This window comes from Nelumbo lutea, chromosome 2 (assembly GCF_056320005.1).
Source record: "Nelumbo lutea isolate HS-2025 chromosome 2, American lotus-T2T, whole genome shotgun sequence".
NCBI lineage: Eukaryota > Viridiplantae > Streptophyta > Magnoliopsida > Proteales > Nelumbonaceae > Nelumbo > Nelumbo lutea.
The window spans coordinates 49,550,066-49,622,154 of NC_142685.1; the positions used below are offsets into that span (position 1 = coordinate 49,550,066).

The window sequence follows — 72,089 nt, forward strand, 5'->3', positions numbered from 1 at the left end:
CAGGTGCGGGATACCCCTTTGAAGGTGGTGGAGAAGGCCACACACATGCAAGATTCACTGGCTCTTGCCAGGTGCATCTAGGACTGAAAGGCGTCCACGCGATCATTCAGATCGAAGGATCCATCATACTTGTCTAGTAGGGGGAGCTTGAAGTCCCTTGACATGGAGACAGGAAGGAGTTCTGGTGATAGAAGGGAAGGAACTGAAAGAAGCGGAGTAGTTTTTGCCTCGCCCGAGCTTATCTCTTCCGTGCCTTTGAGTTTGGGCAGATCTTGGGTGGCAGCTCGGCGAGCTCGGCACGTCTCCGATGCCTCTTAGCCAGCTCGGCGTTGGTGCTGCTGGCTTCGATATTACCGAGCTCGATGGGCCCAGGGAAAGGCTTGAATTGCTGTAGATAGCTACGAACTAAGGGACCTTGTCCCAGGTTGGCGGCCAGCACCTCGAACTGGTTTTCGGCAAGTGGGAGCTCGAACTACGAACGCTAAGGCGACGCGAGCCTAACTGGCTGGGAAGCCCCCGACCTGTCTGCAAGCTGTGAGGCGGGGGTAGGTGGTCTCTCCTTTCTCCCGTGAGATGACACTGAGGTCTCTCCCCGTCGGGAAGGAAGTTCATTCCGGCGGTGGGGCCTGGTTTGCTGTGCGGCTGGATGCCGAGGTGGGAGTGAAGGAAACTGTTGCTGATGCTGGTATTGGGAAACTTAGTGCAACACTTGCTGCTGATAAAGCTGAAGCTACTAGAACTGTTGCATTTGAGCCTGCATGGCTCGCATGCACTGCATCAGATCCTCAAGCTGACCTTGGCTAGCCACCATAGGGGGGATGATAGGTTCAGCGAAGGTTGTTTCGACCGTAGGGGGAAGTGGAACAGCCACGGGTACCACTGTCTAAGGCACACTCAGGCTGGGAACTCCGTCCGCAGAAAGGGGGACGATGAATTGTCCGATGCAGATAGTGGGAAGCTGGGGTCGTTCCTTAGAGGCGTTTCGACATCCGGCGTTGTTGGAGGAAGCCATGAGTGTTGATGGTGCTGATGTGTTCTTTGGAGAAAGTTACACAGAAGTTAAAGGAAGGCCTTTTGAAGCGATTCCCACAGACGGCGCCAAATGCTACACGATCCGGGCACTCCTAGCTGGCTGAAACCTGGCTCCTAGTTGTGATTGACGGCACCTGAGACGAAGAGGAATGTGAAGAGTTCCTAGGTGGCTCTCCCAGCGAGAACACTCCGATGCTTAAGTTAGAATTATGAGAAAACTTGAGGAAATGCAGAGAGAAAACTAAGAGTGCTGATTGCGCTAGCTTCAATACCTTTGCTTCGCGAGGGTTCTCTTATACCTGAGTTCTGTCAAATCTGACTTAACCGCCTCTGCCGTAGCCGTTACTGCTAGAGACGAGGTGGTGGATGTGGGCACCCGTTGCAGTGTATGGACCTGTCAGGCGCGCTACATCTGGCATAAGTGTCTGGCACAACGCCGCCTGACAAGAGACGTGGGCACAACCTCCGTATTTGGCAAGTACTATTGTCAGGTAGATCTTTTTTGTAGGTTACCGAGCTACTTTGCACTGAGCTGCCATGGTCCAAGCTACCCTACACCGGGGGTGCCTGGGTAGCCAAGGTGTGAGTGCTCGAGTTGAGCCTTAGGCAAATATGGGCAAGAGCATTGATGGGATTATCCTGAAGTGTCCCCACTTTGGGGTACTTCCCGTAGACCGGGTGTTCCCTTTTCGGGAAGGAAGAGTTCGGGGCCCACTAGGGGAAGTTCGGGTCTTGGGAGGAGCTTGGTAGTCCTCCTCCCTTAGAGGGAATTCTGTGTACTAGATCTTTCTGCTCGACGAGTTGCTATGCTCGCCGAGCTACGTTGCTAGGCTCTGGAGAGTTCAGTACACCGAGTTATGGCCAGGCTACCATGCTGACCTGTCACTTATGCCAGGTTGTACCCACGTGTCCCCATGCTACGAGGTCGAGCCAAATCACTCTCCATCAATAAATATCAAGTCAAAATGATGAAAGTAACTATTCTAAGTACAACTAATTCTCAAGAAATTGATTGATCAATCATTCTTAAGACATCCTTAACATAAACTTGGTTCAAAGCAAAACCTAATTAAAAACTAAAATCAAAAGGGTAAAATGATATCATAAAATAGAAAAATTTATGATGCCGAAAAGACATGATATCAGAAATGCTTTTGACCAATCACAATTCCAATGAATTTTGATGAAAACTCAATTGATTGGTTACTACTTTTATTATGCCGGTTGATTGATTGTAAATTTTCCCCATATTATATCTTTTTGACAACATAGTTAGATCCCATAAGTTATCAAAAGGGTAGTTTGGCTTTGGAGATTTAAAAGCATGGTTTTTACAAATGAACTGGTTAGCGGTTAGGTTACCGGTTCGAACAGTTGGCCCGTTCTGACAAAAATATAAAAAAAAATTAAAAAAAATTGGAACATGGTCAAAACCGTTTCAACGATTCAAACAATTAATCGGCCGGTTTAGCGGTTTGCTGACCAAAATCAACGGTTTTGGAGGAAAACGAAACCGGTCATTCCCGGTTTTTCCGGTCCGACCATCCGACCCGGTCTAGTTTTGAAAACAGTGTTTAAAAAAATATTCCACAATGTAATTGTGGGGTTAAATAAATAAATAAATATATAGCAAGACTGTCCACATCATCATGCCTCTCCTTGCTCCATTTCCCCCACCCTGCATTCTCCTTGACTCTCTCTCCTCTCCCCTTCCCTTCCCACCACTTTCATTAAGCCATGTCACAATTCCCAACCCAACTACCTAAAAATATTCGTAGAATCTCTCTCCTACGGTATCTCCTCTTATCATGTTACCCCACTCCCCAATCAATTCTTAAACTCTCTCCCCCCAATCTATATCCACTCTCTCTCATTTAAAATATTCATATTAATTAGTAAATAGTTAAATATAGTTAATATTTAATCCAACCCATATTCAATGAGTATTAAATAGTGTTATTACCAAAAAATAATAAATATGGTTGGTAAATTACCAAAAATTAAATATTCTTATCGGTACAATTAGTAAATTACCAAAAATTAATAAATATTGTTATTAACTATCATGACTTTTTAAAGTATTTTGGGTAAATACTGTTATATTCATGTTAATTAACAACACTTTATAGAAATTCAAAACTCTTTAACTAATTTTTATAAAATTGAGAATTATATTTAACAATTATCAAAAAGTATAAAGTTTTAGTTATTGATATTATTATAGTTAATAACCAAATGAAGATGGGGAATAAAACATTATAATGTTAGAAAATGAAATTACTAATTAATTTATATTAGAAAATAAAAGATAAATTAGTGTAATTATGTTAGTAAACTACCTAATAAAATTAAATATTCAATAACAGTTTAAAATAATTCTCAATAAATCTCCATTATTACACAAATGTAATAATTTTTTCAAAATTTTTCATAAAACTACATTTTTGTAAAATAAAATTTTGGAAATTAAAAGATATAAAATTTTTGAAAGTTTATTTAAAATGTATTAAATAATTATTAAAAATTATTGAAATATTTTGGAAATTTTAGGAAAATTTATTTCATTTGATAGATTTTAGAAAACTATTGAGAAATTATGTAATTTGCATTGTAAATTATTAAAGATAAATGAGTATGGGGAAGGGAAAACTGTAATTTGAACCAATAATTACACAAAATTTTAAGATAAATTAGTATAATATTGGAAAAAGGAAATTATTGATTAGTTTATATTGGAAAATATAAGATAAATTAGTGTAATTCTATAAGTAAACCATTTAAAAAGAAAATAAATTATTTAATAACAATTTAAAAATAAATTTGAATAAATTTTCAAAATAACACAAATGTAATAAATTTTCTAATTTTTTCATAAAATTACATTTTTGAAAATTAAAGACAATTTAATGTAGTTTTAGAAATTTACCATGTGACTGATACTCAATATATCCTTTTGATCGTTTTTGTCATTAAATTGAATATTGGGTTAAAAGGTAGTGGGTGCCTTACCTTGAACCCGCTCAATACTAGGGATGGGGTGGGGAAATTTTGAGGATTCCCCATCCTTGATGAGGAGTGGATGCCTTGCCTTGAACTTGCTCGACAATGAGGACGAGGCGAGAAAATTTGTGGATTCTCCATCCCTAACGGGGAGTGGGTGCCTTGCCCTAAACCTACCTGACACTAGGGATGGGGTGTGGATGGGGTAGAGTGTCTTGACTATAGGCTGGGGACAGGGATGGGGTGCCCCACCCCTTTGCCATTCCTATATAGTTGTAAATTATTAGTGAAATTAATAAACATGTTAGCTTTTATAAATATTTTTATTTATTTAAAGTCAATCAATTTTTTTTAAATAATCAATTATTAAAATTACTACAAATGATTAATAAAATTAAATTGATTAAAAATATTTATTCATATCAAATTAACAATAATTATTTTCTATAAATCAATATTAAATGAAAAGTACAATTATTAAATATTAATAATAACTTTGATTTTTTTAATTAATTAATAACATAATTTGATTATTAACTTATTAATTAATTAATAATAAATAAAATTATGGGGTTTTAACTGTTCAATCCACCCATAGAAATCTTAACTCCACCCTAGGGGTGGAATGAATCTTGACCATGGATTGATGCCAAATCCACGGTAGTAGAATGTGATTTATAGGGGCTACTAGCAGACTAGCAAGTGGCTATAATTTCAGATTTCTCACGAGGATTACAGTCTACTTATTCTTAAGGCTCTGTTTGGTTTGTGGAAAGATTTGGGTGGGATGGGATTGGATGGAAAAGTGTAAAAAATTACCCTTCCATTGTTTGGTTTTATATGTGAGAAAATAATAGGAAAAGCACTATCACGAGTTGCTTCTTCACCAGATTCATGAAGAATAGAGCTCCATGACCGTGGTGGCGATCAGAGAGAGAGAGAGAGAGATAGGAGTGCTGAGATTCTCAGATTGCCGCTGTCGAGAGTTGCAGTGGCGATCAGAGAAAAGGAGGAAGAAGGATCGAGAGTATAAATTTTGGTGAGACGAAGCTGAAGGAAGACGAATAGCTACGAAGCCAAAAACAATGGATGACCGGAGAAATTAGTCAAAACTAGTGAGACGATTACCGAAGATGATAGGAATGATGGCAAGAGGAAGACAAACAGTAGTTTGCTGGTAGAAAGCGAAGATGTGAAGGAAGGGGGAAATAGAGAAAATGGAAGAATAGAGAGTACTATAGGGTAAATGATCCTGGTCATCACCACTAGTATTACCTATGTTCATTGTCAAGAAGACGGTGAACAATGCTTTTTTTTTGGGTGAAAAACAAAATACGGAAGAAGAAAAAAGAGAAGAAGAAAGGAGAGAGGGAGGGTTGGGTTCGAATGGGGAAGGGGAGGTAGTAGATGGCTGGTTTCTCGAGTTTTTCCACTTGTTTTGGTGTGACCCTCTTTCTACGATTTTGAGATCTAATATCATTTTTCTCGTCCCATTCATCTATTTCCTTCAAAACAAATAAGAGAAAAGGGAATATTCTCATTTCGGACTCGTACATTGTACGAATCCCCGCTACTTAAAGTGATAGCCTTCGTCGACTGTCGGAAAATAGGAGTCCCGGTCCCTGGATATAGGGTGGCCGTTTATAATTATCTTCTTCGATTTTTTAGGCGCAAATATAATGAGACGCGAGGCTGTGAGAGTTGGAGATATTTCCCGGTAAACGGTAGAAATTGGTTTCGCTCTGAGAACCTCTGAAAACTAAGAGGGCGGCAGGCAGTAGTAGTGGTCGCCACTTCAATGGCGCTGCTGCATAACGTGTGCTCCGCTCCCCTCGCGCGAGCAGTTCGTTCTCGTTCCATTTCCATCCCTTTGCGTACAGTTTCCCTCCCATCTCCGCCCCGCGTTTCTCAGTCTCAGCTGGATTCTCGCATCCTCCTTGGCATGTCCGAGCAAGAGCTTCAGCAGGTCGCTAGAGACTTTGGCCAGGTAAAACGGAAGGGTAATGTCACCAGTTTATATATATCTCTGTATATTTTGAAACTCATCTTTGAAATTTGAATTAATCACCAGCAAAGCTATCGAGGAAAGCAACTTCATCATCTTCTTTACAAGACTAAGGCCAAAGAAATTCAGGATTTCAGTCACCGTGAGTTGCTTTTTCTTTCTTTCTTTTTGTCCTTCCCTCTTTCCTTTATACTCTTCTGTTTAAGTAAATCAAACCCCCGTAATGTTTGCGTTTTTGTTTCTTCGGATTTCCTTATTATTGGAATCTCAGTAATTGTTATTTGTGACCCAATTATGGTTAACAGTGCCTCAGGCCTTTAGGAGTGATCTTCAGGAAGCTGGATGGAGGGTTGGGAGATCGCCCATTCATCGTGCCGTTGCCGCGGCTGATGACACTATTAAGGTGGGATGTTAAGTCTATTTATTTGTTTTTTTATGCATTATTACTTGCATTTTGTTTTGTCAGTTTCCATTAGTATGGTTAACTAACCAATAACAAACTAATTGAGGCAGTTATTATTAGAAGATGTTATCTGTAGCTTGTCCATTATTAAAGAGCTCATGGGTAGTTGATGGAATATAATTCCGGTGACGTTATCATTAATTTGGCAATTGGTATAGCTATTTTACCAAACCAAGTACGAAGGAGTCTGTTATGCACTTTGGTCTGAATGCTTGAAAGAGGAGCAAACGTAGACTGTAACTACGTTCCATAGTTGTTGGAATATTGGATGTAGAGTTATTGGGTTGTAGAGTCAACCATTGAGGCAAAAGTTGCAAGGTTGAGTGTAGGTTTGCTTGGTAAGATGGCTTTCCTAGGGGGTAATGTAGTCTAGGCCCCGAGCTTTAGAAGGAATTTCCAAGATTGGGAATTAGATTGGGTGTCGGGTCTGCTTCATCTGCTAAAGGTTGGCTGTTGATATTAGCCAGGAAGAAGAATGGAGGTGGAGGTGGAGTGGGAATGGATGGTCTTTTCTCTGTGAAGTCTCTAGCATCCAGGATCTGAACTGCAGCTTGTGTGGGCAAGTGATGGAAACTGTTGATCATCTGTGCTTCACTGTTCGGTTTCTTCTCAAATCTGGTGGCACTTCATTAAATCTGCAGGGATTTGTTGTTAGGTCATGCCAAATTCAGTTAAGGAGATCTTGTGGTGCTGGAACCTGAGTAGGAAGGGGAAGTGTGTTTAGAAGTCTATCCCTTCTATCAATCAAAAAAAAAAAAAAAAATCTATCCCTGCTGCCCTGTTGGGGACTGTTTGGGCTGAGAGAAATAGGAAACAGATCTGTAAAAAAAAGTAAAGAGGTGGATGAGTTAATTAATTTGGCTATGGGTAAGCTTGTGTCTTGGGTTTCTTTTGTCAGTGAATTCAAGTTTCAGAGTGCCCTTCTGCATCTGAACTCCAAGAGTCTGTGGGAGTTATAAGTTGTTGTCCTTTCCTAGGTGGGGGTTGGTAGTGGGTTTGCTCAGCCAGGTATTATCCTGATTCTTTTCTAATAAAACTTTTGTGTTACCTTTTCTCAAAAAAAAAGAAAAAAGAAAAAAAGGGTAGCTCTAATGATTCCATGTGTGCATTCATGCTTGTCTTGTGGTAAGGATCCTATTTCTGTCACTCTATGAAACTATGAATCTCTGAGACCTACTTTCTTGACTGTGGGGCATGTGCCATATACTTTGTACTGTGACTCTTAAGGCTTTCTCATGCCTCAACCTCAGTGTATGCTTCAAAATGTAGTGTCACATGCAAATTTAAACACTGTTTTAAGTATATGATGATTTATAATCTAATATAGAATTTTATGAATTAATAAAGATAAAGGTTATTATAAGGCTTGTATGATGATGGTAATGAGTAAAAATAAAGGTTGGTGTTTCCTTTTTCCATCTTTTTTAATTCTGAATTAAATGTTGTTTTTAGATGCTCCTTTATCTGCATCATCCATATGACTTGTAAAACTAAAAATCTAGTGTATCATATAAATCATGAAGATAGTATGGACAAAAGTGGTCTCTAATAAACTATATTCTCATTGTATAGGAAATTAGGAATGTTATATAATGAGTGATATCTAGGACTTTATTGAATATATAAGAATTTACAGCTTATAAGTTACACATAGGTTGCATTTGTTTGCAAATAGTATGAAGGAAAAGAAATAATTTCCTTGGAAATTATATTCAATAGGAAAATGGATCATTTTCCTACTTTTTTGGATGTTTGATTTAACTTGGAAAATAAACCTGAATCGCTGAGACTTGTGGAAAAATAGAAGGAACACTATCCTCCGCTGACTTAATTAGAAATTGGAGTGCTATAGCTGTATCCTTGCTTTCCTCCCCTATGGTACAAGAATGTTGGGTACCACCGCCTCAGTTCAGGGTGAAGCTAAACTTTGATGGAAGCTCCTTGTGTAATCCAGGTCAATCAGGAGTTGGGGGTGTGTACAGAAACGAGGAAGGAAAAGTCTTGGCCCTTTACTCGGGCCCAATTGGGGTGGGAAATTCATTAAGGGCAGAAGTAATGGCCTTAAAGGTTTGAAACTGGTGAAACAATGGGGTGGATGCAAGCTGGAAACCTGGGAGTGTCGTCTCTTAGACAGCCTCTAAGAGAGATTGTTAGCTTAGCAAGGGAGATTGGGGTGCATTTTAAATGGGTAAGAAGGTCAGCAAATGGAATGGCTGACACTTTAGCTAAGCAAGGAGTTACTAGGGCGGCTTTGTTTTGGGCCTGTTTGTAATTTTTTGATTTTCTTTTTCCATCCATTTTGTGGGTGGTAAGCCTGTAATCTTTTCAATTCTCTAATGAAAGTTACCATTTCCTATCAAAAAAAAAAAAAGGAACACCATTTTTCCTATAACTACTACTCTTTGGAAAGTTTTTGCTTTTCATTGCCATTTCACGTGTACCCAATCAACAGAAAATACCATTTCTGATTTTCAGATTTCACATTTGGGAGGAAAGGAAAGGGTGGCAATATGGGACCATCATGAATAGGAGGGGTGTTAAGGGATGAAAATGGATAAATTACGTGCAATACTTTCAGGGCCAATAGGTGAAGGGAATTCAACAAGGGCAGAGTTAATGGCTGCAGTTTTTGGGGTTCAAAAGGCAATGTAATTGGGGGTGGAGAAACTTGTAATTAAGGGAGACTCGAAAGTTGTAATAATCTGGTTGTTGACAAATAATACTGTGCTATGTATCTATAGGAATGAGATAAAGAGGTTCAAGTGGTAATGGGCCATATAGAAGGGGCTTTGTAATGAGCCATATAGCATCATTCCTATCTGATGTACTCTTTAATTCTCATTAATACAATTTTCTTGTTATTCATAAAAGTAAAGGCATTTCTGGGAAATCATTTGCTTTCCTTCATTCTATGTGCAACCAAATGGATCCATAGTGAAATGGTGGGGATTCCTGCATATCTTTTTTAAATAATCAAATCAAGGTTAATAAGTCTAGGATTAGTTAGAAAAATTGAAGGTATCCCCCCTCCCCCTTCTGTGTATGTCAAACTATTTCTCAACCCTCACAAATGCACCAATTCACCCATCCAGAATTCCACACCACACATATACACATGCATACACACATACCCCTCTGAAATCCATATTCATTTGAAGGAAATTTGGCAGTCCTCATGTTAGGAGAACTTTTTGGTCTTATGGTCATGAATTTTATTTATTTCTTATTTCTAGCCATCTTTGACATTTGTAGATATTAATAAAACTGGAGGACAATAGATTGGTTGAGACAGTTGGGATACCGGTTGAAGACAATAAAGGTTCTTACCGCCTCACTGCATGTGTCTCATCACAGGTATGAACTACTCAATGAAGAAAATGGCAAATGGTTTTTACAGAGATCAAATTTTCTAGTTTAGAAGCAGTTTCGTTTTATGTTTATATCATTTTGTTTGTTTTTACACTAACTTCTTTATGTTGACTTAAAATATCTAGGTAGGCTGCCCATTACGTTGCTCATTTTGTGCTACTGGCAAGGGAGGATTTTCAAGGAACCTTCAGCGGCATGAAATTGTTGAGCAGGTAATTGGGCTTAAAATCTGTTCTACAATTATTTTCAGAAGCCGTTTCCAGATGAACTGGTTTAGTAATCATGGTATTTTGCATTTCCATTTTTATTTATATAGGTGTTGGCTATAGAGGAGCTCTTCAAGCATAGGGTGACAAATGTTGTGTTTATGGGAATGGGTGAACCAATGTTGAATCTGAAAGCAGTTTTAGAAGCACATCGATGCTTGAATAAGGTCTATCTTTGCTCTTTTATACATCATATGATTGGATGAATCTCTTTCATGGAATATGTAAGATAAAGAGGAATTGCTAAGCCTGCTCTATGGAATAGGAATAAGATATATTCTTATTGTTCATCTTAGACATACACATGTTATGTAGATGTCAGAAAAAAGAAAGAATCCTTGGAAGAATTTGTACAAAAAAACCATGGAACAAAAAATCAAGTTTTTTTATTCCTATTTCATACACCATAGGCATTTTCATAATTTTTTTGGTTATTGGTCATTTTTTTTTTCTTTTTGAAGAGTTTGTTAGTGACTTACTAACAAGGATAATCATTATTTTGATAGATAAATAAGGTAAATTATTTGGAGGGGTTACAATTATTTGTCTGTCTTTCTTAGAGTTTTTGGACTTTTGAAGAGTTGTGGTTGTTATCACGTCACTTTTCTTTAAGCCTAGTTTTCAGAAGTCAAAACATGTTTGTTTTGCATGATTTTGGTGTCATTACATAGGCAATTGGGTCATCTATTGAACAAGACCAACATATTGTAAACCGACATGTTTTGAGAGAGAGATGCCCATTTTCGGTAGGGGCCATTTCTTGGTCTAATGGTAAAATCTCAAGTTGACAAGTTTGAGAAGATGGATTCAAATCTGAAAGCAGTCACTTTGTGAAAAATAGATGTCATGGATTGATCTGTACCCAGCCCACCCCTCCCAAGACCCTAGATAGCTGGTACCAGCATGGGTAATGGCCCTTTTTATGTTCATTTTAGTGGTAGGGTCTCAAGCTGTGATGGGATTTGAGTCTCTACTTTTTGGGTCTATATTGGAGTTCTGTTTTGCCTATTATGGGTTACATACAGGTTTTCCTTTGCTTGAAATTTTGATGAAATTAGAAGTTATTTTGGGTCAGTTTCCTAGTTAGTTTGAAGTCTATTAAGGGAGATCTGAATTCTTATGTTGAGGTAGATGGACTGAATTTTAACAGCTTACCTGAAGAGCAGATGAGGAACATGGAGAGGGAATTTGCAGAGCAGGAGGTATGGGAAGCAATTAAAGAGATGGAAGGTGGTAATAAGGCACCGAGACCTGATGGTTTTACTATCAAAATTTTTTAAAAGGTGTTTGAAAGAAGACCTTATGGCTGTTTTTTCAGAATTCCATGCTTCAGCTACTCTTGAAAGAAGCCTTAATTCGACTTTTATATCTCTAATCCTGAAAAAGCATGGTGCTGAAGAATTAAAGGATTTCAAGCCGATCAGTCTTGTTGGTAGCATTTACAAAATTCTCTCAAAAGTTCTAGCTAAAAGAATGAAACCTGTCATGGGGCTTATTAGTTCTGAATTCCAAGGTGCATTTGTTGAGGGGAGACAAATGGTGACTGGTGTTCTAATTGCAAATGAGCTGATTGATTCCCGGTTTAGAAGTGGTAGAGCAGGACTGCTATGCAAGATGAATCTTGAAAAAGCATACGACCATGTGAATTGGGATTTTTGGGACTGCATTTTCAGGAGAATGAACTTCAGTTCCAGGTGGAGGCAAGGATTGAAATATTGATACGATACTCCGATACGAGGCGTATTGTATTGGTATCGTTAGTGTCAGGCACGGGATACGCTATGACTGGAGATGTATCCTACCAGTTGTACGTATCGGGCTGATATGGGTGTGTATCGGTCCGGATTGCACTGTATCGGCTGATACATATCGATACAGACAGATATAGAGCGATACACTTAACGTCCGTATCGCATGCGCATACTCTTCTACTGAAAAAGAGAGTTGCAAGGATTTGAATCCGTGTCAAGAGCTAAGGGAAAGCTTAACACCCGCGCCTTTAAGCCACTACACCATTCCATCTTTTGTGTTTATGACTAAATGAGTACAAATTTTATTTCTTTATTACTCAAATGCAATTCAAATAAATAATACATATTACTGTTAACTCCAACTAAAAATTAAAAAAAGTAATACTTGAAATCATTATTTTATAAAATAATAGAAATAAATAATATATCAAATCCACATTTATATCAAAATATTATTTGAATCTCAAAAAAATAATAATAATATAATATTAATATGAGAATAATTATTTTAGTACTTAAAATTTATAAATTTGCACATGAATCTATAAAATCATATATATATATATAATATTAATACGAGAATATATTATATATATATATATATATATATATATATTTACATTACATAAAATCATATTTATTATTTAGAAAATAAAAACATTGTTTACAAAATATTCAAGAATATAATCTTAAACTGAATCTATAAAATCTACTAATCTACATATATACCAAAAAAAGATTTTTAATTAGAAAATTATAGGAGTAAAAATACAATAATGGAACAATCATTTTAAAAATTAAAAATTATGAATGCATATGATATGTATCTTAGAAATTTTAATAGATTTGATATACTTTAAGTTGAGATTATACATTTTATAAATTATTAATGGATATTTTAATTTACATAGAGAATTTAATATTTGGTTGACCTCTTTGTTAATGTAAAAAAGTAAAAATAGTAAAATCGAAAATAATTGATATAATAATTAAAATATAATAGGAAAATATGTTTTGCATTTTGGGCTCTTGATTAATACATTATCAATAAAATTGTATGATATCTATGCATTATATTATATTAATTGTAATATATTTTTTTCATATACAGCATTAAAATATATACTTTCTATGTATTTATACATTATTTATGGTTATTTGACCTTAAATTTAATATTGTTAATGTATTATGAAATTTTTATGTGTTTCTCTAGCATATCATATTTTTCGTCTGTATCCATGCGTTTCCAAAGCGTATCCGTATCCAAGTTATCCGATACGATACTCGATTCCGATACTTTAATCCTTGGGTGGAGGAATTGGATGAAAGTGTGCACCAGCACTCCATCCTTTTCTGGCTTGGTTAATGGGAGGGCATGTGGTCATTTTAGGAGCTCAAGGGGTTTTAAGGCTGGGAGACCCTTTATCTCCTTTGCTATTTCTATGTGTGATGGAAGTTTTAGGGAAATTAACTTGGAAGGCAGTGAATGGGGGTTTCTTGGAAGGTTTCAGTGTAGGAGAAAACAGGTTGGAGATTCCTCTACTGCAGTTTGCAGACGACTCGATTTTTTTCTGTAATGCTTCCAAGGAGCAAATTGATTACCTAATGGCCATTCTGTGGTGGTTTGAAGTGGTCTCAGGCTTGCATTTGAATGTTCACAGAAGTGAACTGGTGGTAGTGGGGAGGGTTCAAGAGCTGCAGTCTTGGGTTGACTCTTGGGGCTTTACAGTAGGTAAGCTCTCCTTGAAGTATTTGGGAATACCTTTAGGGTCTAAATGCAATTCCAAGTCTATCTGGGATCCCATTTTGGAGCGGATTGATAAGAGGCTGGCTGGTTGGAAATCAAGGTATCTATCAAAGGGAGGTAAGCTCACTCTAATCAAGAGTGTCCTTTCTTCCCTTCCTGTTTGTAGGTTTTCAAGACTGCTATCAGTCTTGGTCACTAAGAAATTTCAGGTTCGAAGAGAAGAGAAAGTGAAGAAGAAAGAGGAGAAAGAGTAGTGAGAGAGCAGTAGAACACAGGCTTTGAGGAGAAGAACAGAATCTCAATATTCTGTCGCTGCCACTTCAATTTAATATTTATATGTTATGCTAGTTACATGAAAGGACACATCTTCCCTTGGTGTTTACATCATAACACATAATAATATAAAACTGAAAAGTAAATAACAACTAGAATAACAGAATAACAGATTGACCATCAGCTGTGACTAGATACATTCTACCCTACGGACAGAGTGGGACCACAGCTATGGGGCCCACATCAGTGTTCTCTACACTCCCCCTCAAGTTGGGAGTAAATGTTCATCATTCCCAACTTGGATAGATCCGCTTCTAGCTTCTTTCTTGATACGGCTTTAGTGAGGATGTCTGCTAGTTGCATACTGGATGTGATGTAAGGGAGGCATACTTCTTGAGATGAGACCCTCTCTCGTACAAAACAACGGTCAACTTCAATGTGTTTGGTTTTGTCATGCTGCATTGGATTATGTGCTATATTAATGGCTACTTGATTATCACAATACAACATCAGGGGCTTCTCATACTCAATACCCAACTCCTCAAGTAGAGATCTTAGCCATAGGATTTCAGCCACTCCGTTGGCCATGGACCTGTATTCTGCTTCAGCACTAGACCGGGAGACAACACTTTGTTTCTTACTTCTCCAGGAGACAAGATTTCCTCCCACAAGGGCACAATATCCTGAGGTAGACCTTCTGTCATCAACACTCTCAGCCCAATCAGCATCCATATAGACCTCCACCTTCATGTGGTTGTTGTTCTTGAACAGTATACCCCTACTCGGGCATCTCTTCAAGTAGGCTAAGATTCTTTCTGCCGCAAGAAGATGTGTGGTTCTAGGAGAATGCATGTACTATCTAACAACACTAACAGCATAAGTGATATCTGGCCGAGTGAGGCGGAGATATAGGAGCTTTCCTACCAATCGCTAGAACATAACTTTGTCTTTAAGAAGCTCCCCACTCTCTGCACTAATCCTGTGATTCTGTTCAATTGGTGTATCTGCAGGCTTGACACTTAACTTTTCAGTTTCTGCCAACAAGCCTAAGACATATTTCCTCTGAGAGATAAAGATCCCCTGTTTGGATCTAGCAACCTCAATACCCAAAAAATACCGGAGTACACCAAGGTCTTTCACCTCAAATTCTTGATGGAGTTGTTTAAGGGACTCAATCTCATGGCTATCATTCCCTGTGACCACAATATCATCAACATATACTGCCAGCAGTGTCAAGGAGGACTCCACCCTCTTGATGAATAGAGTATGATTTGACTGGGCCTGTACATAACCAAACTTCACAAGGGCTAATCTGAATCTATCGAACCAAGCCCTATGTGACTATTTCAAACCATACAAAGCCTTGTTGAGCCGACAGACCTTCTTACATGTTTCTGTATCATAGAATCCAGGAGGCAAATGCATATAAACCTCTTCCTGCAGATCTCCATTCAGAAAAGCATTTTTCACGTCCATTTGGTATAAAGGCCAAGTGTGACTTGCTACAAGGGATAATAGGACTCGAATAGTGGTCATCTTGGCTATTGGGGCAAAGGTCTCTAAGTAATCTATGCCATAAGTCTGTGTAAACCCTCTTGCAACTAACCGATTTTATACCTCTCAATGGATCCATTTGCATTATGCTTCACCGTAAATACCCATCTGCATCCAACTAGTTTCTTTCCTTTGGGCAGATCAACTACCTTCCAGGTGTTATTTTTCAATAGGGCATCCATCTCAACTTGCATTGCATCTTTCCATTCCGAGACGGATAGGGCTTCTTGCACTGTTCTTGGAATAGGGACATTGGAAATGGAACTAAGGTAGGACCTGTAGGTAGGAGATAGGCGATCATAGGATAAAAAATGGGAAATACAGTGGGCTGTAGATGTGGTACAATGTCGTTTCCCTTTACGAACAGCAATCGGAAGGTCAAGGTCATCTGTAGGAAGTGAAATGGCAACAATAGAGGAAGTCTCTGTGGGCCCTGGGACTGTAATACCTGGATCTGGAGCTGCAGATGAGATTGGAGCTGGCCTGGACTGCTGATGATCGGGGTCAACCTGCCTACACCACCTGTGATTCCCCCTGAGGAGAAACTCGAGGATAATAGGGTGTCTCCTCAAAGAAGGTGACATCCATGGAGACAAACTTCCTCCTTGAGACAGGATCATAGCAGCAATAACCCTTTTGAGTTTGTGCATAACCAAGGAAGATGCATTTGGAGGCTTTGGGTTCGAACTTGGAGTGATGGGGTCCGAGAAGCTGAACAAAGCAAGTACAACCGAATGTTTTAAGGGGAATAGAAAACAAGTCCTCACGTGGGTGTAGAAGGGAAAAAGGAGATCTCATATCAAGGACCCTGGAAGGAACCTGATTAACAAGATATACCGCCATGAGGATAGCATCACCCCAGGAGCGAATAGGAACATTGGAAGTAAACATGAGACTTCTAGCCACTTCCAAGATGTGCCTATTCTTCCTTTCGGCAACTTCATTCTGCTGAGGTGTACGAGGGCAAGAGCTCTGGTGGATAACCCCATGATGAAGAAGATAAGATGTCAATGATTTAGCAAAGTATTCCTTTGCGTTATCAGATCTGAGAACTTTGATCTTGGCATCAAATTGGGTTAGGATCATTTGGTGAAAGTTTTGGGTCAGGGCAGGTACCTCATCTCGTGAATGCATGAGATAAACCCAAGAAAAACGGGTATGGTCATCAACAAATAACAAGAAATATCTGTACCCACCCATGGAAGGGATGTGATAAGGCCCCCAAACGTCAGTATGCACAATATCAAAAAAATTATCACTCCTTTTATTACTTAATAAATAAGGCTTTCTACAATGCTTGGCAAACTCACAATTTTCACAGAGACAACTCGATGGACTCAAATAAAGCTGGAAACAGACTCTTTAGAGACCGAAAGGACAAATGACCTAATCGGTTATGCCAAAGCATAACTGGACTCACACTTTGAGAAACAAAAGACATCTTCTCTACTGACTCTTCCTGACGGAACCTCTCCCCGAGCAGATAGATCCCATTCGTCTCACGGCCAGTCCCAATCACCTTCTTCGTCTCCAAGTCCTGAAAAACACATCGGTCAGGGAAGAAGGTTACTGAGCAGTTCATATACTAGGTAATACTACTGACTGAAAGAAGGTTAGTATCAAGCTTAGGAACATGCAAGACAGATGACAGGGAGATAGTATCTGATAACTTGATGTCACCCTTCCCATAAATAGGAACCAGGGAGCCATCGGCACTAGATACTTTATCCCTACCAGAAGACAAATGGTAAGTGGTAAACAGAGAAGGCAAGCTAGTCATGTGATCAGATGCACCTGAATCTATTACCCAACAAGGTTCAATAGTACTTGGAGCTGAGGCAGATGTGGCAGGGGCTGATGGTGACTGCGGTGGCTGAGCTGAATTTCCAACTTCCTTTTTTAACTGTATTAGGGCAGCCCGAACTGCAACTAAGGTCTCTAAAGATGTTCCTTTTGTGCCAGATGAGGATGCTGAATCAGTGTTCACGGCTACATGAGCAGTGCCCTTCTTGCTTCTCAACTTCGCAGGAACCAAGTGAGGATGCAGCTTCCAACATGTTTCTTTTGTATGTTTGGGCTTCTTACAATGTTCACATACCACATCCTTCTTGTCTTCCTTCCTCCTGTCCTTCTCTGAATCACCCCCTGATTTGGGTGTGACCGCTACAAAGGCTGGTGTGGGGGGCTGAGGTTGCATCATAACTTTCTTTCTGGTCTCTTCACTGTGTACGAATGAGTATGCCTGAGAGAGAGTCACACTGTCTCTAGTCAAAATCTGTTGTCGCACAATATCATACTCTGAATTTAGGCCTGCCAGAAACTCAAATACCCGGTTTGTCTCAACCTGCTTTCTATATATCTATGCATCTTTGGGACTCTCCCACTCAAGAGTCTCTAAGTGATCAATCTCACGCCACAGGGACTGCAAGGTAGAGAAATATACCGAAACCGGTCTCTCTCCTTGTTTAAGATTTTTCACTTCACATTTCAATTCATATGCTCTGGCAACATTAAGGGGTTGAGAATAAGTTCCTTTCATAACATCCCATATCTCTTTAGCTGTCTTTGCCCATAAGTAATTCCGACTAATATGAGGCTGTATAGAATTACACAACCATGTCATAACTAAGTAGTTTTCTTGGATCCACTTGGTATATGTCGGGTCTCCCTTGGGAGGTTCTTTCATATCTCCCAAGAGGTACCCTAATTTACCTCTTCCACCAATAGCCATCATGGCTGATTGGGCCCATTCCAAATAGTTTGATCCATCAAACTTTACGGTTGTAATCTGACCACCCATCTCAGAAACACTACCATAACTGATATTCCCAAGGCTGCCTTCTGCCTGATTTTTAAACTCCATTTCTGTCAAGTCTCAAAACAGCACTTGGGCTACCAATCACAATCAAAAAACAATATAGGCCTGATCTGTATTCACAGTGTATGTGCACAAAACTGGGATAATTCTGATCTAAAACCAACTAGCCAACACAACAGTAGTTTTCGTTGGAGCTCTAACCCCTTAAGAGAGTTCAAAAACCCAAAAAAGACACTGAAAAACAGCTTAGAAGTAGGTCTGATATGCTTGGCAGAGTTAGGGTTTTAATCAATCCTTAAAGTGAACAATTCAGTTGCACAATCCAATCAGTACTGTATAGATAGACTTGCAGTAGGGTTAATAAGAAACCCTAGAATCTGATCAATGCTAACAATAAACTTGAGGGCAACTCTAGGTAGATCACAAGGTTCAATCTAACACTAGGGCTTGCCGCAAGATCACTTTCAAACCCTAGAGCAGAGAGAAACAAAGTTGAGACAGTTCGGCCCAACGGTAGGGTTTGCTGTAAAACCCTAGAATGGTTTGGCCTCCCTCTCCAGATAGGTCCAACCTATCTTCTCTGATAGAACTTCTCTTAGAAAATAAATAACTTACAAGGAAAAAATGTTCGTTGCCTTCTAAGGTTACCCGAACCCTTGTCTTTTCTGATCCTTCCTGACCACCAACACTCTGCAACCCAAACAAGCTTCCAATAACTGCTAGCATTTCTGGCGATCTCCAAGAATTAGTCTGCGAACTCCTCCTTTTCAGCTTCTAGTCCTAGGAGATTCTCATGTGGTCGGCTGGTATTAGACTCACATGAGAAACCCTAACTTGGCTCTGATACCATGTAGGTTTTCAAGACTGCTATCAATCTTGATCACTAAGAAACTTCAGGTTCGAAGAGAAGAGAAAGTGAAGAAAGAGGAGAAAGAATAGTGAGAGAGCAGTAGAACACAGGCTTTGATGAGAAGAACAGAATCTCAATATTATGCCGCCGCCACTTCAATTTAATATTTATATGTTATGCTAGTTACATGAAAGGACACATTTGCCCTTGGTGTTTACATCATTACACATAACAATATAAAACTGAAAAGTAAATAACAACTAGAATAACAGAATAACAGATTGACCATCAGCTATGACTAGATACATTCTACCCTACGGACAGAGTGGGCCCACATCTGTGGGGCCCACATCAGTGTTCTCTACACTGTTTTCTTGCTGTCACTGTATCCAGTTCCAGCTGGAGTTGCAAATAAGATTGAGTGGAAGTTAAGAGAGTTCCTGTAGAAGGGGTGGAAGGACAACAAGAAGATTCATTTAGTAAATTGGGAGAAGGTTTGTAAACAAAAAAAAAAAAAAAAGATTGGAGGACGGAGAATAAGAAAAATTCGGGAAATGAATTTAGCTTTACCTGGAAAGTGGTCTTGGAGGTATGGTCAACAAGGAAATTTCTTGTGGAAGAGAGTAATTGAAGAAAAATATGGTTCAAGGAATGAAGGTTGGGTTCCTGGAGGTGCCAATCAGTCATATGGTTGCTCGGTTTGGAAGGAAATTGAAAAATGTTACAATGCTTTTAGCAGGGAAATCAAGTTTGTTGTGGGGAGAGGTAATAGATTCAATTTCTGGATGGATGTTTGGTGTGGAAACAATAGGCTAATGGATGATTTCCTAGAGCTATTTGCAATTGCATCAAACAAGGAAGCTAAAGTGGCAGATTATGTTCAGTTCCAAAATGGGATGATTATCTGGAACCCTACTTTCAGAAGGGCTTTGAATGATTGGGAGATTGAACCATTAGGTAGGCTGAAGGGATGAGAGATCCATCATATGGATAGCTGAACCCTGCAGGTAGGTTGGGTGAAATTTCAAAAATTTTTCTCTCCCATCTGGGAATCACATTCCCTATTTTAGAAAACTGCATTTTCAATGATCAATCTTGAACCCTAAACCAGACCAGATCTGAAACCAAAAAGGTAGGAGAGGGATATACCTGATACAGAGTAGTAGTAACTCCTAACGAAGGTGTTCACGCCCAAGGAGATCTCCAAAGACTGCTCCCACTGAAGATGGCATAGTGTAGGGTGGACCAGAATCAATAGAGTGGTCCTTCAGCAAGAACCTAATTCTTCACCAAGAATCTGATGGAGGGCGAGTGAGCACGACTTCATATCAGTTTTTCTCCAAAAACTAATATCAAGAACCTTTCTTGATCGCTCCTACAGGTGAAGATCGAAATGGCTATGGCGGCAACAGTAGGAGAAGGCAAGAGCAGAAGATGGCGCCAATCCAACTGGTGTTGTCTTCTCTCTTGAATCTATAATTTGATGGATGAACTGGGGTTCGCCCTTCTCCTCTATTTATAGCCTTAAAGAGAGCTTCTCCTAATCCCATTAGGAGTTTCCTAATCCAAGTCTTGTATTTGGATCTGGACTCTCTTTAAGAGATAAGGATAATCCCTTATCTTATCCGTAGATAAAGATTAGCCCTCCTAATCTGATTAGGAGTTTCCTGATCCAAATCTCTATTTGGATCTGGACTCTCTGAGTGGATAGGGACAATCCCTTATCCTATCTATTGATCTAAATCCCAGAACCGCTCCTCTTTAATTAATCATATTAAACTAGTTCGAATTGGGCTTTAGGCCCATTAAGTCCATGTGCTCACTTATCCTCCAAACTGCTGCCCAGTTGGGTATCCTTGTATGGCGTGGGACCCAAACATTGATCTACACATCAGCCACATTGGGTTTAGCCCATCCTCTGTTACAAGGCCTGGCCGAATTCACTGTAGGAGACAGTGAACCCCTGAGTCCATCACCATGGGCTCTTAATGGGCCCAACATTTACACTAAATGGTCTCTAGGTCAAGCCACCTTATAAAAACCCAAGGACTGTGGGCATATGCAAGATTAGCCCATCAGGTATTACCCTCAATGGTCTTACACTTAACCTCTCAGCCCATAATGGTCAAACACTGCCCGACAAGAGAGGACCTCTCCCTTGGTTGCAAGGAACAGTGTTGCACTCTCTACTCACATGGATCCCGGTAATTAAAACCTTTTGCAAACATTTTGAAACCATAATATATATGTATATCTCTATATAAATATATTTTGCAAAACAAATTTCAACGGTTGAAATCAACTGCCGGTAGTTTTGGTTTCCATCAAAGAGAGTGCATCCCCGATCGTTCACTTTGTCCGACAAAGGGGCTGATCCTGTCACTATGATCACCCACTCAGATGAATTCTCGGACTATCCCAACATACCCAGGTTTTGACCCCCTCTAAGGATCTCACTGATTGGCATATCAAAGATAGCCCAATCCGACACCTAGTGCAGTATCATAATCGAGTCTAGGGGTCAAGTGTAACATTCCAGTTTTGCCCATCAATCTCCAAGGTCCAGGGCAATACTGGAATTCTGGTCCGGTTCAGGGTTTCAAGAAAACCCACACTACATGTACCTCAGGTCTCACCCTGGCAGCTGAGACAAGCTATCCCAACCAACTTGGCGGCACATCAGTGTCAGTTTAAGGGTATTACACAGAAACATACCACAAAAACATGAATCAAATATGTACTTTATTCATTTACATTAAATGTCATAAGGTACATCATTCTGATTGGAGCTAAGGACATACACTGTCTAACAGCTTTTTCAAAGGTTGTACAACAACCAAATTGATGTAAATGCAACAGACAAAAGGGTCTGGTTAGCAGAGAGCAAAGGTCAATTCTCGGTGAAAACACAACCCATCTTTCTATACCAAACACAGCCCATCTAATCTGGTGCAAACACAGCCCATCGAAGATATCTTTTTTCTTCTGGACTGCTTATTTAAATAAGATTTCCACAAGAGACAATCTGGTTAATAGGGGTGTGGTGATTGACTCTAAAAGGTGTGTCTTGTGCAACAATGGTGAGGAGTCTGGTGATCACCCATCACTTCACTGTGGCTTCACTCACAAAATCTGGGTGAGGATTCTCAGAATTTTTGCAATCAGAAGTTGCTGCCCAAAATCTTTGGCTACTTTTGTCAACAACTGGAATTTACAAGGCCTAAGAAAGAAAGGGAAATGTTTATGGCATCTGATTCCAGGTGCAGTCCTATGGGTGATCTGGCAAGAAAGAAATTCAAGGATATTTCAAAACAAAAGCTGTAAAGAAGATGGAAGTGTGGAAGAAGATTGTGGGGAAGCTCTGTTCTTGGTCATCGACTGAGTTTAAAGTTGACAGTTCTTTTTGTAGCTCTCCGTTTAATTTTGAAAGTCTGTTTGTATCTGTCAATGGTTTTGTGGTTTGAATCTATTCTTGTATCTCCTTTGTACAGCCTCTGGTTGTACTTTTCTCTTGAATGAATTGATACTTCACTTCTTATCAAAAAAAAAAAAAAATCTCTCTTGCTTATTTCATTTTATGATTGAACCATCTCTTGCTGTCTACTCTAAAAGCAGCAGCAGCAGCAGCAGCAAGAGCTAATCTCTTTCTTCTTAATCTGCTATTCATTCTTTGCTGGATAGCCAGCTTTCCACTTGTTTCTCTGTCTCCATTCTTCATCATTAATCACTCAAATTATCTTCCTTCACCCTACTCGGCCTGTCAACAGATCAGAAATTTGTAGGACCCCCTTATATATCCTACATCAGTTAACTTGATTTCTTCTTCCATGGTCTCTTTTCCTTTTCCCACATTTACATCAGCATGTAAAGATTATTTGTATCTTTCTATATGTGTTTGCGGAGGGTGTTTTATGCTGTAGGACCTTGGATTGGCATGATAATTGCTAGTAGTGTTAAAGGGAGAATTCAGATTAGCCGAAAACTTTCTGTGAGGCAGGCTGTGGGACCAATGATAGCCCTCCACACCAGTGATAAAATACATTGGACCCACACTAAGAGATTGAATGATTGTGGGCCCCATGCATTTTATGATTGATGTGGAGTGTTATTATTGGTCCCACAGCCTGCTGAGCAGCTAAGCCGTTCAGCTAATCCTTTCTCTGTTAAAGGTAAGCACCTATAATGTGCATCAAAGAATATGCATGCTTTGAAACTTATCAATTTAATCTGCTCTCTATGTTTTTCCCAGATGTCCAATAAAATTCTCCTTTTCTTGTGGAAGTTCATTGTACCCCCTCAACCCACCTTCAATGCTGTCGTGCTCAACTTTGATGGCTATTTATTGGGACATAAGTATCATTTAACAACTTTAACAGTTCTTATTCTTGTTTCTTAGGGCCTATAGGTGTTGGAAATACTATTATAGTGAAGATCCATCTTAGTCAGGGACTTGGTTTATGAATGTTATTGGCTCTGAGAACCTAGTGGTGAAAGGTGTCCCCTTGGTTGTGGTTGGTTGGTTGTGATGAACTTCAGTTAATCCATGTAGTATTGACTCAAAATGCCAGAAAAGCTTGTGTTGGTATCTGGGAGAAATAATTGATTTCTGTGAGTGCCTAGAAAGTTAACTCTAGTGCCAACAACATGGTTAAGGGGCCATTTGATAACATCCCAAAGCTTGGTTGGAATGCATACAACCATTGAAAACTACCAAGCAAAAAAAGTCTGGTTGGATTTTAGACTTCTAGATCCTAGAATTCTTTAAATCTAGATTATTGAGATTCTGATGCTTTTTCCAAAATCCACCATCTAGAACCCAAGAATTGGGTTACAGGTTGATTAGAAAGTTGGGCCACATTACAGAGGAAAAAGTAGTAGACTACTGAGACAATGCACTGCTTAGAATTTCTTGACAGCAGCCTTGAAACTAGTCTTCTTTCTGCTAAATAATTCTGAACATCCAATGTGGAATCTGTTGAACCTATTTTGGATACAGCTTATCTGAAACATGGTTACTTGATTTTCTTTCTTTATTTTAGGCTCTTGTGGCAAGTGTGGTTATGTGTATTTGGATTCTGGATTAATCTCTATTAGCATTTTTTCCTTTTGATTGAAGGATGTGCAAATTGGGCAAAGAATGATTACAATTTCAACTGTGGGGGTTCCAAACACAATTAAAAAATTGGCATCACATAAACTACAGTCTACATTAGCTGTCAGGTATGATGTTTCCGGTAAGAATATTTCAACCAATATTGTGGCATATCCATGTCTTACACACATGCTGGAAACCACTGGTCATGCACTAAGCAGAGATAGTAAACCCAAAGGCAATGTTTTTGCATTATTTTCTTTTCACTAGCTAATATCTTATTCACATTTCTTACTTCATAAGCTTTATTGTTTATTTATTTTGGAAACTAGCTTGCATGCTCCAAACCAGAAACTTCGGGAAACAATTGTGCCAAGTGCAAAATCCTATCCATTGCATGCACTTATGAAGGACTGCAAGGATTACTTCCTAGAAACTGGTCGCAGGGTATCATTTGAATATACACTTTTAGGTACATTAAATCTCTGACTGGGAAAGGTTATCTTCTTTTTTTATATGAGGTCATCAACATCAATATGATTTAATAAACATACATTTACTAATGTTATCATTGGCAGCTGGAGTTAATGATGGGGTAGAGCATGCTGTTGAACTAGCAGAACTACTCCATGCATGGGGACGTGGTTATCATGTGAACCTGATACCATTCAATCCAATAGAAGGCTCAGAGTACCGGCGTCCATACAAGAAAGCGGTATATTCATTCTCTTTACCATGAAAATTTGTGTTCTTGCATTTTGTTGCTCCCAAATCTTGTGGCCCCTGATCCTTTTTTTTTTTTTTTGTTTTGTTGTTAGCCTAGTAGATCTTTTAGATTGATCTTGATCTCTTTAACAATGAGCAGTATGATGTAAGATGCCAGCAGTGTTACTAGGACAATTTGAAACTAAAAGATCTAGCATTTCTGATGCTTGGACATTGTGCCTTGGCACAATGATTGTAGCATTCCACTGATGTGCCAAGTTAAATCAGCGAAAAAGCTGGGCACTTGGAAGTCATAAACAAGATATCATGAAAAAGTACACATTATATGAGAAGTCCACACCTGAAAACTTGTTTAACCATGCATGTACCAAGGTAACACCAAATGACAGTGCAGAACCTATTCCATGTCTCGTGTTGCTTAATGCAAGATTGATTGTGTAATTAAATATTGCTGCACGGCAATATTTGTGAAGATAACTGGAGTAAGTATTCTTACAGTCAACCAAATAAAAGGAAGCAGCCATTATGGATGAACTAAATTAACTCAGACCTCTCCAATTGACCTACTTTATGATTTTCTTTCCTTTTTTTCTTTAACTTTTTTGTTTTTTTGTTTTTTTTTTTTTGTTTTTTTTTTATGGGAGGGTAACATGCAGGTATGTTTAATACAATTATTGTCATCATCATTGTTTTTTTGTTGTTGTTGTCAGCATTGGTTGTTATTACTATTAGGTGTTTTTATATTCTGAGGTGCTTTAATTTATTTTCTTTATGACAGAATTCTATGAACATTTCCTTGATGATAGTTGTTCCTATAATGGTAATCCTAGTCTTAGTCTAACTTAAAAAATTTTATCATTTTTGAAGTCCTGAAGATTTTACATTTTTCGTGTCAACTTGACCTGTAACCAGTGTTGGGACACACAGCCAAGTCAGATACCGCATGGATTCTTGAGGGTATTTTTACATAGCATTTTTTACTTTTTTATCCCCTAGCTTGTTTGACATAAATGAACTTCTAATCTAGAAGATGAATCCATTTTTTTATTCAAAGGTCACTTTGTTTGCAGTGCAAATTTCAATTGCACTGGTCTAAATGTGTGGGATTACAAATAAGTTGAATGTAAATTCTGGTTTTCTTTTGCTTCAGATTTGACTTTATCTTATTTGTTTGTGACTGTGAGAAGTGAAATGAAGTGGTTCACACTGTATATGGAGTAGGGATGCAAATGGATCAGATCAGATTCGAATCAGGGTATATCTGAATCCGATCCAATGCTGTTAATTGTAGATCAGACCCGACCTGAAGATTCGATTGGATCTGATAGATATGAATCTGAATTTGAATCCAATTGGGAAGTCAGATATTCGGATATGATCCAATCCCATTTGTTTTCTTTAAAAAATATTAAATTATTAACAGAAAAAAAATAAAATATACCAAGTTAAATAAAGAAAAACAAAAATACAAGTATTTTTTTAATTATTTTCATCATATATATACATGATTTTTATAAAAAAATAAATAATATAACAAATTTACAAAAATACAATATAAATAATATATTTGTAAATAGATAAATAACATATATATGTATTATTTTTTTTATCAATAACTGAAATTCATTAGATTAAAATAATTTAGTTACAGCACTCCAAAGAGAGATAAACAGGCTTAACTCTCTCCAGGAAGATACAAAAAAGAAAAAGTTACAGAACAGCCAAAAACACTTGATTCCTTCCCACCCCCTGCTTTGCCAAAGCATCAGCAAATGCATTTGCTGTTCTCTTGATCCACTGAAACTTGATTTCCAATCCTCTAGTTAGCCAATTAATGTTCCTCTTCTCATTAGCATATTTCCAAAATTCACTACCTTCTTGTAACCAACTAAAGACCAGCTTTGAGTCCCCTTCAATGAGACAATGACTAACTTTTGTATATTCAGTTCCTTAGACTTCCTTATACCCTCCAGTATTGCATAGACCTCAGCTTTGAGAGTCTCCAAACCCAATGGGACCTGAATACAAAGTGAGCACCTTCCCATCCTCATCTCTAAAACCCCTCCTACACCTGATGAACCTGGATTTCCCTCACTACTTCCTTAAAAATTTAGCTTTATAAGTCCACTTCTTGGTGGTGACCACACGGACAAACTAAAGAGCGGGTAGGAGTAGAATTTGCCACCTCCAGCCAGCTATTCAGCAACATATCCGTAGAAATATCAACAAACAGGTCCAAGGATTTCAGCCAATGTACCACCCTCACTGTTACTACTTCAATAAGGCATTCTTTACTTCTTTCAACTTCAGAGAAAACTCTGGTGTTCCTTTCCTCCCAAAGAGTCTAACAAACAACAGCCCTCATACATCTCCATATTATCCTTCCCCTTTTGTTTGGCCAACCAAAGAATGAGGGGCTAAACAAACTTTGAATGTTTGGCCGTGGGGTCCACCTGCAACCAAAAGAGGAAAAAAAACCATTCCCAAAGATCAGTAGCAAAGGGGCAAGGAACTAATAAGTGGTAGGAGCTTTCACCATTAGCCTTGCAAAGAATGCACCAATTCGGAGACAAGCACCAAAAAGGCCTTTTCTTTGGAGTATGTGACAAGTATTACATCTTCCGAGGAAGGATTCCCAATAAAAGGTTCCAATCCTCGGAGGAATCGGCTCACCCCAAACATCCTTAACTAGAAAGTTTTGTGCAAATGGACTGGATGAAGGCAGTAGGGACTTGAAAAAAGAGGCATAAGAGAAGGTTTCAGAGGGAGTTAGGGTCCATTGTCTCTTATCCCTCTCAAAGGGATCCAACACCACCTGGTCTAAGATTTGAAATACACTCATGACATTTTCAACCTCTACATCCCTTAAGCCTCTTCTAAGCCCCAAATCCCAATCAAACCCAAAAATAGACGGAGAAGGAACTAGAAAATTGGACACAACCTTGTCCTTAAACCGGGAGAGTGAAAACAAGGAAGGGAATTGGTCTTTTAAAGTTATGTCACGCACCCAAATGTGCTCCCAAAACTTTACCTAATTCAGAGGTCATACCTGATGTGTTCCAAAAAGGAAGGAAGAATGGCATGTATAGATTTCTAAGGAGAGGCACCAACAAACCTTGCCAAAGTCCCAGTGTCCTAGTCATATTTATATAAATAAATATATAGCAGATCAGTTAGGGGGTGATCTGAATTCGACCAAATAGGATCAAATCTTGGATTGGATCGGATCATGATTCGATCCATTTGCACCCCTAGTATGGAGTGAGGGTAGGAGGAGAGCTATTTGTTTGGGAGGGAGGTAGGAAAAGATATGATGTGGTCCCCACTTTATATGAGAAAGAATTGAGGAGGGAGGAAGGTGGTGCAAATTTTGCATCAGTTTATGTGATGTAAAATTTACACTGCAAGTGAGTGCAAACTAGACAAAAAAGTACAAATTTTGTATCAGGTAAGAGTGCAAGTACAACACATGGCTACAAACAAACAACAATAAAGGCAACATTTTGTAAAGGTATATTATGTTAGAATTCAAAAAATGTGAATTATTTTAATAGTATGTACTTTTCCATAAATGCATCCACGAGTCCAAGTTCTCATTTTGTTGAGTCGGACTCTTAGACACATGGATTCCAATTCCCATGCCCTTGTCCATGCAACGCTGCTTGTAACATGCCTAGGTATGGATTATCTATTCTCATATTATATTTCAATTATTTGTAGACTTTGGTTATATTCCTAAGGATCATTTGCCCCCTATTTTTTTGTTTTGTTTTGTTTTGTTTTTATCAGCAAGAAATTTAGAATTTATTATATGATGAAACTGATTAATACAAGAAAAAGGTCTGGCCACCCATAAGAATCAATTCCAATCCCCAACAAATTTTTGCTAGAGTATCAGCCATCCCATTTGCTGTCCTTGCCCAATTGAAAGTAGTGTTTAGCTCTTTTGTGATGCTCTCCTAAACTCATGCCTAAAAGTCCATGGCATAAGCTGTTTATTTCTGGTCCAAGAAATGATCAGCTTTGAGTTACCCTCTACTTCCAAGTATATCATAATTAACTATTTGTTTTTCAATGCCAAGTATATCATAATTAACTACTAAACAACTCCCTCTGACATAATGGGTATCCTTTTTCTGTCTTTGGTGGAAAGGGGAGGATAGGAATTTGTTTTTGGGATTCAGAATTGTCAAGTATCTTTTACATTTCTGAGGTTTCATTGAGAAACCCATTGTCTCTTCTTTTAAGTTTCCCATTTCAAAGAACCTTAGTTCTCTACCTGTTTCTGATTAGCATCCATTGCTTGGCACATGGTCCCATACCTGTTCTCTAGTTTTGTTCTATGGAAGTTTCTCTTTAGCATGCAAAAGAATGAGAGAACATGGTTCCAATTCCCATGTATCCTCATCTCGCCTAATTGCCTTGAGTTATGGCGACTAGGTGCCCATCTAGGCAACTAGTGCCCGCCTAGGTGACAAAAATGATAAAGCTGGGGTCTTATTATAATATCACTTATATTGATGCATCTTATTAATATGTCTGTAAAATACATTCTATTATATATCATATATCATTTTTACTTTGTTTTAATGTTTTATCATTGAAATTTAAAAGATCAAAAGTTTTTGAGGAGAGAAAAAGAAAGAAAGAAAGAAGTAATATAAGTCTCTCTCTTTTCAATTAAATAAAATTGCAACTACATCCTTTTTTTTCTATTTTACTTTCTACCTTGAATTTTTATCATATAAAACTAATAACCTTCATTAGTTACTAATTGCTATGAAATTGCTCTGTTAAATACTTATTATCAGTGTTTTAAAAGGCATGGGAGGCGTACCTCTAGGCGAGGTGCTCTCAAAACACCCTGAGGCATATGCTAGAGGCACCAATACTTCTGAGGCGTACACCTCGGTTCGCTTTGCTTGCCTCCACTTGGACAAGACCACCCCCCCCCTTTCAACTAGTGATATGCACCTTTATTCTTCTTAATACAAAAGATTTTTATTAAAAATAAAGAAAAAATGAGATCCCCCCTTCCTCTTGACCCCCCTCCTCTTAAGGAGGCTTACGCCTCTTACATTTTGAACTATGCCTCATGCCTCTAGGTAGTGGAACGCCTCACATCACGGCTCTGCATTATTAAACATTGCTTGTAATAGTAGTATTACTTTTGAAAATAATGAAGATCATATATGTAAAAGATTTTTTTTATCTTTTAGATATGATTATTTGTCACTTTTTTAGAGGAAATTTAATATTTTCAATAAAGAGAATTGATCATTTTTCAATTAATATAAGCTGGATTCGAAGTTTGAAGTTTTGATAAAAGGCTTGCCTTTTGGAAGAAAAAATCATCTATGGGGGGATGTATAATATTGATTAGGTCAATCCTAACTAATTTACCTGTTTATTTCCTATCAGTTTTCAAGATCTCCACACAGGTTTCTAATAAGCTGGAGAAATTGATGAGGGACTTCCTATGGGAGCTAGGGGAGGAAAAGAAGGACCACAGGGTAGGTTGGAAGTGGTGACTAGAAGCAAGAGGCAATGAGGGCTGGGGATTGGGAATATTAAGAAAAGGAATATGGCATTATTGGGGAAGTGGTTATGGAGATTTCCATTAGAAATGGATAAACTGTGGGCAAAGATAGTGGTTAGCATTCATGGGCTAGAGAATAATGGCTAGGATCCGGGAATCTTGGCAAGGGCCACAAGCACTTCTCCTTGGAAAGCAATCCATAATCTCCTAGTTTTCTCTCAATGGACCAGGTATGAATTGAATTCAGGTAACCTTATTAAATTCTGGGAACAGACTTGGGTAGGGGATTCTCCTTTGTCAAGCAAATTTCCATTATTGTATGCTCTCTAACCTTAAGAATGAGCCTATTTCTTCCTTTCTAGTCCCTTCTGATGCTTCCTCTGGTTTTGGGTGGATTTTGAATTTGAGAAGGGCTGTTAGGGACATTGACTTAGAAGATACTATGTCCCTCTTGGCAATCTTTGAAAATGTGTTTCTGAACCCCCAAAAGGAAGACTGCAGAATATGGACCTCCCCCCCCCCCCCCATGGGCTCTTTCTCTTTTGCTTCATTCTTTTAGTCCCTTTCTCAGCATCCTACTTCCCTTGGGATGCCTTTCCCTGTTAAAGAAATTGGGTGCAAGCCTATTCCACCTTGGGTTGGGAGTTTTTGCTGGGAAACCTTTCTGGAAAGAATAAACACTTGTGATCTTCTTCAAAGAAAAGACCCATGACTTGTCTTTCCCCGCACAGGTGTGTTCTTTGCAAAGCTGATGGAGAGACTGGGTACCACTTATTAGTGTCTTGTCATTATGCAACAACTATTTGGGCTTGGGCTTTGTCTATCTTTGGGTGTAGTTGGATCCCCCCTTCGAATGTGCAAAGTTTATTTTCCCCCTCTTTTTTCAGTAGGCCTTCAAAGAGGGGTAGGATCATGTGGAGTAGTATCAGGGCTGCTGTATGTTGGCCTTTGTGGGAAGAAAGAAACTCCAGAATCTTCTCGGAAAAGAAGGGGGAAGCTGAGAACTTAATGGAGATGATCCACTTAAGGGTAGTGCACTGGCCGAAGTCCATGGATTTGTTTTCAAACTTTTCTGTGGATGTTTTATTGAGAAATTGGAAAGAAATAGCAAATTCAGTCCTGATCAAGAGGGTCACTAGTCCTTCTTGGATCCCCCTTCTGCTGGGTATATAAAGTTAAAACTTTGATGGCAGCAGCATTGGGAATCCAGGACAATCAGGAATTGGAGGGGTTTTAAGAAATGAGGAAGGAAATACTACAACCCTTTTCTCTGGTCCAATTGGAGAGGGTGATTCTCTCAGGGTTGAGATATCAGCAGCCCTAGAAGGGATCCAAAGAGCAAGAGAACTGGATATTAGGAGACTGATTCTTGAAGGGGATTCGGAGATAGTAGTAAGTCGGTTAAAGGAAGACAAGCCTGGTTTGTGGAAATACAACAACGAGAGGAAAAAATTTAAATGGCTGGCAAAGGATACTGCAAATGCCTTTGCTGACGGGCTAGTTAAGCAAGGGGTGTATAGGGCATTGTTTTGGGCTTCTTTCTACTTCTGTTTTTACTTGTGGGGGAGTTAAGACAGCTTACCTCCCTCTGTTTGATTGTAATACCTCCTAATTAATTCCAATGAAATTCTGTTACTGATAAAAAAAACCAATTAGTATGCATGCTGGTATATAAAATTAGGGAAATAGCCAAAAGTTCTTTTTAGTATAAAATTCTTATCACCTAGGTGACTAGGTGCCCGGTGTCGCCCAGAATCCCCTAGACACCTTGACAGCTATGGTTCATCAACAATAAAGAACTACACTGATAGACCGTTGTTTCTGGTTCTTTACAGATGTTAGCATTTGCAACTGCCCTAGAGTCTCGTAAAATAACTGTAAGCATCCGGCAGACACGTGGGCTTGATGCAAATGCAGCTTGTGGACAGCTCAGAAATGAGTTCCAGAGGAATCCTCTGTTTGCATCATCCGGTAATTCAGAAACCCAATTGGTTGCCCCTATTGGCTGATGCCACAAGGATCCCAGATCATTTCAAACTTGGTATGCTAGCCATGTCTGGTGTCTTATTTTCCCTGCTAATGTGTATAATAAGAATCAAGAGAAAATGGGATTTGCTGATGGCCCTTCTGCTGTTCATAATGATCTCAAGCATGGAAGGAGGTTGCAATTTACATCTAGAGTCTCAAGTAACTTGAAGAAATGATGAGAATGGGGCTGACGTGAATTATTGAGCGGTTGGTCTCGGAGGTGAAGGACTGACTGGACCAAGAAAATACCCTACCTGGTGGATTGAGTTGGCATCTTCCTTTTCCAAGAATTCCACTCACGACGTGGGTGTGTATAAGCAACACAACAAAAAGCTTTAAAGCTGATTTATTCTCTTTGCTTGGCTCTTGTTAAATTTCGCCCAATGCGCGTGTCAATACTTTGAACCATAGTACGGGATGAAGCTTGTCCGAAAGGAAAAAATTCTGATACCGGAAGAGCTTTGGCCAATCAAAGCAATCCATGAATTTGATAAATACCACCTAATTGGTCACCTTTTCTAATAATATCAGTTGATTGGCTGCAAGTTTTTCTGTATTATGTCTTTCCAGTATCATAGTCAAAACCCCTCCAAAAACAGGTACACTTGCGGAAGATCTAGAGACGTTTTTTTTGTAAAACAGGAGCCCAGATCTCCTACAAGCAAAAACTGTGCACAGAGAGGCATCTATTCACACATTGGGAATATCTCTCATGCATTTTTGTTAAATTGGGGAGATGTTCGCAATGTATGGCAGGATTTCCATATTTTCACAGCTTAGAGTTTTTGCACAGCCTCTAAAGCTTTATCCAATTAAGGGATGCAAGTCACATAACTAAATTAGTTACAGAACCTATTAATATAACGGGATTCCCTGCAAATAAAAGCTCTGTGAAAACCATGACAGCATGGGAATCCTGACTCACATCGGGATCATCTGTCCATCATAACATAAATGTACACGAGATATTTATAATTTGTGGTTGGATGCCTATGTTAGCAGAGCTTTTGCTTGCTGGAGATCTTGTCTACCTCCAAACTAATTTGGCCCTGGGCTTGGGAAATCTTCGCTGTCGCTTCAAATATGAAAAATGAAAAACATAAGAGGCCTAAACGGTAAGTGTTGTACACTTGTACTTTAGTACATACTCCGACAAAACTGGTAAAAAAGCCATTAAAACCTATCAGATGTATTTTACTAAAATACCCCTATAATTTGTAAGTAATTTAATTAATCCACCTTTTAGAAGTGGACGGACAGTTTTGACCCTAACATCCATTTGAATAAATTCAAAAGTTGTAATTTGTGGTTTCACTACTATTTAGGTAACCCTGTGGGATGGCCTAAGTAAACCCTCCGTTAATGAAACGTTTTAAGTTGTCACAGCCACATGGAATATGGGAGAATGACTGATCAGCGCAGCTCAGAATTATTAGCCCCACCATATAGGGGGATGAATCCTGATTATGGATTGATGCTAAATCCCAGACATGATGTGGTTTATAGGAGGGGCTGCTAGTAGACTATGGGGGGCTGTAATTTCAGAATTCTGCATTAGGCTGAAGTGTACTTTTCCCTAGAGTATTGGTAAACATCAATCAATCTCTCCAGAGCATTACAAACAATTTAGTATTTTTCATCTTCATTGTTTCTCCACTTTTAGTTGTCTGTTTGCTAGCATGCAGAGAACACGGTGGAAGCGATTTCAACACGAATGAAGCTAGAAATTACTACTAGCCAAACAAGATCAGATCTAATAGGCACAACATAAGTGCGTGCATTAAATGAGCATTTGGTAAATATATTGACCAAGGTTCAAACTTCAAAGTACCATGACACGTATTGGTCGATATGTATCGTTCCAAGACCCCTCTGATACACCCCTACAGTGGGTGTACTGAGGGTCTGATCGGTTTAGGGGGTGAAAGAGCTCTAAACCGGCCCCTATGAACCGGTTTTGAAAAAAATAAAAAAAGGTATTGATTCGCCGGATACGCCCCTATCGGGGTATCGGGTGTATCGATATTTTGAGCCTTAATATTGACAACCGTCAAAAGTGGATTTTAATCTTTTTCAAGGGTGGGCTGAAGGTATTTTAAGGGATAGGAATCAAAAAAAAATCTCAAGTGCTCATTGAATATATTTACAACATTGTGCCTACTTGATCCGAACCGTAGCCAAACTCTGCTACATGGTTTTTAAAAATGAACTGGTGACCGAACCGGTCAAGGGTCCAGTTATCGATTCGAACAGTCTGACCGTTCAACCCAAGCGGTCGACCCGTTCTGACAAAAAAAATTTTAAAAATTAGAAAATGGTCAAAACCGTTCGAACGATTAACCAGCCGATTCAGCGGTCTGCTGACCAAAATCAACGGTTTTGGGGGGAAAATGATTTTGGAGGAAAATGGAACCAATCAGGTGTCCGGTTCCCAATTTTTCCGGTCCAGTCCGGTTTTGAAAACAGTGCTCCATTGTGAGCACCGGTTCCATAAGTTGTAGCAGCGAGCACAACTGCACAGGTTGCCAGTGCCAATTCCAGTCCCTCTCGAGCATGGGCGAAAAGGTCTTTTTATTTGGTTGCAGCTTCTTTCGAAGATCCTTTGCCATTGGAAACATCGAGTCACTGATACTAACAATTTGAATATTCAATGATCTCGTTCTCAGGCCTAAATTCAACTTTACTATGGATTGGAGTTTTATTTTAAGTAGGCTAACAATGATTGGAATTTGAAACCCTATCTCTTGCATCTTTTTAGCGATTGCTAATGCTTCACGCCATTTAATACAATGGAAAAGAATTGCCAAACAAGCTTTTGAGATTTAGATTATGTTTTATATTGTTTGGACCCACATAAAAATCGACAAAATACCCTTAGGCTTACGTTCCTGGCCAAGACTCGTAAAATTTAAAGAGAAACACGCTAATTTGTTCTCTGATAACTTCGAGAGGATTTCTTGTTAAATCTTGCATTAGAAGATTTCTTGTTTCACCGTTCTTTGCAATTCTGCATTACTCTTTCATGTTTCTTATCTTCTTTTTCTTGGCTGTCTCACCATTTTGAAAATTTAATAGTTAAGGGCATTTTTATCTTTTAATATTTTTTCCATTCATCTTAATGATTAATGCTTTAACAAGACCTATTTAAGTGGTTTTGAAAAGCATAGGCCTGTTTAAGTAATTAACCTAAGTTCAACCAAAATAAGATAAACATGAAATTATCATTCTTGCCTTGATAAAACATGAGCAACCACTACCAAAGTTCAAAATATCAATATGCCTGATACTCCGGTATGGGCGTATCGAGCAAATCGGTAGTGTTTCAGGCCCTTTTTTTTATTTTTTTTCACAACCGGTTCAGGGGGGCCAATTTAGGTCTCCTCTTATCCCTTGAGCCAGTCAGACCTCCGATACACCCAGTATAAGGACATATCGGAGGGGTCCAAGAACAATACATATCGGCCGATACGTGTCAATACTTTGAACCTTGACCACCACTCCATTCAATCAATTTTGTTCTGTTCAAAGAAATATGCATCTTGCATAGTGCTATAAAAACCAAACATTGTTTCTTTCTAAAAACTAGAAATTAAGAAAGGTTTAAAAATTCATTATGTATCATATCAGCCGATACATATCATATCGGGCCCTTCCCGATACACCCCGACAGGGGTTGTATCGGATCAGGGCCTGGTTCAGAGGGTAGCTGGGACTTAAACCAACCCCTCTAAACCAAAATTTAAAAAAAATAAATTAAAAAAAGAACCGATGCTGGCCGATACGCCTATCGATACTTTGAACCTTGATATTAAGTTCAAAGATACTTTAGAAATAAATATCCATCAGTCTATGTCCTTAAAATATCCATCAGTCTATGTTTGGTTTGAAGGAAAATGTAGGAAAAGGAAAGGTAAAGAAACTTTTACAACCCGTGTATTGGTTTCACTGTCTTTTCCTTCATTTCCCTACCTTCAAACCAAACATAACCTTATTTATATGATCGCGTGACATTTCTAAACAGCAATACAAAAGGTTCTTACCAGAAGGATGATTAAATAAACGGTCGTAAACTATATAATATGTGTTTTAATAAAATGCAAACTATAAAAAAACAAAGGTGCAGCCCCAGATCTAACAAAATTTGACCATAAATAAGATAGATTGGGTCCCCATACCACAAGCAGGTGTATTCAGTTTGAATCTCTAACAAAAAAAAATAATAATAATAATCTAGAGAGCAGATAATGTTAACGGATCCAAACTTTATAGTTTATACAATCTGAAGAAAGAGAATCGGAAACTTAACAGCCACAAAACATTAGAGACCGTATCTAGTCCACAAGGATTGGAATCACCTTTCATTTAGGAGTCAGTTGCATCTGCACACAATACAAGAAAAGAAAACTGGTAACTTAAGTCGTTTCTTCATTGTATCTTGATTCTTGCCTTTAAAGTTTCAATCATCTGCTGTGCCTAGGTGACAAATCAGCTGACCTAGATCTTGACCCAGATGGTGATCTTGAGGCACGTCCAGGAGATGATCTCCAGCCTGTCTGTGCTTCCTCAGCTTCATATGTAGACCTTCTGTAGTTGCATAGCATGATCATGAAACCAACATTACCAACCAAAAGAAAAGAATCTACATTCGAGACCGATGGTTTGCATAAGGAATATTCTAACTTGTACGTTACAACCAAAAGAATAAATAAAATATGCTAAACCCAACCTCAAAGATAAAGCAACACAAAATTGCTTCATGATCAATTCAAACAGGCATGGAGGTGTAAATCATGCCGGCCCAGCCTGACATGGCACAGCACGACGACATGCAGGTCGTGCCACGATGATCTGGATCGTGCTGGGCCTGGGGTTCTAAGTCCACAGGCCACCATGGCATAGCACGACTGCCACCCGTGGCTGACATGCCAGCACGGCACAGCCCATCATGGGACGGAACGACACCGCCCACCTGATGAACTAGCCATTGGGAGGGTCTCCAACAGTTAGTTACAGATTTTGGGGGTTTTTTTAAAGAAATACCCCCCAACATTTATAAACAGTTATATAGGGGGGTATTTATGTATTTTGGTTTTGACGGAAAGAAAGAATGACACAAATGCCCCCCAATAGCTATATAACAACTAGTTTAAGAGATTTTTATAATGCAAAAATGCCTATTGATATTATATTTTAGGAAGACTGAGAAATGACAATTTGTATAAGAGTTTTTTTTTTAACATTTTTATGATGCAACTAATGAATTATTGGGTATTTATTATCCAAGTAGTTATAATTTAGCTTATAAATTAATGATGATTAATGATTTTTTGCAATATATAGAAAGAATCCACAATTTAAAAGTATTGTTGAAATAATAGAAAATAAATTCAAAAAAATATTGGGAGAACATTTCTCCTCTTTATTGTTTAGTTGCAATATTAAATCCTAGGATTAGAGAAGACAGTTTAAATATTTTACTTTGAACATATTGTGAAAATATGAATATTTAAAATGAAAATAATAAAAAAATAATAATTTATTATTTGAAATGTATAATTTATATGAATCTTAAGTAATAGTAAAAAAAATAATAATTTATTATTTGAAATGTATAGTTTATATGAATCTTAAGTATAGGGAATAATAAAAATTCTACTAACTTGTATAGTTGTATTTTCCACTTCTGAACTTGAGTCTTGTAGTGGAAGAGAAATTTTTTATTTAATAAGTAAGAAGCATAAATCCAGTGCCTCGACAACAAGTTCATTTACTGAACTTAATTTTTATTTACAAGCAAATTTTTCTACTTCAAGTGATTTTTCCTTCACCTTGAGGGAACAAATAATTTTGATATTTTAGCCTGGTGTAGTGAACATGCAAAAAATTATCTAATTCTTGCCGCCATGGTACATAATCTATTAAACCCCTTTGGTGTCTACAGTTCCATCGAAGTCTTGTTTTAGTGTAGATACTAGTGTATTGGACGACAAGAAAAAACTGTATGAATGATGAAAGTCTAGAGATGTGCATCTGCTTTAAAGATTAGCTAAGATGCTGAAGATACATTACAAGACAAAGGAGGGCATGACACTAGACTTGATGTTTCACCTTAAGGAGATAATCAAAGTCAAGAACAATAGAAGAAAATGGTGAAGTCAATATTTTTTGTATACTCAATAGTTGTATAGCATTTTTTCAAATTATTGTAAATTTTGTTTTAATTTTACTTAATTTATTTGATATTTTTTTAATAACGTAATTTTTTATTTTCAATTTGTAATTATATTGTATTTTTTATATTTTATTAATTTATTCCATTTTCCAATTTTCATATTTCATTCATCCAACCATTGTATGCTTTGTATCATTCAAAATTAAATGAAAAAATTCCTATTTTTCTTCTAATTTGTTATTCACTTTAAGTCTTTGTCCTCGACTTCTTATTTGGTTAAGTATTTTTTTTTTATTTCTTTGTTTAGATTTCTTATTTTTTCAATTAGTTCACAAAGGAAAGTTAAATATTTTAGACTTTTTAGTTTTACTTAGCAAAGAAACAAGAAATAAATAAAAAATGTCAAATAAAACAAAAAAACCCAGTATGGCCCGATTCGGCCCACACCCAAGGCTCAACCAATGACCAAAGCCTTCAGCACAGCATGGCACAAGCCCGCATGGGCTTGGATCGTGGACCGTGTTGGGCCAACCCCCCAAATTATCCCTAGGGAGGGTATAGCACGGCCCAAGACGGTCGTCACGATCCGTGGGCTAACATGGCACAACCCATACTTTGTGCGGGCCATAGGTGAGCCGTGTCTTGCCAACTTGGCTCGACCCGTTTTACACCTCTATACAGACAGGCCCCAATATACATTGCCAGTGTACGTATGACACTATTGATGCTACAATATCTACGGCTGCAAATGGTATTTGTTTATCTGAAAAGTGATCCAAATCAAATCCATTTATCATCAACATCATCTAAGCCTTGTCCCAACTATATGGATAAACATTTAATAATCCAATCCATTTATCATCAGGTCAAATATGGATCCTGATCTAAAAATATATGCTTATACATACTTAAAACATATATTGTATCTATTAGTCAAATTGCTACAGATGTTACTTTTTTACTAAAAATCATAGGTTCAAGTTTTGTACAAGTTATTTTCATTTCATTTTGTTCATGATATAAAACATTTTGGTATCAATTTATCAAAGCATGGGTGAACATTTCCAGCTTAGCCTGTAATTTTTTTGTCTTGGGCCTATGTTGTGTCTAGGCCCTTCCCGGAATATATATTATATATTATATAACATATATAATATAATATAATATGTGCTTTATTTTATTTCGTATTATATTTTATATAAATCTTATTGTATAACTTATAAAACATATATTATATTTTATATTTTATAAAGTAAAACATGAATTTATATACTTAAGTGTTGCATTGACACCTCATTTGTGAGTTTACTCGGTGTATGAGTTCATATATTTTTTCCTTGGTTTATTATTGTTAATAGATGAATGCAAAGCTTTCATTTTCTTATTGATGTGGGATATTGAATATTAGGCTATCAACCTTTTGACTGAAATGAACAAGTTGACATTCAAGGTCCAAAGCTCAACTTGGCCCGGGCGCAACAGTTTTATACATATTATACATTTATAGTTTAAACGTAGGTGCAAAACCCAACCAACCTGATCACCTCTATATCAAAGTCATTTGTAATTCACTCTATTAATAACATATAATTTTTTACCATTTTTAGTTTAACTTATTAATTCTATTCACTACCCAATTTCAATCTAAATGACAAAATCCAATATAAATCCAAGCAAATAACATTCAATTCAAATCCAAATAATCAATAAACAATTTTGGATCTAGGTGTATCTGATTCCATCAATTTGCAGTCCTAAATATTTAACATGGTATACAAGAATAGATTATGACATTCTCCTAAACTTTATGTTTATTCTCCTCAAATAGAATATTTTTACTTACTTGTCATAACCCTTGCCACCCTGATTCCCATCAGCTTCATCATAGCGCGGAGAGTATGAATGTCTACGTGTATGATCATCATCTCGTTCTGGGGGAGGATTCCTTGGTGATCCTGGGTTTTCTCCATGCCTCCTTGGAGAAACTGAGTAGTCACCTCTCCTTGGGGCAGGAGAGTAGGATCTGACAAGATTAAAATTAAAATGCACTCACTATATTTCAACTGAATCCCATGATATAACTGAGAGGTGAGATAATGGCAGCTTACCTTGAGCGGTATCGGCTTCTTGAAGCAGAAGGATAATGTGGAGAGCGTGAACGCGATACTGAACGGGACCGTGAACGTCCTGAAACACACATTGGATGTAGAATTCAAATAAGTTGGCATTAGCATGCCATGAGAATAATTGGAAATAACCTCCAAATAGATAATATCTCTCCATGCTGACAAGATGCATATGCATTTGAAACAATTCTCAAACTCATTATCAAATGGTCAATAGGGAAAAAGAACACCCAATGAATAAAACAATGTTTGTGCCCCAAGTAACGGAATGTGAAAATGCCACTCTTGCACCACCCATTCAATTGCCTAAGTTAACTTGAATATGGATGTATTCCTATTGATACCATTGGAAGACTTATTTATATGGTACAGTTTGTTGTCTTCAATGTGAAAGAAATGAACAGAGATTCTGGAAACATTGGTTGGTGAACTGGTAATTTAAATATCAAAAGCCATGCCTGCCATCTTACAAAACTTTTGTATAAAAGCCAACACATAGAACTACGCAGAACCCCCTCTCCACCTAATGCTTAGTCACATCAAGGTCTGCCACTAAAGGCACTGCCACTAGGAGCCATTCTTTGAAATTAGCCACCAAAAGGTCCTCATTTCTTTCTTTTTTTTTTTTTTTGGTTTTGTAGACTTCTGAGTTTATAGTATTGGAAATTCCTTTTAGCTTTATACTGCAATTCAATACTCTTCTCTTGCTCAAAAGAATGGTTCTAGGGGTGGGCACAGATCAAGGAAAGGCTGAATGGCTTATACCAAAATGGCTGTTTAATTTCTTAAGGTAGGTGCTTTTGGGGGGAAGGCAGTCAGGCTGCAAACATCAAACCAGCTTATCACAGGGAAACTGAAGAGACTATTGACCTTTTGCATACCAAGTTCCAACTTGTCCGGATACCGAGCAGAAATGCATATTCATGTATGTAAATCATATTTGATTAATATAATATGATGCACACCACCAATCAAATGCATATTCATGTATGATGCATACCACCCTCAAAAAAGGCAAAAGCAAAATTAAGAAATGTAGTATTATAAATAATAACTCCAGATGCACCCCTCCTTGGGCAACATGAACCAAGGAAGAGAATGAGGAGGATGTCACCCATAGAATTAGAGCAAGATGGGCAAAATAGAGGGGTGCATTTGGAGTTTATGTCATAGGCGAATACCACTTAGATTGGAAGTAAATTCTATAAAACTAAGGCCAGCTATGTTGTATGGAGTAGAGTGTTGGGCAGTCAAGAAACATGTTAAGAAAATGAGTGTGACAGAAATGTGTATGCTGAGATGGATGAGTGGAAAAACTAGAAAGGATAGGATTAGAAATGTAGTCATTTGTAGGAACTTAAGAGTAGCTCCAATTTTTTTAGGTGAAAAAAAAAAGAGAGAAAGTAGACTAAGATGGTTTAGTCATTTGCAAAGATCATCAAGATCATCAGTATGATTTGTTACAAGTAGAAGAGGCTAGAAAAGCAAGGGATGGATCAAAAAGGACATGGGTAGAAAGAGTAAGAAATTATTTAATTATCAAAAAATACTAATAAATGATTTAAGCATCCATACGACAGAAATGTGTATGCTGAGATGGATGAGTGGATAAACTAGAAAGGATAGCATTAGAAATGTAGTCATTTGTAGGAACTTAGGAGTAGCTCCAATTTTTTTAGGTGGAAAAAAAAAAGAGAAAGTAGACTAAGATGGTTTAGTCATTTGCAAAGATCATCAAGAGCATCCCTATGATTTGTTACAAGTAGAAGAAGCTAGAAGAGAAAGGGATAGATCAAAAAGGACATGGGTAGAAAGAGTAAGAAATTATTTAATTATCAAAAAATAGTAAGAAATGATTTAAGCATCAATAATTTAACAATGGATATGGCATTAAACAGAACAGACTGGCATAACAGGATTCATGTAGCTGGCCTCATATAGATGGGTCAAGGTTTGGATGATGATAACTTACAAATAATAAAATACTGACATCTAAAATGCTGATAATACCCACTCATTATCACTGAACTGATGTTGAAGAAATGTAATAGTAGAAAGAACATGAATAATAAAAGCTATATCTGGTGGATGAAACCTCTTAAGGGGATTTTAAGAGAAATGGTTGGAATTATTTGTTCTTGTTTATGCCAAACTTCCAAACAAATAAATATAAGCAAGAAAAGGCTTCAAGAATGATTTACTGAAAAAGAAAGAAAGCTTCAAAGGCAATTTTTTAATTTGGGAAACATGAGCTTCTCATACAATTTCTCATGGAAGTAATGCAAAGTAGCCACCTATAAGAAGTCAATCTTACCATAATAAGATGATCGTCGACCTTGATGACCCGAAGGCCCTCTGTTCAAAGTTCAATGAACAAAATGAAATTAAAAAAATAATAATAAGGAAAACTAGTTTAACAGAACAAATAAAATATACAAAGAAACATGTGGTATTAAATCTTACAGAGAAGCATGGATACTTTTAGTACCTTACCCTCACTCGTCTTCGCATTTCCTCAGGCCTTTTTCTGGTCTCTGCAGCAACCACCACAGTTAACTCTCTCCCACAAAAAAGTTGACCGTTCATGTGATACTGAGCCTCTGTGGCATCAAAAGGATCTACAAACTGCACAAATGCAAAACCTCGAGGTTCCCTGCAGAAATGTAACAAAGCTGAGCAACAAATATATAAACACGGGAAACAGTTATGGCAAATGATGAAAGAAGATTAATCGAATATTTATTTAAAAGCAAAATCAGCAATACTAAGTTACTGTCACAATGCCACTACTTAATATGCCTCTTACCTAATGGTGCATAGATATCAGCTTTATGGTACTTCAACAAAAGTGTGTGCAATGTTAACACAATAGCAATTAGTCCAAGCTTAGTGGCTGACCTTTTCTTCTATAGTCAAGTATGCAGAGCAACTTCAAAAAATTCAAGACTTGAAAAATCTTCACATTCTTGTAAATATAGGCACTTGAAATCAATGTTGCTCCAAACATAAATCTTCTCATGCAATCCCCCTTCAATTTGGTGTTCAACCTTCCTCAATAAACTTCAATTTGATGTGTGAATATTATAGTTTCTCTTCATACAGGAACTTTCTTCTATAGTCAAGTATGCAGAGCAACTTCAAAAAATGCAAGACTTGAAAAATCCTCACATTCTTGTAAATATAGGCACATGAAATCAATGTTGCTCCAAACATAAATCTTCTCATGCAATCCCCCTTCAATTTGGTGTTCAACCTTCCTCAATAAACTTCAATTTGATGTGTGAATATTATAGTTTCTCTTCATACAGGAACTTTCTTGTTTGAACAATACTCTAACACCCTTGGGCAGACCCATAAGTTAAAGTAATGCTAAACAGTAGGCCTTCGTCAAATGCGGGGCTTGGGATTGTTTTAACTTCAAACCAACACACCCCCTGACAAACCAGTTCAAAAAAGTGACTCAACATAAAAAGAAGAAAACAACTGATGTGATAGCAAAACAGTATCACCCTCCTTATAGAGATTACTCCCAAAAAAAAATAGACGCATACCATGATCAAAGATCTCATGGAAAATGCAGGAAATAAGATCATCTACCAGTTATACTCAAAACTAGCAATTATAACTGCCACAGTTGTGTCAAGTTTTGCAAACTCAGCTACAAACAATAAATACAAGGCCCTTAAGGAATTTTGAGATATATGTATTATAGACATATAAGCATGCGGAAAGAGAGAAGAGGGAGGGAGGGCAATTGCAGCTTGAAAAACAATGAATTATAAATAAAATCATATAAAAAGAAAGCCAACATAGATGACCACTAAATAGTAAAGCACTTTGGGCAATCAAGCCAGAACAAGAAACTCACCCTGTATAATAATTCTTTGGCAGGTAAACATCCCTTACTGGCCCAAATCTTTCAAATAGAACTCGAAGATCTTCTGGCCTGCCATCACAACAAAGTTAGCATGATACCATAGGAATGGATCTACTTCCAAATATGTGCATCTGACACATAAAGATACTTAAAATCACCTTAGTGAATAGCTTACCTGCAATTAAGAGGAACATTTCGAACCAACAGGCTCCCATTGTTCTGTTCCTTGCGCCCTCCGTATCCCCTTCTTGGGGGACTCCTTCCTCGACCTCCATGTCCTCTCCTGGGAGGACTATAGTATGGGGGACTGTACCTCCGCATGTTATAGCTGAAAGCCAATGACATATTAATTGCTATAGATGCACCTTCAAATATCACATCATGGAGGTAAAATAGAAAATAAAACTAAAGAGAAAAGAACTCTAATGAATTATAATATGGAGTACCAAAAAAAAGTAGGTTTATAAAGCTAAAACAAAATGCAGATCAACCTATGTGTGGGACAGAAAAGGATAAGTGTTATCTATTGTAAAACCCACACACGATCATATACACAAAGAAAGAAGAAAGCAATCCTATCCAAAGATTATACAATTCAAATATTTGACCCACCAGATCAGATTAACATGACTGCAGTGTTTTAATACAAAAGAAATTGACCCAGGGCACAGTCAGGCCTGAACTTCATAGATCACAAACAAAATCTTTTTTCAGTATGTGTATGCCCATAACATTTCTGGTTTTTCTTTTTTTTTTATGGATAACTTTTAGTAACTTATTACTTTGTGAAAAAAGATTCTAGATACAATGTGTTTGGTAATTTCCCCCAGGCTACCATGAGTAGCTGCTATTACATTACATTTCCATTGTTCACAGCAGCTAGTGTGCAACCCTTTAGATGGTTCCTGAATACAGTTGACTTCTGTTTACCCCTTGTCTTGTAGTTGTAAGAGAATCAGCCATGCGCCATGCAATTGCCTGATCTGTGTCCATTTGAAACTGGCTCTCATCTCCCTTGCTAAGCCTATTATCTCCCTCCTATTATGTCTGTAACACCAAGAACCAGGTTGTACGGGCCTATCATAGTTTAGCCATCTGATAACAGTTTTAAATCTCCTTCCATAATCAGATTTGTGTAAACTCTCCCCAACTTCAGATCATGAAATAAAGCCGTTAATCATCTTCAGAGTTTCCTTGGCTTATAGAACCTGAGTAGATGGCCAAAACTGCTCCTTCATGATTCCCGAAAACTCCCCCAAACTTCATGGTCCTGATTTATCCATGCCACAAAGATTAAATTAAGTTTCAACTAGTTCAAAGGTGGTGGAGACCAACAACATAGGAACTTGTTGCTTGAAGATGAGTCTGTAAGCTGTCTCCATCCTCTAATTATGTCATCCACCAAGAAAAGCTTGAATATTGAAGTTACTTGTACCAGTTTCCCACTCAGATCATTATGTTTTAAGGTTTCGCTATTCAAGCATAAAGGAAGGAAGGATACAAAGGTTTTGAGGAGAGAAAGAAAGAAAGAAGATAAGGATAAAGGAGGTGAACAGCTTTGTTGTTTTTTTTCAGTATCAGTAACCACTTTTGTTTTTTTTTTCCTGCAATTACACACTATCAAATATTTTATTAGTAACAAATTATAATCTCCATCAGATGCTACTAGCTTTACTGCATGCAACTTCTCTACTAAATACTTATTATATTTTAATGAGTAGGGAGGCATTGGAAATATTGCAGGTATATTAATAGCGAACAGAAAAGCATAGTTGTCAAGGCAACTAGGCACTCTTGGCTGGGCAAACCGCATAAATGCCTTGACTAATAGCAACTAGGTACCCACCTAGGCAACAAAAAACGACAAGGTGGGTGCCTTATTATAATATCATTCATATTGCTATATATGTGTGTGTATGCACACACGAAAACTTTGTTCTAAAGTTTTACTATTGATATTTAAAAGATCGTAGGGTTTTTGGGAAGAGAAAAGAAAGAAACATAAAGTATAAAGAGATTTTCAAAAATGTTGAAATTAATAGATTTAAATATTTTATCTTTTAGATATGATGATTTTCCACGATGTGAGAGGAAATTTTATGTTCTTAAGACAGAGAATTGCTATTTTTCAATTAATATGCATGCTGAATAGTATATAAAACAAGGGAACTAGCCAAAAGTTAATTATTTATTTTAAAAATTCTTATCATCTAGGTGGCCAGGTACACCAATGTCATTCAGAATCGCCTAGACACCAAACTGCTGGTCTTTTCAATGTGATGATTTACCAGGTGTTTACACATGAAGCTCATTGTTATCAATAATGCTGCTATTTTCAATTTATATGGTTGCTGATTAATATATAAAAATAGGAATTAACCATTTTCTTTGACAAAATCACCCGACAACTTCACTCTCATGCATCTATCTAATTCGTATACATGCATAACCATGAAAGAAAATGAACTCTACAAATTATCAAAATCCTTGCCCAGAAGTGTAAAAAGAAAAGTGACCAATATTAAACAAACAGAAAAACAATGAAGTTAAGGTGCATTTACAAAAATAAGGGCCAAATATTCACAATTTAAATAATTTCTTTCCCCAAAAAGGTTACGATACTTATCTCATAATGGTTGGCCATCAACTCCCAAAGGATATTGAGTTTACCAAGGATACCGGATATCCCATTTGGCATGCCATACTTTAGTTGTTTTGGAAATAAGAAATGCAATTCATTTATAAATCTGATGGCTTCCCAAAACATCATAGATCATAATAAACACAACTTTTACCAATCTAGGCTCACATAGTTGTCATTTGTCAAGGCACTAAGGCAAAGCTAAGCAAGAGAGAAGTGCCTTGTCAAACCTAGGCAATGATATCTTTGTATAAAAATATATAACTTTATTCATAGAATATGTGTTGCTGCCTGGAATGGGTCGAGGGCAACAGTGTAAGTTCCAAGACGAGGGCTGGCTGACGAGTCTGAGGGCTGCTAGAGCTGAAGACCTATAAGTCCGACCTATAGAGAAAGAAGCACGTCAAAGGCCCCAAGTGTTATCCTAGGAGCGGAGGCTCCGACGATCAAGTTAGCAAGGGCATAACAAGGAGGATGGACAAGGCCCGAGTAAGGTAGCTCAAATGAGGTCACCAAGAAGCTAGAGAGCTGAGAACAATAAATGCCAAGATGTCTTACCTCATAGTGACGCCACCTATGACCTATTTATACTTGAACTTGCCTGGAGTTAGTTACGAACTTACGAGTGAACGGACAAGATGTGCAATCTGCCTTGTGTCGCGCGCTGTCATCTAAGGATGCCACGTGTTTGCGCGCCATTGAGCCTGCCATGTGCGCTTACATCACTCTCAAGGTCGTGGTGGAGGTCTGTTGTGGTGACCTCGGCTTCGTAAATCCAACACTTTCATGGGAAGACTCATCACCTCTTCAACCACATTTGACACCTACAAAGGCAGTCCTCTCCCTCAGCACTTGGACCTTGGGCCTCAGAGCCGAGCCCTCGAACTCGCCAGAGTAGCCTTTGCTACTACAGCCATGGTAGTACGAGATGAGCTCGCACACTCAGGACCAGAGTTTCAATAAGACATGGCTTATGGTTAGGGTTTTTATCTAAAGGACGAGGTCTTGAAAAAAGGCTAGTGAAAATTGAAGGTCGAGGTCTCTACAAGGTCTAGCTCTCGAAAGCAAATGATGAAGGTCGAGGTCTCTACACGATCCGAACTGACGCTTGACACATGTCGCTCGCCTCGGGAAGACGAAACGATAACCAACGAGTCAACTGGTCCACTCACTGAGTCAAGCAGTTTGCCCGACGATCCTGAGCCAGAAGCAACTTGACCTGGTCGACCCGACACTCGTCTCGCATACGAACACGACGTGACGACCCGCCTCACATATGGTCACAACCCGACGCCCATCTCAAACACGGTCCTGGCCCGTCGACGACGAGACCTGTCTCCTGTATAGTCACCACTTGTCTACATCAGCACCCATCTCGTGCACGGCTACGATATGCCTGTTAAAGTTACCCATACCTCATACAATGGTAACCAACCGAGGCCGATGCCTGGCCCATGGGCAAACTCGTCAGCACGCCTATGAAGCACATGACTGGGGGGCACGCATATCTCGTACTAGTATCAAGCACGGTACCGAGCTCTCAAAATCCAAGGACGACGCCTCCGCACACCCGGTCCTCCACAACTCTCCCAAGAGACGGAACCCAAGAAGCAGTTATCATCAAAGACCAAGGGAGACCCTCAGAGGTCAAGGTCGACGCCTCCGCATCCCCAAAATAAGGCTCTCCCTGACAAAGTCAAAGCCACGGCCAACGTCCCCACGCTCCTGAGCTAGGGTTATATTCAATAGAGTTAAAGCTAGAGTCGACGTCTTCCCGCTTCTGAGCTAGGCTATCTTAGATGTCTCCAAAGCTGAAGCCGAGATACTCGCCAATATAAGCCACTTAGTGCCTACCTGTGGATGATGCACTCTCTTCAGCCGAAGCCGAGGTCACCACAACAGACTTCCACCACGACCTCAAGAGTGGGGCGCAAATGATGTAGGCGCACATGGCAGGCCCAACAGCACGCACATATGTGGCATCCTTAGATGGCGACGCGCAGCACAAGGCAAATTGCATCCTGGCCGTCCGCTCGTAACTAACTCCAAGCAGGTTCAAGCATAAATAGGTGGCGTCACTATGAGGTAAGACATCTTGGCATTTATTGCTCTTAACTCTCTAGCTTCCTAGCGACCTTGTCTGAGCTACCTTACTCGGGCTTCGTCCGTCCTCGTTACACCCTTGCTAACTTGATCGTCAGAGCCTCCGCCCTTGGGATAACACCCGGGGCCTCCAACATGCTTCTTCCTCTACAGGTCGGACTTATAGGTCTTCGGCTCTAGCAGCCCTCGAACTCGTAAGCCAGCCCTCGTCTCGGAAGCAAACTTACATTGTTGTCTTCGGCCCATTCCAGGCAGCAACAATATATATATATATATATATATATATATATATATATATATATATATATATAATTAACTTTTGATTACTTCCTTGTTTCTTATGAGTTAGCTTGTTTCCCCAGTTGAAGCAGCAAATATTAAACATTAAAAAGTGATCTAACATGAATGAATCAAAGAATCACAAATTACATTTAAAAAAAAATCACAAATTAAAAGTAAAGTAAAAGCAGTATTACATAGCTACGAGAAGAAAATGGCAGAGCCCCTATGTTGTTAATGAAAGAGTGAGATAGAATAAAAAAGATTATTTACATGTTTATATATGCTTATAAATTGAAAATTGGGAAAAACAATAAAATAGACTTAGAACCTCTTTATGTTGAACGAAACAGAAATACAGGGATAGTATGCATGTGCATGATTCTCTCTATGTGTGCATGCTTATTTGTGTATTAATTGTAGAGAAAAGGACTTTTTTTTTGAAAGGTCAGGTATAAAAAAGGTTGGTTCGTTGAACTGAAATTTGGTGTAATATAAGCTACAACTAAATTTCACATAGTTCGATGAAAGGGAATAAGGCGACTAACAAAAAATTCCTTACCGACTAGGTGTTGCCAGGGCATAGGCGATGCCTTGACAATTAGTTTAATTTATGTCGTGGTCAGTTGATACTGACACCTGATTAGAGAACGAACCAGTGCCGTCAAAATGGGTACCCCTCAAATGTAACTCCTGGCTTCTAAGCAGATGAGATGCCTTTCACTATGGAACCCTAAATTCTAACGAACACACTAGAGAAAATTTCTTCTAAGTTAAGATTAAGATAATAAATATATAGCATTTTCAATCGTTTCAACCGATAAATAACTAGCTATATTCTTCGAAATACAACAAATGAAAGTATAGCTAGTAAAGACCAACAGATGCAATATACTGATAGGGTTCAAAGTCAGAGAATAAGGACAATACACATCCAGTAATGCTGAAGAAGGTTAAATACTATTAGAGCACCCAAGTCACTTGAGAAAAACCCTAGACAAAAAAAAAAAAACAGAAGAATCACACTATGTAAAGGAGCAAAAAAACACTCATAAAAAGAAGAACGTGATTAGTAGATTGAAACCCTAAATCATACCTAGAAGATTGAAGATAAAACTACAATCTTTAACGGCGTACCCTAGGAGTATTAAAGAAAAAAGATAACGATATTAGGGTTTTAACATATCATAAACCATATCTAACGAAGTTAGATACCTGAACAACCCGGAGAAATCAAGTGCGACAGGAACCTAGGATCAATCTCACAGTTGGAACCCGGAGCTGGAGCCTGGAAGACTCCGACTTTTTTTTTATGAGTGCGAACTGCGAACAATCCTGAGAAAATTAAACGAAAATCCCCGATGAGTTTGCCCTCAAAATAAAGCTCTATGGCTACTTGGCTGGTAATAATACCCCGTTAAATAACTCTCCCGAGGTTTCTGACAAATAATTACAATGACCCCATGTATTATGGGGTCAGTGACAAAGACCCCTGCACTTTTTTTTTAACAAAGACTTCCCTAAACCTTGACCGTTAGACAAAGACTCCCTCCATTAGCATTCCGTCAAATAACTTTAAAAAATTTTAATCGGACTGTTTACATTTTTCTAAATGCCTAAACTACCCTTTTCTAATTTATTTCACATTTTTCTTTAATTCATCAAATCATTTCACCATCGTCCCATCAAATAACACGTCGTCCTCCGTTACCTCCTTTGTGTCCCTGGGAACCGGCAGATACAGTCTCATGCTCTTGCAAAGCAAAGCGTGAGTGTAAACCATATTCTTCATCTTGTCGTATATGGGTGCCATTGAACGTTAGAAGGATTTGCAGTGAGAGGACTTGACAGAGACTGAAAGGACGATGATGAACAAAGGTTCCAAACGGGGAGTGTCTCAGAATCTCTGCAATTCACTCATCTAATCTCGCATAGTGCAATATAAGTAGCTTGAGATCATGGTGGTTCATAGACGAGTCTGCAATTTCGCAATGGGATGATGAACCGGTGATCAAGACAATAGGTAATCAATGAATGGTGAAGGATGGATATAAGCTTGTTCCTTGGTGGAGTATAATCGAGTAAAAGTTGAAAATTGAAAAGTCATCTTCAAGAGGACTGAACAATATGTTAAAGAATACCAGGAATAGGAGAAAGAGCTAATCAGATTGAAGCGTGGGGCCAAGCTGAAAGATGGTTTCTATATTAATCCATAAGCCAAATTGATGTTCATTATTCGTATTCGTGGTATTAATGCAATGCATCCACCGTTTGAGACAGATTTTTAATGGTGTGCTAAGAAAACAAAGTAACTATGAATGTGTTGCATAGGGTTGAATAAACAGCAAATTGCTTTGATTGATAATTCTATAATTAAACAGGCCCTAGGAAAGTATGGGATCATTTACATGGAAGATCGGATCCATGAGATCATTATAGTAGGGCCCCACTTCAAGGACAAATTTCTTTGGCCATTCAAGTTGAGTGCCCCATCTAGCGGCTTGAAGAAGAAGAGAAACCGTTATGTTGGAGGTGGGGATGCTGGAAATCGGAAAGATTATATCAATGAACACATTAGGAGGATGAACTAGTGGCGATACCTTTCTAAAGCTATAATCCTCTTGTTAGTTCTTAATCAATTTCTAATTTTTGTAGAGACTTTGATTTGGTTTTAGGTGATGTTTTGTTTAGGCTGCATTTGTTTGAAGTGTAAATTCAAATTTTACATCATGGAAAATGTGAACCGGTTTAGTGATGGATGGAAATTGGGACCAGTTGATCTTGAAAATTTACACCGATCATGTTTGGTTTTCTATGATGTAAATTTTTAATTTGGGTCTCGACGGAAAAAGGTGAACAAGCAATGCTTACGCTGATAGGCACGAGCGAGCAACGGCCATAGATACCCTACGTCTGAAGCGCTGCGGAGGCTCACGGTTGCGGCGATTAGTACGGGACCTCACATGAACTACGTGAGTGGATCGCACACGAAATGCAGTATTGCATCTTTGCGTATAGCTTTGAGAGGGCGTAGCCTATTTCAAGAACAGAAATCAACAGAAAGGAATTGACCAATGCCGATGATCTTTCTTTCCCGGTATAGCCACTGTTGGGGAAACTCATGACCGCCAACAAAACTATACAAAAACGTCGGCCTAGGTGGCATCAATTTGGACTATTAAATTAAGTATTGTCGACTTATCCTTTACTATACCAGCAGTCATAAACCGCTGGTAAAGTAAAAAAATAAATAAATTTATAACTTTCAAATATATTATAAATACCGGCATTACAAACCACCAGCATGATTTTCAATGTACATGTGTGTCGGTGGTGTAAAATACCGGTGTAGACACCATGGACCGCCGGCGGTCGAAACCGCCGACTTTAGTTTTGTCAAAAACTGGCCTGCTCCTTTAGGCGGCAGTCTGGACCGCCGGCCTAAATTTTGCAAAAATTTTCCTACTCATTTTAGCGGCAGCCTGAACCGCCGGCTTAGATCATACTTAAGCCGCCATTTAGGCCTTATGTATAGCTACGTCGGCGATTAGGTGACCACCGACTTTGGTCACTATTTTTTTTATGATATGTTATTTTTAACATCTTTTTATATATGCACTTTATTGATCCACCACTATAATACATACTTAATACACTCTTGCAAATTGATATATGGAAACTTAAACAACTTAAATAAAAGTTTAAATGTAAAACTCAATCTATTAATATAAAGATTAATCATTATAATATTGAAAACAAATTGTTCAAATACAATTTATTGATCTATGACAAATTATTGTTCCTTTGATCTTTGACTGTTACTGCCTTCTTCCCCTGATCTTTGACTTCTACACCCATCATGGTGAGCTTTCAGAAAGCCAATGCTTAAGCCTGTGAAGCTACAATATATCTGAAACAAGCAATGAAAGGCATCCAAGTAGAAAACTTGGACTTCTTATGTCCCTATCTCAAGATGTATTAAGCTCTGAATGGGTATTCTGCAATTTCAGTCCCACTATTCAACTCAAAACACCACCATATATAAAGTACTGTTACAAACTCGGTGGAGACCATTCCTTTTTCACTCTATTTGGTTCCTCTAGCTAGTTCATTAGAATCCTTTTCATGTTGTCAATCAGCTTTTGCATCTGTTCCCTGGAATGCAAGGGTGATGGATACACACAAGCACAATCCAACTGCCCATTGTGAATTGTATCAAATATAGCGATGGTTGAAGAGCAACCCATGTAATCTTCCAGTCCAACCTCTTGGCACAAATCTTCCAGTCCAACCTCTTTGGGGTGATCTACTGAAATACTTTGGTGAGCTTGGAGAAGAAGATTGCTCCAAAGAAGTAAAGGAAGTGTTGACTTATATTTAAAGGGATGGCATATTACCTCCTATCGTTGTTCTTCAAACACTGTCCAGAAATCCATGTCTCACTCTCTCCGTTGTCAAGGATTACATTGCTAGAAAACTTGAAGAAGAATCAAAACTGATTGAAGAAGACCACCGATCTATTGAGAAAGACCAGGAAGACACCTCAGTGATGAGGAAAGAAATCCAGGATCTTAGGACTAATGCAAGGATTTTCCAGCTTAGTAAGTGCACTGCATGCACTTTTACCCTTGATCTCCCTGCTGTGCACTTCATGTGTATGCATTCATTCCACCAGCGTTGCCTTGGAGATAATGAGAAAGAATGCCCTGAGTGTGCTCCTGAGTATAGATCTGTCCTAGAGTGAAGAGAAGCTTGGAGCAGAATGCCAAGGACCAAGATCGGTTCTTTCAACAAGTGAAGAACTCAACGGATGGATTTTCTGTGATTGCTGAGTATTTTGGCAAGAGGGTTGTGAGAAAAACTAGCAATGGCACTGCTGATGCTTTTAGATCAGGCAGCACTGCCCCCAGTAGTATCTTCTGACATGGCTTGTTTATTATGTTAAGTCATTTTTGTGGAACATCATTTTAGCTATTTCATTCTAATCTTTGGTGAATGTTGTCTGGGGCTTATATGGAACATGATTGGGGCTCAATTGAGGGGTTGAATGGTGCACTCATGCATTTGATGCTCTTGAGATTGAGTTGTTTTTGTATCAGAACCTGATCTAGCCAATTGATCAGCTGATTAAGGAAGAGGAAGAAATATCCAAATCTCATTTACCAGTACATTTAAAAAGGCTTTTAGGGGTTGTCATATTTCATGGCAGGTAATCTGTTTCTCTTTGTGAGAATTAGTGGAAAAGACTGGTCTTTTATGTTCTCTTTTTACAATCAGAAAATAAAAGTGGGTTGAGGATATGGTTTTTGTGGCACATTTTAATTCTTTCTAGTGTAATGAAATGAGGTTTGTTAAAAAAAATGAAAAAAAAAAAGACAAGCTAGACTAGGTCTAGATGCTCTCTTTTTTTGAAGTTATTAAGCCACAAATGGGTCTTTCTTGCATGCTTAGAGTGCCAATCTACACAGGAATTATGCATGAAATTCTGCCCATTCACACCAAGGAATCCATGTGGGATTAAACCAGAACTTAAACTAAAATTTGAGTTACAAATTGAGAACCTTTATTGAATCAATCAATATAGGTGATTTCCAAATAAAAAAAGCAATTGAGATAGTTTGATGAGTTGTCACAAGTGGAAACTATTACAACCACTAAACAAAAAAGAGAATAAGTGTTTGGATTTTATTCTTTCTCCACAAAAGGTGGTTTGCCAATCTCACATTTCTCAAAGGTATAGCAAAATCCATCAACAGCCAAAAGAGAATAACAGGATTTGATTACAAAATTTCTATGCGAATTCCCTTGTTAAGAAAAGAAGGGATTATTAAGGAAACATAGTTTAGGCAAAATAAGAGATCAACAAGTTCAGAAGGTCCGTTCTCTATGGTCAGGCTTTTCAGTTTGGATTCAAAAAGAATAATTTTACTACTGTTGTTATTCAAAAAAAAAAACAAGCTTAGAAATTAACCCTTATATGAATGAATTCTTTACGGTTTGACGTACCTTCTTTTGAATTTGGCTTGACCTGCTGCCGTCTTTATGCTTCAAGAATCCAATAGGTCTCTTCTATTTAGGGCTTCACAAAAGAATCCAATAGGTCTCTTCAAGAATCCGATGGATGAAATCCCTGCATATGCGGTGAAACAGAGGTGAAGATAAACAAAGAAATCCCATAATAAAAAAAATATAAAATCGTAAAGGAAAGAAGGTGATTACCATTTGCACAATCAGGAATGGAGTACTAGGAACGAATCTTCTGGCTTCAAATCCTTCTCTCTGAGTTGGGCAGAGATATCCACAAACAATGCACAGTCCTCTTGAAATCTCCACTCTCACATCCACTGTTCTTTTGAAATCGAACTCAATGCATGGTTTAAGCTAAATGGAGGAAGAAAGCTATGGCATCGAGATTTAAGGAAAGGAAGATTTTCATGGAGAGATATTTGTCGATTACGTTTCACGAACCCCTCCTTTGGCGCAATATAGCCGTTTTGGCGGGACCTGTTTCATCAATCAATTAGGTTATTATTTTCTTTTTTTTTTTAAATAATAACCGTCGGGACCCATCATGCGGTTACGTTACATGGTTTGTTACAATTTGACCGCCGGCCCGCAATCACCGTGTGAACGGGCAAATTTGTTGTTCGATTTTGCTGGGATTTGCTGGCATTGGACGCGACCGCCAGAGACAAACCGCCGGCTAATGGGAAATTTCTTGTAGTGTTTGCCGCAATTAGAGCAGCGAATGAACCTGACATGGCCTCTTCCATGCTTGTTTCGTCCTCCGTTTCTCCTCTTGAACGACTGTAAAATATGGTATTAGATTAGAAGAAAATTGGGAGGTGAAGAAAAAGAACTAAGAAAATCAGTGGCAACCAGAGAAGTATGAAGAGACCATTTTTTCGATGTAAGCGAGAGGAAGAGTGGATCCTCTGCTGCCTATGACTTTGGTCGCAGACTTCTGCTGGTCTAAGAAGAGGAGGGGAGATGAAGCAAACGAGGGAGAGAACGGGGTCTTATCGATGTAGCTGTTGGACAAAGACATGCAACCGGAGAAGCGAGTAACCATTGGACAGAGAAAGGTAAAATTTTACATTGATGTAAACTTTTCACTGATAAGAATGGACTTTTACACCGATTGATGAGGTATATTAACACTTCTACCAAATGTCTACAAAATCGAACCGGGGTATAAAGTTTACTCCGGTTCGATTTTACACCTCTATTATGTCAATTGTTTCTATATTCAAATTAAACATTAGTAGAATTGCTTCTATATTCAAAATTTCCTTAAATGATTCAAAAGTTACAAAGCATCCCACTGCCTCGCTCATTTGAAGCTAGACTACACTTACGCCTAAGCGAGGCCGGGGGCGAGAGTGATGAGATGAATATCAACCATTAGATTCTAACGCTAGAGGCTACTATGTCAATTGTTGAAAGACACAAAGTAGTTGGAAGAAAATGTTTCTAGAAGTTCAACATCTTAAACCTGTTAATGTCAAGTGGACCTCACCAATTACCATAGTAACAACAGAAGAGGCGTTTATAAGGTTAACTAGTTTGATGTGATGGTTCAAGATGAAGGGTCAAGGTGGCTAATTTGATTGATAGCCACCAAACCAAATTAGCCAATGTGGAGTGGAGGAAATATGTTGGCACGGGCTTCTTTTTGGGACCTATAAATCAAGTTTCCATGTGAAAAATGAAGTTTCTTATAGTTTTGGTTTGTAGTTGCAGTTTGCTGAAGATTTTTTCCTTTTCTGACGAGATCACTGGTGAGAAAGTCAGGTTTCTCACTATTAGGTTTTAAGAGAGAATGGCAAGAGAGAAAATAGAGAAAGCTTAGTAGGGTATTTTGGTAATTTAATGCCTTCTATCATCTAACTTAGCAACCAAGGGGGTCTTTGTCTAATGACCAAAGCTCAAGGGGGTCTTTGTCACAAAAAAAAAAGTGCAGGGGTCTTTGTCACTAACCTGATAGTACAAGGGGGGGTCTTTGTAATTTACCCTTTATAAAATGACTAGAGCCCTTGTGTTACTTTTAGGTCATGTTCTCTTTTCGGTAAATTTATATATGCACTTACTTAGGTATGCTTACCTGGGTAAGTGTATTTATCCATGGTTTTTTTATTTCTCAGGTAATTGGTGAGAAAGTCAGATTTCTCACTCTTAGATGTTAAGAGAGAATGGCAAGAGAGAAAATAGAGAAAGCTTAGTGGGGTATTTTGGTAATTTAATACCTTCTATCATCTAACTTAGCGATCAAGGGGGTCTTTGTCGCAAAAATAAGTGCAGGGGTCTTTGTCACTAACCCCATAGTACAAGGGGGTCTTTGTAATTTACCCTTTATAAAATGACTCAGAGCCCTTGTGTTACTTTTAGGCCATGTTCTCTTTTCAGTAAATTTATATATGCACTTACTTAGGTGTGCTTACCTGGGTAAGTGTATTTATCCATGTTTTTTATTTCTCAGGTAATGACCATTTATATATGCACTTACCCAGGTATACTTACCTGGAAAGTGTAAATAAGGTAATGACCATTTTGGTCATAAAAATCCATTAATAAAAGGGGCATCTTTGTCTCATTTAAGTATTGGCAACTTTCCCCATGTGGGAAAATTATTTACCCACTTAGGAGATGGGTACCCAGGTGTAAGTAAGGTGGTGGTTAGGCTAGGGGTGATGGTCTCTTTGAAAGACAAAGGAAGAACAGGGACGAGGAGTCAAACGGAAGGTTAAGGCAAAGAGGGTGAAGAGACACCTGAACAAGGAATCCAATGATAAGGTTAATCAATGACTGGATGAATGGATTTCATTATGGGAAGGATCTCTATTTATAGGGAAGATCCCAAGATCCTTAAAGAAAGGAGCTGAAGGTGTTTGTTTTCTATTAGGAAACAGAATATTGGATTCATTGTTGGTCATTAAGGGGCACTACTGAGGTTTCGCCACATGTTCCTATTGGGATCTCTTAGAGGATTGATTTTCCTTTCACTCAAAGATCCTCATAACCCATGTGTTCTACTATCCTTTTGCGCCTTACTTAACTGACATGTCGTTAGTGATGTCACTGTCTAGCAGACAACATCTTGTTGGACCCACATGGCATTTGGTCGCATTCGTTATTTTGAAGTCACGCATGTAGTTAAGATCTAAGCCCAGTCCTTAACAAATCGGGACCCTATGGCGATTGAGGGTTTTATCATCGGGTCGGGTATGTGTGCACTTTATCGCAGGTTCGACCTAGGTTTGCTTTGGGTTTATGCTAAGAATAAGTTTATCACAAGCATACGATGAGTCGTAGGTTCATCACACACCTGTGATGTGCTGTAGGTTCCATTGCAAACTTGCGATGCATTGTAAGTTCATCGCAAAGGGAAGATTGGCTACAGGCTGATCGCGAACGTCCATGTGGTATCAATCCAATGTTCACTGTGCTTTGAGGAACTGAGCGAGCACTATGTACCTACATTAGGAAAATAAACTTTCCCTGATCACCACATAAATTTGAAAAAAGAACATGGGTTTCTTGGTCAATGGGAACCAAAAACACATTGACCAACTTTCCCCCTTTCAAAATCCAAAAAAAGAACGCCCCATTAGTGTTAGTTGTTTTCATGATTACATTTAATTGAAACATTAAAAAAGAACACTTCTTCCCTTACATGAGTTGAGAATTTGAGATGGATTTCAAATCAAATATTAAAAATATTCATAACATATAACCTATTCATGTGCCAGGTTTGGGTTTCCCTTTACCACTTACTAACAAAAAATGTGCAAGCACGTGTCTAAACCCAACCCGATTATCAGGCTTATTCCCATGCCCAACCCCAATATAAAATCGATGTTTGGGTTTGAGCCCGAAGCCCAATGTATGTTAAGCAATATTTTAGTTCTATCTTCTACTTCTATATTTTTAATTTACTCTAGTGCATCTCCACACCCATTTTCTCAATCAAGCTAGGAGGAGAAGCTCATGGACATTTTCACCTTTAAAGAGGTCTTAGATAAGGGGATCCTCTTTCCCTCTATCTTTTCATTCTTAGAATGAAGGTCCTTTTCTCATATGCTTAACCAGGAAATAGTGTTACAGATCATAATATGGGTTAGAATGTGTAGAATGGGAACAACCATCACTCAGTTGATGTTTGCTAATGTTTGCATGTAGACATTTCTAATATCAAAGCTTGAAGAGCCATCTAGACAACAAATTAACTATGAAAAATTAAGTAATTTTCAGTAGAAATGTGCCTAGGCAACATTAGAAATTATTACAAAGAATATCAAAATATTAAAAAAAAAACTCTATGGGGTTCTAAGTATCTAGACTATATAGTTGATTTCAACACCAGAAAATCAAGCATCTGTTGCAAAAATCTTGGATCGGATCCAAGGCTGTCTCAATTCTGGGAATACAAAATTGTTCACTTAGGCTAGCAGAACAACTTTAATTCAAGTAGTTGTCCAATCCATTTTGAACTATTCCATGGCAACCACCCTCTTCCCCAAAAAATTTCATGATCAGATTGGCAAACTAGCAAGAGATTTCTAGTGGAAACCTAAAAACCATAGCTTGAAACACACCATATCTGGAAAAAGTTTTGCTTCCAAAAATCAATGGTGGAATGGTGCAGGCTAATGAATAATGCCATGTTTAGCAAACAGATTTGGAGAGTGTTGAAACAGGAGAACAACCCATGGTGCAAGGTTATTAAAGAAAAGTACTTTTCAAAATCTAGATTGTTGAAGTCCAAGAAAAGTAGTAACAATTCAAAATGGTGGAAGCAAGCCTATGAACTATTTTCACATTTCAAACCTAATATTCTATGGTTTATCAAAGATGGCACCTCCATCTCTCCCTGAAAGACCCATGGGTCCCAACTCTCACAGGTGGAATCCCACAACTATGCCTAGGTAATTCCATTGTGCAAAAGCCCAAGGTAATTGATCTTGTGAATAATGAGTGTGAATGGAACCTACAAAGACTACAAAAGTTCTTTGATACCATATAACCCATATAAGGCAAATAAGACCTCAACCTAATCTTGAAAAGGACCAAGTTATATGCAAGAAAACAAACTCAAGTTTGTTCATAGTTAAATCTTCATACAAGTCCTTCTATGCCTCTTTACCATTACTTCAAATCCTCACTTTCGATGGAAGCTCTTGTGGAAATTAAAAATCCCACACAAATGCCAGGCTTTTATTTGGAAAGCTTTATGGGAGGCTATTCTAACCAAGGACAAATGTACTAGATGATTACACATAGCAGAACAACTCTAGTTTCTACTCACAAGAAGTAGAATCTTTATGTTGCTTGCTCTTCTCATGTCCATATGCCTAGTTCACATGGTGCAAAGCTCATATTGGAATCAATTCCATAATCATAGAGCAGAAGCCACTCAACACAATCCTAGACAACTGGCTAAATTCATTATAGTCACAGTTAAGCAATAAGGAGATCTTTCTCTACCTCAACAAGTTCTATGTAATCGCTTACCTTATATGGTGAGCAAGAAACAAAAAATTGTTCAAAAACCATTCCCTCCGACCTTCAGACATTATCAACAAATCTCAAGAGTACAACACAACACAATGCTTATTTTTGTACATTAATGACTCTTTTGATCCTATAACAGGTGATGAAGGATGCTCATTCATCATCCAACACCATTAAAATGCATAGATGCAAGCGGAAGACCGACCATGTTAGGCCATTAACAACCATGACACTGAGTTGAGAGCACTAGCCAATGGACTTGAATTAGTAGCTTCAACATTTTTCGATAATACTATAATAGTATACTTCGACTGCCAGTCCTTAGTTAAACTATTTACTTCAAATGAAAGGCCAACAATGTGGATTGAACAACTTCATCGGAGGAACATCAGTAATAGACTTTGATCATTTAAGAGCCACTATTTTGAATGTGTAAATAGGTAGTCAAATTATTGGCTCACCTTTTTGCTTATTTTGCATGTAGGCTAAGTAACCATCTCATATGACTCTACTTACTAGAAGCATGTAAATATCATCTCCAATCAATGATTGATTTTGCTTTTTTGAAAAGGGCAAATTTTTTAAACTACCTTTATGGTTTAGTTAATTGACTAACTCTATCCCTACTATTTCTGGTAATTGCCTAAAACTCCCCTTATTGTCAATGCTCCGTCATAAACCGTTCACATGTGATATCATGTGACTTATATTTTTCAAAAATCCCTAACTTACTCTTTTATGGTCAAGAATGCCATTTTTCAATTTGGGCAAGATGATTATGCCATAAAATGCCATTTTATGATTGAACTAGTAGTAGATGCTCTTTAGTTTCAACCCTGTGATGCTCAACAGGGTTGTGGTTGACACAACAAATTTTGTTGGACTGATTTCTAGGAAATATTGAAGATGCTTCTTGGACGGATCATCTTTCTATTGGCAGTCTCCAAGAACACCGAGAAAGCCATTGGGGAATAAGCGAGGTAAGGGGCAAAGATCTTTACTTAATAGAAGCTATTGTTTTTTTTTTTTTCATTTGTGGTTTGTTGGTTCAAATGCCACTGTTGATATATAAATTTTGGATCCAATATGAAATTGAGTGAAAAGGAGTTATTGGCTCACTAAGAAAAGAATAACAGAATTTGGGCCCAAGGAAAATATTGGGTAGGGCCCACTACAAATCAAATTGAATAGTAATTGATATGGAAAAAAAAGGCTTAGATGGCCAAGATATGTGCTGGTTATTGGCCTAATTAGTCACACAAGATTTCTTTCTAAGTGGATTTAATCCTTTGGCGCTTAGCCTTCAAACATGCCACCCCCATATGGTAAGGCTACACATGGTGCGTAATCACCCAATTACCATTCCAAATATCAACCTTTAGGTGGTAACAAAATGACAAATCAACCAAAAATCTTTTCAAATTAATGTGATGGGTTTGGGTTAATTTAAAGGATTTTTAAGTGACAAAATAAAAAGGGAAATGGCAGTTGGTCAATTGATAACGGGTTGAGGTATTTCCTTTTATGTGGGCCTTTCACCGAATCATGAATATTGATCCTATGGCCTAACTCACGGGCACCAGTTAGATCTTAGTAAGATGCCCATTAATAGATTGCTGATAATTGATTTGGAGTGAAAGAGGATTGCATTAATAGTTGGGGGATCTAGTGGGACTCATTTAATGGAGATTAATATGCAATGATGTCTAATTGACAATTGGGTAAGAGAAAATTAAGGCTAGCCAAGAAATCTATTAAAGATCATTCCCTTTTAGAACATGAATTTCAAAATTGAAATGGGGCGGACTCTTCAAATGAACCCAATTCATTATAAAAAGGGGGATGGGATGAGAAGAATGGACCCCTTGGAATCAAAATTGGTCCCCTACTCCTTAGGAATCCAAATATAAGCATCATAACCAAAGGTACATGGGAAAGTATAATCAATAGGGTTTCCTGACTATACCTCTTTTGGAATTTTGCAATCAAGTGTCGTGGAGGGAGAGCGATTTACTAGATAACATGTTGTATTGACTACTTCTGCCCAAAAGCACTACTCCATCCCAGTTGCACTTAGCATACTTCTAGCTTGATCCATAAGTGTACGGTTCATTCGTTCAGCAACTCCGTTTTGTTGTCAAGTTCGATGAACCATATACTGTCTCGAAATGCTGTGCTCACTGCAAAAATCTTCGAATTCTTTCGAGGTATATTCCTTTCCATTATTGGTTCTCAGGCACTTAATTCTTTTTCCTTTCTGATTTTCAACTAGAGCTTTGAACTTCTTAAAATAGGAAAAAGTATCACTCTTCCTATGGAGCATATACACCCATACTTTCCTAGAGAAATCATCAATAAAAGAGACAAAGTATAACGAACTTCCATGAGATTCCATAGTAGCTTCCCACGTATCAGAGTTATTAGATCTAATATCTCTCTACTTCTAGCTTTAGACTTGGGAAAACTAGCTCTGTGGTGTTTCCCAAATAAACAATTTTCACAGAAATTCAAATAAGTAGATTTTAAACCAAAAAGTAGATTTTGATCAAGAAATACCTTAAGTCCTTGCTTGCTTATATGACCCAAACATCTGTGCCAAATCATGACGGAATCGGTTACAACATTTGCAATGATGGCCTGATACCAATTGTTGGAATTGCATAGCGAATAGTGTAATCTGCATAGAAAGAAACAAAAGCAGATAGCAAGAAAGAAAGAAAGGAAGAAGAGAGAACACTAGATTTAACGTGGTTCAGCCAAATTGCCTATGTCCATGGGTAGCAGCTCGGAGCTTTCCTTCTCACTAAGAGAAAAAACAAAAATGACCTCACCAAAATCACACCTGTACCCAACACCCAATACACTCAACACTTCACTCCTCTCAACACATTGTATATACTATACAATGAAATGAAATGGAATGGATGAAAAATAACAGAGGGACCCCTATTTATACTTGAGCAGGGGGTATATTGGGATTTATGAAAAATTGTCTTCATTGTTAAGAAAACCCAAACGGTGGATTTAAATGGTGTGCCATCGATTAATGTTGTGTGCTACCAATTAAGTGGTGGGCTCAATTCGGTGGGCCACTGTTTGCAAATTCGTTGAGCCACCGACTGGCCCACCAATTTTGCTTTTCAACAGTCTCTTTTGTCCATGCTACTTGTACTAAGAATATCATTTCTCATGCATTGGTTATTTCTCTTCGTGACTCTTTTTGTAATCATCTTTAAGACATCTCCCCTCTAGGTATATATAATCTCTCATTTCTTCAATGATTAATGAATTTTGGTAGGGACAAAAAAGAATGGTAAGCAGTAACTCATTCCCTTTTCCCAACTCGAAGGAGGGCTTTTGGTGTAGTTCGAAAATGAATTACATTCAAAGAAAATTCAAAGAAAAGAACCAAAGCCGAAAATTAGGAAAAAGAACAATTCTTCACTGAATACTTAAGAAAAATCAACAAAAACTCCCCTATCTTTGGTCTAGCTACTCTTTATATAAATTTCTTTACACCTTTATGCCTCCGACAAAAAAATATCATAATCTAATTGAACACTCCTTATTAAAATCCTACTATTTTTTTTTCAAAAAAAAGTCCTAGTTGAAGACAAATTCGGAAATCCCACTTTGACACTAACTTGGTAAATGTGAATCATGATAGATAGACATGAAAATTCTACGATAATGCTATCTTGGTAAATACAAACTGAGATGGGTTGTCATAAACCAACCTATTAAAATGTTTATTCAGTTGGGCTGAATACCGTACTATATTAGCCTTCCACACGAATTGGGATCCTCACAATGTGCTCTTCAAACCAACCTCAGCCACATTCCACAGTGTATTGGGAACATCTCCTATGAATAAGAACTTACAAGTATGGGAGATGTTCCTAATATGCGACTGGAACATGTTGTGAGGTCGGTGTGAGGAGCAGATCCAGACTCCTCCACCTAACCATGAATAATTGAAAATCGAGCATGTTTTCAACCCATTGTTTGCCCGGCCCACATGGATTGTCAAACCATTTGACTATTACCTAGTAACAATTCCACTTTGGATTAACCTTAAGTCTAGTAGCCAGTCAAAACTGTTGATTTGGTCAGAGACCCAAATGAAAAAAAAAAACAAAAGGAATAATATTCTTTAAACCTGTTGTGGTGCAAAAATCATATGATTTATGAAACATGGTATTAAATAATTTGATAAAAATATATTTTGTTTTGGCAAAATAGTAAGCTCCACTAAAGATTTAACATAGAATTACAGGGAGTTTGCTCCCTTCCGCATATTACTATTTTGTTATATTTAAAAGCATTATAAGTTAAGGCATGAGTAGTAATATTAGCAGATCTTATATGTTTTATACATATTCTTTAAACTAGAAATTCAGGGATACACTTCTTTATGTTTTAGTTTTGAAAATAAAAAGCACACACATATCTAAGAAGATGTTTTTGTGTTTTTGTTTCAAGAACGAATTTGTTTTCAAAATCAGTAGGTTTTTGTTTTATTTTTTTAAACAATTCACAGTGGAGAACACCTCTAAATATTAGAGATGTAGATGAAAATGCGTGTCTTGCCGAGCCAGGCCATATGTTAGAACTTTTTTTTTTTTGTTAAGAGCCTTACCATAGAACATGACCTAGGAGAGCTCCCAATTAAGGAAGATGAGTTTAAAATCTCGTTCAATTCCACTTGCAAGTGAATTCTGCTATAAACAAGCAACAAGTATTACTCACTAAATCCAAAATTTTGGAACTTATTATTATTATTATTATTATTATTATTATTATTATTATTATTATTATTATTATTATTATTATTATTATTATTATTATTTGTGTAATTAACCAAGGGGAAAATTTCCGATAAGTACCTTGTACTTTAGGCCGAGTGCCAATTTAATATCCAAACTTTCGAAACATGACAATCTGGTACCTGTCGTTAACCAGTCGTTAAATAGCATGTGAAAAGACAAAAATGTCCTTAAAATATCATCTAATTTTCTTTATCAACCTATCCGCTAAAATCAAAACCAACCTATGAAAATCATAATCACATTATCACAGAGAACCTTGGGGAGGTCAGAACGTCTTCCTGTCAGTATACAAAACAAAGATTACCGGTCAGTGCCGTCTGATCACTGTAACATGGTGTAAGAATCTGTTACTCCACGACCTCTGCGTCTCGCTGCAAAGTTGAACTCAAACCATGGTACTTCTGGAGGAAGCAAGGTTCCAGGCGATTTACGGTGGAAGGTAAAGCCGTCGATGTCTTTTGGGACCTGAATGCTGTCAAGTTCAATGGAGAGACTGAGCCACAGTCCGATTACTATGTGGCCGTTGCCTGCAAAGATGAGGTTGTATTGCTTCTCAATGGTCTAAAAAAAGATGCCTACAGAAAGATAGGGTACCGACCAGCACTAATTGAGCCCAGCTTGGTATCAAAGACGGAGCATATATTTGACAAGAAGAAATTCACCTCAAGAGTAAAATTTCATGAGAAAGGCAGGCTTCATGAGATCTCCATAGAATTTAACAACAGCAGCAGCAGCAGTGCCAATACTAACAGCTGTGTTGGTGGATTTGATCCAGAAATGGAGATAAAGGTAGATGGGAAGCTAGCCATCCATGTCAAACACCTTTACTGGAAATTCGGAGGTAATCAATCCATCGCCATTCATAAAGTTAGAGCAGAAGTGTATTGGGTGAGGCATGCATTGTTCATATTTAAGTCAATAACATCATCATCGACATCGACTTCACCGTCACCGCCATCGTCATCATTGGCATCAACTCTATTATCATCATAATAAATGCCAACTTCTGGGTCAGCAGAGAGAGATAGTTCTGGTGGGCCATCTGGGTTTTGCTTGTTTATCTATCCTTGAAAGGTTGAATGAGCTAAAACACAGATTGTATGACGAACACCGTATAGACATGATCACCCAAAAAGAAAAACTGAAGGAGTTACATAAAGAAAGCAGTAGATGATGGTGGTGATTAAGATTGGGTTCTGTGAATTTGACAGTGAGCTAAAGTTGCAGAGAAGGAGAGCAGCAGTAAGCTAAGATGGACATCACATGGGAGGAGAGGGGTTGGGCAGAAACTAGGAAGTTAGTTACAGCTGGGGCTGAATTAGTCTGAATTAGTTGAATTAGTGGACATGATCGGACAGGTCAGAGTGGAACATATCATCTACATACGGTGTAGCAGATCCGGACTGTGATAGACGTTTGGGTTTTTTGCTTTATTTTGGGCTCTTGGAGGATAGCAAGCGGCAAGCAGACTCTTGGGTTTTCGTCTAGACTATTAAGAGCTTGGGATCTGTTTTATTTTGGTGAGAAGATAATGAACAAAGTGTTTTATTTTAAAGATAATTTTGACATTTCCAAAAATATTAAATCGCACGTGAGATCACATGATATACATAACTGACAGTCCATTAACGGTAGGTACTAAATTATCACATTTCGAAAATTCGGATACTAGACTGTCGCATTTTAAAGTTTGGATACTAAATTGACACTCAGCCTAAAGTACAAGTACCTATTGGGAATTTTCCCATTAACCAAATTCATAATGCGAGAAAGAGAAGATAAAATTTGCAAAGGGCATTGAAACGGGCACGCAATTGGAAGTTTTGAACAAATTCACAAAGCCTATTTTCAGCTAAATCCAAGTAGGGCCACATTTCCATTTTCTGAGAATTCAGTCAATCTAAGCTTGTCTAAGCCCAGAAGAGCAGTATACCATGCTCATTCATATATAACCTTTAGATACCCAAAAGTTGCCAGAGATTAATTTACAGTCAAGAAGATCCGCTCCCTCACCATCCACTGATGCACATTAGATATCTCAACCATGAACCTTTCCAATAAGCATCATCAGTTCATCACAAAAACACGGGGCGAAAAATAGCGCAACTTTAATTTGTTCTTTCTTTATAGACAACCAGTGAACATTTACAGGTATATATTTACAAAACATTTTGCAGATAAAACAATTCAAAAAGCAAATGCACCTTCCTAATCAACATACTTCTCGGAACCTCAGTGAAAAATGAGGAGAAGCTGCCTCTGAATGCATGCATTTTCCATTATTAAGGAATTAAGTTCTTATCACTAAAATGTTATCATCATTCACTATGTTCTTATCAATCCAGGTGTCCAATTTCTCCAATCCAACTTCCCACCAGATCTGTTTCTTAAACTGACCATTTCTCTGAAATCAAAAACCCTCTTCAGGTAACCACTCCCTTGTTTTGATGATTTAGTATCTGTGATACTATATTCACTTGTAGCTTCACTTTCTTTTACAGGTTCTGAGACCCCACAATCTGACAATGATAGTGATGATGTCTCACAAATAATTTGCCCCAACATTTCAACTACCTCACTCATCTTAGGGCGGGACTTAGGTTGCTTCATTAGACACTTGTTAGCAAGGGATGCAAGCTTTTGAGCAGATTCTATGCAATACTGTCCTTCAAGCCGTGGGTCTATTATGAGGTGAAACTTTTTGGAGTCAGAAACATATTGTTTTACCCATTCTAAGAGCTTTTGCTCTCCCTTGGGTAGGTTTCTGTCCACTGAACGCCGTCCAGTCATGAGCTCATACAGAACTACCCCGAAGCTCCAAACATCACTCTTTGCAGTCAGCCTGCCCATCTGAATGTACTCTGGAGCTGCATAGCCCACTGTACCCACAACCTATTCAAAGGAGCCAAAGTAAAAAAAGATGAATACAAAAATTCACAATATTACTCTAGATGCTAAATATTTTCTTTAAAAATTGTGTCAGGTATATGCAGAGACAGGCATATCCAGGTCAAGTGGACAAAGTCGAGACAAACTATTTTGGACCTAAATGCATCCAGCACAATTTACTAGTTAATCTGAATGTAACATAGAAAAGCTTAGGCATAGAACCTGCTTATGTATATTACGGTGCATAAGAATTTGAAAATTTGAAAGAGGAACAAGGCCCTCATACCTTAAGTGGCTTTAGAGATTCTCTGTGGAATATAAGATGGATTGGTAATGTTCCATTATAAATGTTTTTTTTTTTTTTTGATAAATGAAGAATTTATTAGAGAAAGAAAATAGAAGCAACTTTTACAGGATACACTTGGAGAATGACGAGCTGCGACCTCTCCAAACCTACAAACACTTAAAAAAGATTACAACTGAGCCCAATACAAATGTTCCCTCGTTGCCCCTTGCTTGGCTAAACAGTTGGCCTGAGTAGTACAAATGTTCCATTATAAATGTTTATGTTCTCTTTTATTCCTTAGTAGAAAATATTAAAATAGTTGATTTTTCTATTTCCCAGGAATAGGAAAACAATAGAAATGCCAAATGTTCCATTATAAATGTTTTATGTTCTCTTTTTATTTTTATTTTTTGGAGTTATCTAAGAGTGTCTAAATGAAGTTTGTTCTTTACAACTCTTGTAGTTTGAGTTTTTGAGTATGATTCTTCATTAAAAAAAAAAAAAGCTTCGATTGCCTTGCAGAATGGGAAATGGAGGGGTGCATCTAGAGTCTAATGTGATAGGAGAATACCACTTAGGCTCAAGGAAAATTTCATAAAACAGTTATAAAGCCAAAAATGTTGTATGGAGCAGAGCTTTGGGTAATCAAGAAACAACATGTCCAAAAACTAGAATGAGGAAAAGTAGACTAAAATGGTTTGGGTACATGCAGAGAAACCCATCTACAAACCAGTAAGAAGAAGTAATCCGTTACAAGTTGAAAGGGTTAGAAGAGCTAAGGGTACAGAAAACAGGACATGAGTTAAAGTAGCGAGAAATGATTAAAGGTCCCATGGCTTAACAGTGGAATGATGGATATGGCAGTGAATAGAACAGAATGGTGGAACAGGATTCGTGTACCCAACTCCATATAAGCTCAGACAAGGCTTGGATGATGATGGTGATCATTCTTCAATTGGTTATAAAACCATTTTTTACAAGTACCGGTGACCACCATTATTTTATCCCCCCCTCCCCCCCAGCCGAGCAGGCCTGGTGAGGGGCCTCTTTTTCAGCTTACCATCTTACGAAGAAGAAATTAATAAATCATATTATCACATAGAAAAGAAATCCATTTTAAATATGTAAAGCAACAGCATGCATCTCAAGTGGGTTCCACTAAAAACATTATCCAAACTCAACTTTGGGTCTCATAATTCAATCCCTGTTTTAAAGCTGGGCTAACCCAGCCAGGGTAGAGCCCTAAGAACTGCATCATCAGTTTAATATATTGCATATATTTTTACTTACAGTACAAGTACCAAAAGTGGAAAAAAAAAAAAAAACTTACTGATGTTGAAACATAACTTAATCCTTCAGTTGGTCCTTGTCTGGCCAATCCAAAGTCTGAAAGCTTTGCATTGAAGTCCTCATCTAATAGGATATTTGATGTTTTAAAATCTCGAAATATTAACTGCACAGTTACAGATGAATATCACAACTTACTGCCAGTCAATCAAGTTAAAGGTTAAATACTATGCTCCTAGGTCCTGTACCAAGGTTTACATATCAATAGTCTAAAAAGGTGTCCCTGTGGTACACAAATATAATCTTGGAAGGCAACTCCCATAGGGTTGTGGGATAGCTATAGAAAAACAGCACCAATTCTTGGAAATATAGATAATATAATGAGTAAGGTAAAGTGGTTGGCTATGGTGTTATGAACAAGGTACAAATGTGTTCCAAGATCAAGCTAATGGACTGGTTGATGGCTTAGCAAGACGAGGGGTGAATCAAAGTGAGCTGTATTGGGGGGTGTCCCTCAAGAAGTGTCAATGTAAAAGCACAAAAATGGGGTGGCTAGCATGGGATAGGCTTTGCGGTGCTTGGCACAAAATTGTACTGAAACTATTCTTCCATTCATTTTAATATATTCTCTTTGTTTCTGAAAAAATAAAGCAATAGATGGTATACAAACCTGAAAATTCATTTCTTCATGGAGGTATGCTAGACCACGTGCTGCATCCTGAGCAATTCTTAATCTCATATCCCACGAAAGGGGTGATGGCACCTTAGCCAATAGATGGTCTTCCAAGCTTTTATTGGGCATAAGTTCATATACCAGAAGCCGTTGAATTCCCCGTTCATCATCTTCAGCACAATACCCTACTAACTTGACAAGACTTGGATGCTTTACTACACCTAAAAAGTTCACCTCTGTAATCCACTCCTTGTGCCCCTGAATACTAACAAATGAAATATAAACAAACAGTTTGAGAATCTCTAACACATCAAAATTTGCTTCACATCAGTAGTGTCTCAGAAGCTTGTGCAAATCACGATATACAAGAGAAATATGACTTTTGGTTTCCATGATCTGAAAGGAAACTATCAGAATGAACAATTTGCATGAGGAAAACAACCTTTCTCTTTGATAGATAAGGGAAGAGCATTACCAAAGGTACCTCAAGAAAATGCAAGAAAGGACATAAAAGCAAAAACTGAAAAAAGCACAAACATAAACATGGAAACATGGCTAGGAAAGGAGGCCTGGCCAGGCCTGTCAACACATCTCATTCCTAGAAAGACTGTCAGATGATGAATTAGTAGGCACTGTGTAAGCTAAAGATCTTGTCACCTCAGCCTACCAAAATACAAAAACCTTTGAAGATTATCAGACACATTTCTCAGCAAGCAGTGTCCACCTAAGAGTCAATCTCCGCCTCAACCTTATCAAGCTCTTTATAACAAGTCTGCACAAACCAATATGAATCCAAAATCTCATATATAATGGTCAACAAAACCAGTTAGGCCTGAAAACACAAAGATCACCCTGTTTTAGCATAGTCCATAGGGCTGTAATTGGATTGAATTCAGCTACAT

General features: G+C 38.0%; 3 protein-coding genes and 1 pseudogene across 10 annotated transcripts in view; 2 read left to right on the top strand and 2 right to left on the bottom strand.

The window, feature by feature from the left end:
- The first annotated feature begins 5,170 nt into the window (after window positions 1–5,170).
- LOC148870543 (Radical SAM superfamily protein) lies at window positions 5,171–33,059 on the top strand. 4 transcript variants are annotated; one of them, XM_088968270.1, is made up of 11 exons: window positions 5,244–6,019; window positions 6,104–6,179; window positions 6,343–6,440; window positions 9,753–9,854; window positions 9,995–10,081; window positions 10,186–10,302; window positions 24,246–24,349; window positions 24,554–24,693; window positions 24,800–24,936; window positions 32,322–32,527; window positions 32,637–33,059. In XM_088968270.1, exons 1-10 carry the CDS (start codon window positions 5,831–5,833, stop codon window positions 32,493–32,495), a joined length of 1,224 nt encoding a protein of 407 aa, XP_088824396.1. In that variant the 5' UTR covers window positions 5,244–5,830; the 3' UTR covers window positions 32,496–32,527; window positions 32,637–33,059. The 4 variants fall into 4 exon arrangements, with proteins under 4 accessions (XP_088824395.1, XP_088824396.1, XP_088824398.1 ...); XM_088968269.1 differs by having other exon boundaries at window positions 5,171–6,019; window positions 32,322–33,059; XM_088968272.1 differs by lacking the exon at window positions 32,322–32,527.
- A 3,587-nt stretch (window positions 33,060–36,646) lies between these two features.
- Window positions 36,647–51,153, bottom strand: LOC148870544 (serine/arginine-rich SC35-like splicing factor SCL30). 4 transcript variants are annotated; one of them, XM_088968276.1, is made up of 10 exons: window positions 50,928–51,106; window positions 50,643–50,705; window positions 44,865–45,017; window positions 44,681–44,758; window positions 43,301–43,465; window positions 43,127–43,167; window positions 40,795–40,873; window positions 40,530–40,709; window positions 37,009–37,098; window positions 36,647–36,893 (listed from the first exon to the last, which is right to left on the bottom strand). In XM_088968276.1, the coding sequence occupies exons 3-10, from the start codon at window positions 45,008–45,010 to the stop codon at window positions 36,884–36,886; spliced, it is 789 nt and encodes a 262-aa protein (XP_088824402.1). In that variant the 5' UTR covers window positions 45,011–45,017; window positions 50,643–50,705; window positions 50,928–51,106; the 3' UTR covers window positions 36,647–36,883. The 4 variants fall into 4 exon arrangements, with proteins under 4 accessions (XP_088824402.1, XP_088824401.1, XP_088824400.1 ...); XM_088968275.1 differs by lacking the exon at window positions 50,643–50,705 and having other exon boundaries at window positions 50,928–51,153; XM_088968274.1 differs by having other exon boundaries at window positions 36,847–37,098.
- A 361-nt stretch (window positions 51,154–51,514) lies between these two features.
- On the top strand, window positions 51,515–52,303 carry LOC148870545 (large ribosomal subunit protein uL30y pseudogene; annotated as a pseudogene).
- Window positions 52,304–68,150: 15,847 nt separating this feature from the next.
- The window catches only part of LOC148870546 (serine/threonine-protein kinase PCRK1-like), a 9,600-nt gene continuing 5,661 nt past the window's right edge, over window positions 68,151–72,089 (bottom strand). The window contains exons 2-4 of one of the 2 annotated variants that reach the window (XM_088967592.1): window positions 71,185–71,452; window positions 70,558–70,680; window positions 68,151–68,944 (exon numbers count right to left, since the gene is read on the bottom strand). In XM_088967592.1, coding sequence (XP_088823718.1) covers window positions 68,378–68,944; window positions 70,558–70,680; window positions 71,185–71,452 — 958 coding nt within the window. In that variant the 3' untranslated portion in view covers window positions 68,151–68,377. The remainder of the gene's footprint in view (window positions 68,945–70,557; window positions 70,681–71,184; window positions 71,453–72,089) is intronic. The other variant, XM_088967593.1, reaches the window with a different exon arrangement.

What these genes read in the sequence shown, in the direction of transcription:
- LOC148870543 (XM_088968269.1), top strand. Translation starts at nt 5,831, where the DNA reads ATGGCGCTGCTGCATAACGTGTGCTCCGCTCCCCTCGCGCGAGCAGTT. An exon ending in CACATCGATGCTTGAATAAG is followed by an intron (nt 10,303 to 24,245) that starts GTCTATCTTTGC and finishes TTTTGATTGAAG; the next exon opens with GATGTGCAAATTGGGCAAAG. An exon ending in GGCGTCCATACAAGAAAGCG is followed by an intron (nt 24,937 to 32,321) that starts GTATATTCATTC and finishes GGTTCTTTACAG; the next exon opens with ATGTTAGCATTTGCAACTGC.
- LOC148870544 (XM_088968273.1), bottom strand. Translation starts at nt 45,010, where the DNA reads ATGCGGAGGTACAGTCCCCCATACTATAGTCCTCCCAGGAGAGGACAT. An exon ending in CCAAAGAATTATTATACAGG is followed by an intron (nt 43,466 to 44,680) that starts GTGAGTTTCTTG and finishes ACATTTCTGCAG; the next exon opens with GGAACCTCGAGGTTTTGCAT. An exon ending in GGTGGCAAGGGTTATGACAA is followed by an intron (nt 37,099 to 40,529) that starts GTAAGTAAAAAT and finishes ATGCAACTACAG; the next exon opens with AAGGTCTACATATGAAGCTG.